The following is a 65,920-nucleotide window of genomic DNA, read 5'->3' on the forward strand; positions in this document are numbered from 1 at the left end:
CCCAGAAGCTCCGCTCGAACATCTGCTGGTGACAGAAGGTTCTCACTAATACCAGCTGAAGGGTAACTTGAACACCAGGGCCAGATCTTCTCAGCAGCATGCTCGTCTCTGGTTTAAAGAACGTTTCACCTCCCCTCCCCCAACACCGAGCTGCTGTCATCGGTGACGGAACAGAAGGTACCACGGCCCTGTTAGCAGGGTGTTGCTTTTTTTGATTGAAACAGTCCTTTAATATTCCCTGCATAATGAAGCAGTGGAGATTGTGAAAGGTGTAAACTTGAGGGCATTCCTGACTAATAGTTGATTATTATTAAGGTTTTAAAGCACTGGTATTGGAATGGTGACACAAAAACCTCATTGATTACTTATTTATTTATTATTTATTATGTATACATATTAGAATTTAATATGCCAAACGATAGGAAAGTTTTAGAAGTCTGAGTATGAAGGTAAGGCCCAGCTGACTTCTGGAGGTTCTGGAGGTTTAACCCGTGAGGTTGCACTTGGTACCCGCACACAGTCCGTGTCTGAGTGCAGCAGCTCAGTAAACTCAGAACCCTGTTCGCCATCGGACCTGAAGTGGGAAGCTTTGCCAGCAGGGAGGCTGAAATTACCAACATGAAATATGCATATGAAACCTCAATATTTCCTTGGCTTGTTTTCAAAGATCTGGGAGAGAAGAAATGGCTGCATGCGTCAGGTGGGAGTTTAATGTTTTATGAGAGTAGCCCTGTGACCCAGAGTCTCGGTTGGCGGTGTACAAGACACCTGGTGGGCTGAATTCAAAAGAATAATGCAAATCTTTGTGCGACACAATATGGTGCTCACACCATGATTTGCCACAGATTTTTTTCTCTTCAACCCTTGGGAAAGGATGTACACAGGAATTTCTACACCTATCTCATAAAATGCATATTGACAAGTTAAAAAGTTCAGTTCGGTATGCCGTTGTAATGCATGGTGCCTAACATTAATGTTCCAGTAATGTATGTCTGAGGGGGCGGGGCCGGGGTAAGGGGAGGAGCTCTGGTTTGAGGCGGGGCTGAGGCGGAGCTGGAGTGGGGTGTGGCGAGTTGCATTCGTAGCTTTTGTTACAACCTCAACCACATGAAAACCAACAAAATCACTTTGCTGCTTTCTGCGGTTGAATTAAAAACCTTTGTGCGTGCGTCTCACGGCTGCCCTTGTGAAAGGGTGTTTTCTAGTGTTTGATGCAGAGGGCATATATAAGCACGTCCTTTAATACAAACAGCTGAGACTGAACCTTACTACATCTGATTAGACGTGCTCCACCTGTGGAATGTTGCCATGTGAACGCTGAGATTCATCAAAGTGACACCTCTTGTCAGATCTATTTGTCATCATGAAGACCACTAACGGCAAAGAATATTACTGAAATAAGGGTCAAGCTTGCAAAGTTTCCTGCAATGAAATAATCTGTAAAACGATAGGCAGGTTCAGTGGGACATCGTGATGGTGGTGTAGGCCATGGCAGAGAGCCTGGTACTGCCCAGTTTGGTATTAGCTCATGACGGGTCCACTGCAGGTTTCGTGTCTGGTAGCAGACACGGCGGTAGACACATGGCACTTGTCCATGTCAGTGTGATTATGGGGTTCATGACAAGCTTTGCACGGATTCTCTGGAGGGAATTGGTTCAGGTCTTGAAACCAAAGGCTTCAGCTAATGACAAGATTGACATTTCATACGGTATGGAACATGAAACGTGGAAGTAGGCAAAGGTTCTGCAGAGTACACACCGTTTCTGGAGGAAACTGGCTTCCTGACAGATGTTTCCGATGATAGTCCTTCATGACCTGTGCGAGTGAACGTGTTTATTACAAACATCTCCCGGGCGTGCAGTTAAATTCTGCATCCATCTTAGCGCTCCGTCCTGTTCGGCTGGGCCGTCCTCCCACTATGATCGCAGGACGTCTGCGGGATATTTTTGGGTGGCAGATTGCTCTTACCCCAGCAGAGACAGTGACACGTGTAAAATATCCGGCAACGCCGCTGTGCCTGATACCCTCACACACCGAGCAACACCCACTAGCATGCCACTACCCTGTCAATGCTACTGCTGTTCTCAGACAGTCCTGGCAGCAGACTAATATCCGATCAGCAGAAGCCCTGTGGTCAGACCGCGCTCAAGGATGAACTGTGCAAAGTGTCTGACTTAGTGAGCACGACAGCTGGCGTATTACCTGTAAGATTTAAAACATTTTACTTTGAAAAGTAGGAGTCAGCTAGCATGAGTACGTCAGCAAGAGTAAGAGTTAGCATGAGCTAAAGAACTGAAGCATGTGAACTCAAATTGGCTTAATTTTAAACTCAAATAATTTCAGTGTGCATGTGTGTGCATGATATATATATATATGTGATGATGCCAGTAGCTCTGGCCCATCACCAAAAGACTCTATAGACATTCAGGTAATGGACAAAATGTTGTACTGACCTCTATGTGCGATTCTCAGGGGGACTGGCGGCCCAGCCAGCTCCTTCTCTTATAGTGGCCGAAGGGCCCTCGGCCTACTAAAGGAGGGGAGGGGGGGTTACAGGTCCTGGGAATACCTGAGGACAGATGTACACAATGGATGGACATATTAATCATCATTGTTGTTATGGTGCACTGAATGTGAAATGTCATGTATATATTGTTACTGCAGTAATGTTATGTAATGTATGTATGGTATGTTTGTGTTTATAGATAACCCCTGCTAGTGGTAATGGTATGCCCCAGCTTAATTAAGGGGAGGGGCCACCAGTATAAGAGGGCTTCCTCTCAGAGGCTAGAGGAGGTAGATGGTGGAGAGGTTGATGTTGGTTGGTGGATATTGTATGTGTTGCGTTAAGCCCAAGGAAGTTAGGGGCTAGACTGGCTGCTGTTGCCAGTGCTTGTTTAAAAGTACTGCTTATAAGCCTTTGCGGGCTTGAGTACATTGTACATATTAGTTTTCCTTTATACAGTTTTCCTTTACGTTTATTCGTCAGTTATTTATTTATTCATCGGATTTCAACATTAAAACACCTGGAACTGGAACTTTTGTGCGTGCATGTTCATCTCACTCTCTGTAGTGGACCCACCTCCATATTCACCCACTCGTACCACGTTCACAAATGGTGGCAGCGAACAAGGACTTGCAAGAGTGACGCCGAAAGAGGTTGGCTTCAGTGAAACGGCCACGGAGGGTCACCTGCGGAAGAGAAACAGGTTGGCAAACTCTTCTAATGCAAGACAAGCTACAAGACTGGGAGAATGCCGCCAAAAAGAGTTCCACCAGCAATGAGTCAACCACAGCAAAGAGAAGATGACCCGCTTCTAAGCTCTAGCACCGAAGCTGCGTCTGGCGACCCACCCGCAGACGTAGAACAGCTGTGTGCAATGCTCCAGAACTTTATGACAGAGCAAAAAGGAAGGGACGACTACTTCCAAAAAGAAGTCGCAAAACAAGAGCAAAGATGGCGCTCAATGCAGCACCAGTTCGGTTTACTGCAGGAAGAAGTCCACAAGGACCGGGCTGCAGGAAGACGCGAACAAGAGCAGAGCGAAGACACAACCGAATTCGCTCATTCTCGGATTATAGGACGCACTCAAACAGAACGTGCAGACCAAGCGTATGAAAGTGAAACTCGGCAAGCTACATCGCAAGTTTCATCACACACAGCGTGGCCGACACCAAGACTGCCAACGTTAAAAGAGTCAGATGATATCGAACACTTCCTCACAATGTTTGAACGCATAGCGCAAACGGCGAACTGGCCAAGTGGAAGTTGGGCGCTACATCTGGCCCCGCTTCTGGAAGGAAAAGCCAGGGCGGCTTACGTAGCTATGGATGGTACGGACATCGGCGACTACCACAAGGTAAAAGACGCTATCCTGAGAAAATACGAAATAAACAAAGACACTTACCGTCAGAGGTTCCGGATGAACAACATACTCGAGGCAGAGACACCACGGGAACTCTACACTAGACTGAAAGGACTCTACGAGAAGTGGATGACACCACAGGAGAAGACCAAGGAAGAGATTGGCGACGCGATCGTGCTGGAACAGTACCTGCGCATGGTCAAGCCAGAGCTCAGGAGGTGGATTATCGAGCGTAGTCCCGGTTCAACTCTCCAAGCGGTAGAGATGTCCGAGGCATTCGTAGCAGCGCGACAGACAGAAGGCAACTTCCGCTTCGACGAAATCAACAAACCGCGTCAGCACGCCGAGTTGGGTAAGTTTGCTGGGGGACGGGGTAGTCCGATGCCACAATATAGCAGACCACCTACACACGGGCGCCCGAGTGCGATTAACGTGAGAGCAGCTAGCGATAGACGCCCCGCAGATAAAACACTACGGTGCTTTAACTGTAACCAAACCGGCCACAAAATCAGTGCTTGTCCTAATTTATCGAGTAGCTCCAGTCGTTTGTCGTACAGCCCAAGGAAAGAGTTTAGCTTTGAAACTGTTGATGACACTAAAAACAGCACAATTACTGTAAAAATAGGCAGTAGAAAATTCAAAGCGCTCATAGATACGGGAGCTAGTCAGACGCTGGTATCTGCTAAATGTTTTCCCAACGATGAAGTCGTACACACCGGGAAATTACGGGTAAAATGCATACACGGGGACGAGCAGGTATATCCCACAGCAGAAGTGAGCATAGAGATCCAGGGACAGGCTTATCTACTAAACGTGGGAATAATTCAGCAATCACCCTACTCCGTGATTTTAGGCAGAGATGTACCCGTTTTAATAGACCTCTTAGCAGATAGGCAGAATACAGCTGATGTAATGGTTGTAACCAGGCTGCAGGCTAAGCAAGAAAGTGTAGCAGGGGAAAATCAAACTCTCTTGAAGGAGCTACCCTATAATGAGACTCCTAAAATTAAAAAGTCTAAAAGTCAGAAAAGACAAGATAAAATCAGAGGCACTGCTATTGAGGAACAAGTAGAATGTCCTGATATAGAGGTAGATGCATTGCCTGGTAACATAGCGCAGTTACAACGTCAGGACAAAACACTTGAGCCATTATTCCTAAAGGCAGAGAACCCGAGCACAGAGAAGGGCGAGATCCGGTTCACAATAATTAGGGACATTCTTTTCAGAGTAAAAGGTGAAATAGAACAACTCGTGGTACCTGTAGGTTTGAGGCAGGAAGTACTTAAATTAGGTCATTCTGACCCATGGGCAGGTCACCTCGGGCACGCTAAAACTCAGAGCAGAGTAGCGAACCGATTCTACTGGCCACGTCAGCAGTTAGATATAATAGAGTTCTGCAAAGCATGCCCAGAGTGCCAGCTAACAGCACCAAAAAGAAAATCAGACAGAGTACCCATGATAAGCTTACCTGTTATTGACGTCCCGTTTTCACGGATCGCCATGGACGTAGTAGGTCCCCTACCCAAGAGTCAGAGTGGCAAACGCTATATTTTAGTAATTGCCGATTATGCAACACGCTATCCAGAAGCATTTGCACTAAGTAAAGTGAAAACACGCCAGCTGGTTAATGCACTCCTACAGTTAATATCTAGAGTAGGCATACCACGTGAAATACTCACAGATCAGGGAACAAACTTTATGTCCAAGCAGCTTAAAGACGTCTTTGCGTTAATGGGTATAAAAGGCATCAGGACGACCCCCTTTCACCCACAAACTGACGGCTTGGTTGAGCGCTTCAATAAGACCCTGAAGTGCATGCTTCGCAAGTTTGTGTCAGAGACTGGCTCTGACTGGGACAAGTGGCTCCCATACGTGTTGTTCGCCTACCGAGAAGTGCCACAGGCGTCAACTGGGTTCTCACCGTTCCAGCTCCTCTATGGAAGAGAAGTGAGAGGCCCATTGGATGTACTCAAGGAGGCATGGGAAGGACCTAATCCAACAAAGAGACTGAACATTCTGTCACACGTCCTGAAAATGAGAGAAAAAATGACAACACTGACTGAGTTGGTCAGAGAGAACATGAGGAAAGCCCAACAACAACAGAAGGAATGGTACGACAAGGCTTCAAGAGACAGAGAGCTGAGGCCAGGGGAGAAAGTACTGGTCTTATTGCCCACCTCAGACACAAGCCTGCTTGCAAAATGGCAGGGGCCGTACGAGGTTGTACGACGAGTGGGGCAAACCTCATATGAACTGTTGCTTCCTGATAGAAAGAAGAAGCACCAGATACTACACATCAACATGCTCAGACCATGGAACGAAGCCAAAGTAAGCAACACGGAACAGCTATGGGTTCGGGCCGTGGATGAAGAAGAGGAGAGTAAAGAACAGTACTTTCCTGGAGGAAACGGACCAGCTGCACCTCTTAGTCTCTCACACCTGGGATTTCAGCAACAGCTACAGCTGAGGAAACACATTCCTACGGACGTCTTCAGTGAGGACCCAGGGAGGACTAATGTCACCGAGCACAAAATACGGCTACTGAAACAAGAGCCCATCAGGCAGACCAATTGCAGAGTTCCTGCACGCCTGATCCCGAACCTCAAGATGGAGGTGGAAAAGATGATGGAGCTAGGGGTGATTGAGCCATCCACAAGTGAATGGTGCAGCCCAGTGGTCCTAGTCCCTAAGAAGGATGGAGAGCTTCGCTTTTGCGTTGACTTCTCAAAATTGAATTCAGTTTCTGCATTTGACCCTTACCCGATGCCGCGAGCAGATGAGCTGATCGAGCGGCTGGGGAAGGCAAGGTACCTGACGACACTGGACCTATGCAAAGGTTACTGGCAAGTGCCATTGTGCCCAGAAGCAAGGGAGCTGACAGCGTTCCGGGTACCGAGCGGACTGTATCATTTCCTGGTCATGCCGTTTGGTCTCCATGGAGCTGCTGCAACGTTCCAGAGACTAATGGATGCTGTACTGAAAGACACAGGGGACTTCGCAGCAGCATACATTGACGATGTCGTAATATTCAGCGCGACGTGGGAGGAGCACGTCCAACACGTGGGCATAGTTCTCCAACGCATCGCAGACGCTGGATTAACGGCGAACCCGGCGAAGTGTAACCTAGCAAGAGACACGGTGTCATACCTGGGCTACGTCCTGGGAGGAGGGCTTATCCGCCCACAAGTTGACAAAGTGGAAGCGGTCAAGGGGTGTCCAGCACCAACGACAAAGAGAAGGGTGAGGTCCTTCTTGGGTCTCGTCGGCTGGTATCGGCGGTTTATCCCCAATTTCTCCAGCAGGGCGGCAGCATTAACGGACTTGATTAAAAAGGACAAACCTCAAAGGGTGAAATGGACTGAAGAGTGTGAGACCGCATTCAAGGATCTCAAGGAGTGCTTGTGCGCAGACCCTGTATTGCGCAGTCCAGACTTCAACAGACCATTCATAGTGCAAACGGACGCTTCAGGCAGCGGCCTAGGGGCAGTTCTGCTGCAGGGTGAGGGCGAGGACCAGAGACCAGTCCTCTACATCAGCAGAAAGATGTTTCCTAGGGAGCTGAACTATTCAACAATTGAAAAGGAGGCACTAGCAGTTAAGTGGGCGCTGGATTCATTGAGGTATTACCTCACCGGTGCTGACTTTGTGCTAGAAACGGACCATAGGGCGTTGCAGTGGATGCATCGCATGCGTGACAGCAATGCCAGGATTACGCGGTGGTACCTGTCACTGCAGTCGTTTAAGTTCCAGGTGCGCTACCGGAAAGGCACCCAGAACGTCACAGCGGACTTCCTCTCTCGTCATTCTAGCGAGTGACTGCGGTAAGGGGGGGGGTGTGTGATGATGCCAGTAGCTCTGGCCCATCACCAAAAGACTCTATAGACATTCAGGTAATGGACAAAATGTTGTACTGACCTCTATGTGCGATTCTCAGGGGGACTGGCGGCCCAGCCAGCTCCTTCTCTTATAGTGGCCGAAGGGCCCTCGGCCTACTAAAGGAGGGGAGGGGGGGTTACAGGTCCTGGGAATACCTGAGGACAGATGTACACAATGGATGGACATATTAATCATCATTGTTGTTATGGTGCACTGAATGTGAAATGTCATGTATATATTGTTACTGCAGTAATGTTATGTAATGTATGTATGGTATGTTTGTGTTTATAGATAACCCCTGCTAGTGGTAATGGTATGCCCCAGCTTAATTAAGGGGAGGGGCCACCAGTATAAGAGGGCTTCCTCTCAGAGGCTAGAGGAGGTAGATGGTGGAGAGGTTGATGTTGGTTGGTGGATATTGTATGTGTTGCGTTAAGCCCAAGGAAGTTAGGGGCTAGACTGGCTGCTGTTGCCAGTGCTTGTTTAAAAGTACTGCTTATAAGCCTTTGCGGGCTTGAGTACATTGTACATATTAGTTTTCCTTTATACAGTTTTCCTTTACGTTTATTCGTCAGTTATTTATTTATTCATCGGATTTCAACATTAAAACACCTGGAACTGGAACTTTTGTGCGTGCATGTTCATCTCACTCTCTGTAGTGGACCCACCTCCATATTCACCCACTCGTACCACGTTCACAATATATATATATATCATATATATAGATATATATGTATACATACATATATGTATATATGGATGTATATATATGTATGTATGTATACACACACACACACACACACATACTGTCCTGTAACATCCTACGTATATGTGTGTATGTTGGAGGTTACAGGACAGTTCCAATGCCACAGCTTGCTGAGACGGGGGGGGGCGTGACTGCTATAATCAGGGCACTTTACTGACACTTGGCTGCTGCCCTGGAGACGGAGCTAAAATATTCCCAGCGTTATTGCACGAGCTGCATGGTAATTGCCACCTATCAGCTGCTGGGCTTCCATGAGAGATGAGAACTGGATTCCGTGGCAACGTGATGCGATGTCACTTTTGACCAGTTATATTTATACCGCGGGTAGCAAGAAAATACTTCGGCACTTAAAATTAGCTGCTTTTCACGATTTTGTACCGTATTTATGCCTCGGCTGCATATCTAATTCAAGACATTTCACCAGGCGTTTTAAGTGGTTGGATGTGGATGTCATGGTCACTCTGGCACAAACTCACCAGGGTTCCCGAGGATAATGGCCTGTTTAAACTTCGCCGGTGCACCTAATCTCAGCCAGCCAGAGCAAAACTGAGGAGGGCAACTTGAAATCTGGAAAGTGGAACTTTTTGCTATTAAATCATGACAGTTTTAGGAACGTCTGGCATGCATGACAGGGACTTCATGTGGGGGTTAAGAGGGGCAGTTTCTTAATCTCTGTTTTGCTCCTTAATCTCTATAATCCCCACATCATATACAGTCTGAGTAAATGTTGGTATATGTAGGTATTAACCTAACAACAGATAGCATGGTATCCATTCATTTTATGTTATAGTAGAGACATTAGTACTAAAAAGGCTTTACAATGTAAAAAAAACCCAAAACAACAACAACATAAACGATTGGACTGTGCTGCTCTCTGAGTGGCTCATTACTTGTTCACTGTTGGCTGTTTGTCACGGGCGTTCACTTTCATTGCTGGCATCTCATTCCTCTTGCTGTGACAGCATTCATAGTTGCTTAATATTTTGTGGAGTGAAGCCGGAGAATCGGATTTTGTACCTCCAAGTCAATATTCCCCTGGAGACATTCCCCGGTCTCAAGCGCTAATTGTAAACGTACGATTGGCTGGTTAAACGGCTGATGAGTGTGGAGTGTGGAACAGTGGTGGGAAGATAAGATAACCAAACGTGTGAAGGGAATGGTGAACTGGAATGGTGAACTGGAATGGTGAACTGGAATGGTGAACTGGAATGGTGAAGTGAATGGTGAACTGAATGGTGAAGGGAATGGTGAAGGGAATGGTGAACTGGAATGGTGAACTGGAATGGTGAACTGGAATGGTGAAGTGAATGGTAAACTGGAATGGTGAAGTGAATGGTGAACTGGAATGGTGAACTGGAATGGTGAAGTGAATGGTGAAGTGAATGGTGAAGTGAATGGTGAAGTGAATGGTGAACGGGAATGGTGAACGGGAATGGTGAACGGGAATGGTGAACTGGAATGGTGAACTGGAATGGTGAAGTGAATGGTGAACTGGAATGGTGAAGTGAATGGTGAACTGGAATGGTGAACTGGAATGGTGAAGTGAATGGTGAACTGGAATGGTAAACTGGAATGGTGAACTGGAATGGTGAACTGGAATGGTGAAGTGAATGGTGAAGTGAATGGTGAAGTGAATGGTGAAGTGAATGGTGAAGTGAATGGTGAAGTGAATGGTGAACGGGAATGGTGAACTGGAATGGTGAACTGGAATGGTGAACTGGAATGGTGAACTGGAATGGTGAAGTGAATGGTGAACTGGAATGGTGAAGTGAATGGTGAAGTGAATGGTGAACTGGAATGGTGAAGTGAATGGTGAACTGGAATGGTGAAGTGAATGGTGAACTGGAATGGTGAACTGGAATGGTGAACTGGAATGGTGAAGTGAATGGTGAACGGGAATGGTGAACTGGAATGGTGAAATGAATGGAGAAGGGAATGGTGGAAATGGCGCAGAGGCGGACGGCTGGAAGGACAGAGGGTTCACAGACCTGCACTTCTCTGTGGTGAAGGTTCACAGACCTGCACTTCTCTGTGGTGAAGGTTCACAGACCTGCAGTTCTCTGTGGTGAAGGTTCACAGACCTGCACTTCTCTGTGGTGAAGGTTCACAGGTTTGTCCTTGACCGAGTTAACAGAACCTGGAGGTGGAGCCACTCCAGTCTCTTGTTGTCACAGCAGGGCCCCAGTTGTTAAGACGCCGTCCCGCCCCACCGCCACCAGCTTACTGCAGCTCTTATATAATATTCATGTCTACTGTGCAATATTCACACTTATAATTCCTGCTTCAAATATTTGGACTGCAAAAAGCAGCTTGGTTTCAAGGTAAAATGATACTATTTCTGCTATGTAGTTATTTATTTCATATTTATTTTAGAGCAATCTCCATGAAGTGTAATCTAAGAGAATGAAAGAGATGTGATAAAATCAGTGTGATGTGGCTCAAAGCGATCTAATTGCGCTATTCAGTCACATTCTTTGCAAATCATACAGTAAACTCCTTCAAAATGACATGGTTTTCCACTGCTTCATCCCAGTGAGTTTGTTGATCACATCTCTGTGTGGTTTGGGTCATTATCATGCATTATCACCACCAAAATGAATCCACTTTGTCCTCCACTGAGGATGGTGACACAACAAGACAAGAACACTAAGCTATTATGATGAGCCTATTAATTACATGAGAATTTGGTGGTGGTATGCGGGGCCCCAAATAAAATTCAGTTTAGGGCCCCATAAAGGGCTTGGGCTGGCACTGACACCAGAAGCCATTCAATTGACACAGTCATTATTCGCATCATCAAGAAAGACGAATGGTCCGGTGCTCGACGCAGTCATACCATTCCAGGCCATGACATCATCTCTGTTGCGCGTCCCGGCTGAAAGGAAACGGTGCTCGTTCTCTCCGTCTTTTTGCGTTGCCGTCACGTTGTGGTCTCATTGGTCCCATTTGCGCTCCTGCCCTTCTCAGTCCTGATCTGGACACTCGGTCCTGGGTCACGCACGCTTGGCGTCTCGTGGCGTGCTCAGAGGCGCACGCTCGTCTTTTGCAAGCAGTGGATGGTGGTGCAGACACCGCTAGCACAAGCTGAAATGTTCCAGTGTAGGACGCTTTAGGAAGCCTGAAATATACATGGTGTGCACAAGGTATATACGCCGAGTGTGCAGCACCTCAGGCTCGAGCTGCTACTGGATGTTAGATCAGTAACGATCACTCGCTGTATTCAGCAGGTGTCAAGCAAATACAGTCGAGAATTCCAGAGCCAGGCAGAAAAATAGCCTACTGCATAAAAAATGGCCACGAGAAAGAAGGAAAAAACACTTGATTTATCTTTTTTTTTTATTTACCAGGTGCAAAATTAAAACACATTTCCACAAGACTAATTGGGATTTTGGGATGCCCCAAGCCTTAATCAGTCTTCTCACTTGAACCTTCCTATGGAATATTGTTAAATATTACGGCCTTAATGCAGAGTAATTGGATTCCGTTTCGTTCCCTATATGCTGACGAGATGCTTTTGGGAGGAATCTACGACCTTGGCACGCTGCGTGTGTCGGTATTCCGTTACGTTGGGCGTTCCGGTATCCACGCTGATGGCGCCGCGTCAACTGAATTTAACATTCCTCCACCCGTACACCGTGGCTGCTGAAATGTTCATGAAATCACTATGATCCTCTTCGGATCACCAAGGCCAGCAGATTGAGGTTAGTGTTGTTTTTTTTCTTTGTATGCGTCTAATCCTGTAATGATAGAGGTTATTCAGCCCGGTGCCTGTAGAATCTAAATGTGGGCAGAGACGAATATCCACATTTACTTTTGTTCTGTTTACGTTATGTACTGCACAATAGATTTTAGAAGATTAAAAAGCAAACCACATTAGACCCTCTGAATAGTCCTCAGTATATGTAGACTATTAATCAAATACAGAAGCACTCGATCAATGAACATGTTTGATGGTCTTTTTAAAATAAGAGGGGGAAAAAAAACATTGATGGATGATTCGACCCCGAAAAGATGGAACATATCACATTCTGTCTGCCAACAGAGATTTGATGGGAGGCCTTGTTTGGGTCTGACCCAGCATGAAGGATTGCTCAGGTCACCTTGCAAGCGCTTGTAGACGCACGCAGCACCCCGAGTCCGGCCACCCCGTCCTCGGGCTCGCACGGGCGGCATCAGCGATCACCTCGCACCCTCGTCTGTGTCGCGATTTCACCTTTTCACCTTTTGTTTAACATGCAAACGTCTGTATCTGTGATATCACGGATATCCACCTCTGGGAGCATTTCATTGCCTCATTATTTCTATCCCTGCAAATATATATTTGTTTTTTTTTCCTTCCCGAGACAGACCAGTGACGGTTGCCTATAGGTAAACCTGCAGTCGTGCCAGATCTCAGGTGACAGGCGAAAGACAACCGGAGGTGACATAAAAGGATGGTCTAAGACTCCTACATGACAGGTGAACTCATGCTTAACAGACAACATCGGCCATGGCTGCACGGCTGAGGGAATCGCTTTAGGCTGCTCAAAATACAAATGATGCTTCCTCCCTCCCTCCTCATCCTCACCCTGCTCCATATCCACCAAGTACGGCGGCTACATTATCTGAATCCGGGAGCAAAACGGTGCATGAAACAAACAGATTTTTTTTAAAAACCCACACAGAAGTGAAGATGAAGGTCATTACATGCATTGTCGGACCTTTGATTTTCCGTGTGTGCGTGTTTGTTTTCTTTGTTTTTAATGATGGAAAAACACCGAAACGTTTCCGAAAAGGAGCGCGTGGACGTGGTTGCGGCGGGGCGGGTCTGTCGTCACTGTCCTCCCCGTGTCCGCTAGAGCCCTCGTGCGGGTCTCGCGACACCGTCCCAGGGGGGCTGCATCATTCATTACTCCACCTGAGCGCGCGGCGGCCTTGAAGTCGCCCCACTCTGCGCCGCCATACTACCACGCTTCAATAAATATTTAATGCACAAATAATAAAAGAAGGAATCGTTACTGTGGGCTTTAACCGCACTTTCCGGCAAAACCATCCCCTCCAACTCTTTAATTTTAACCACACAACGTTTTACGAATGATGAATGACAGTATTTGCACATATTGCCAACCGGTTTTTAAGGGAAAGGGGGGAGCTTGTAAGCTCGTGTTCAGAAAGAGATAGCTAGGACCTCCAAGGATGAGAAAGGCCACAGCAATGGGGTTGTGCTCAAGTGCAGACCAGTTCAGTCTACACCTACACCCAGATGCCCTAAAGAATATGTTGCAATCTTACTAATTTTCCAAATAAGACATTAACATTACTTATGCGGGGCTAATATGCCGACAACGCTAAAGTGATTATTTATATATATCCACAGCAGTGCTTTCGGATGATTAACTGATGTGCCAGTGTCAGATTTATTACTTTTTTTTTTTTTTTTTTTTTACAGATTTTTTAGGACATGCCTCAGTTGTTATCATTTCTCTCCAATTCCCAGGCTGAACATTTTTAATGGTGGGAAGCCGGTTGTCAAAGCTTCTACCGAAAACCACGTTACATCACAGCGCAGTTTATTGTGCCTTAAGCGCTCCTCTATATGCTGAGACACGCGCTTTGATCAGCGTAATCAACAGGCACGGGACACGTGGATTGGGGGGGGGGGGGGGGGGTGTTTCCATGACAATAAGCCCTTGTTCGGAGCAAAATCATCCCCGTCGGATCAAGGATGAGCGGACGGTGGCCTTCACCGTGGTCGTGACTAAACCGCCATTTCTCCGGTTTTTGGACTTTGCCTGACGTGGAAGCTGTCTGTGTCCTTTGCGCCTTTTAGGTAGTTTGTAGCTATCAGGGGGAAAACAAGCCCGAACCCAAACGGTCCAAACCTGAGGGCCAGAACCCAAAAGCTTCCCCGTGACAGCAACGATTCATTCCTACACAAGCCATCTATCTCGGCTGTTAATCCCAGCTACTCCTGATAAAAGAAGCTCGTTTCCAGCAGGAAATGCACTGCAATTGAACGTTTGAGGGACGAGAGTAAATAGAGCTCGGACGCGTAGATGGGTGATTTAATTGCGGAGCCACTGCGATGTTCCCAGCGGTCACTGATGTGCTCTTATTTTGTGACTAGCCAGGGGCAATTAACTCTGCTTAGCCGCTATCCTGTCACGCAAGATCGCCAATTTCCCCTCCGCCGAATCCTGGCTGCTCAAATATGTTTTGTGTGAGCTTCAGAAGCGGTTTTCTCCTGCTCTGTTTGATATATTATCATTCAAGCAGTACGCCATGTTGCAGCACTTTCCGAACATTGCGGTGTTGTATTAATCACGCATTTGGGCAGCGTGTTTTATCGACCCAGTCCAAAGTCAGTCCGCTGATCTTCAGATATGGCTGCTTGCTTTTTTAAGTGGCGGTATTTTACCCTGACTGTACAAATACAACAGCAATATGCAAATAAAACACATTGTCTGCTGATCAAACCTGAATTCATGTCACGGCGTGACTGGTGCTGTTCTGAATCTTAACTGAGCTGATAAAGACGTCTTCAATTACGTCCATCACAGTCTGTTTGCTTCCCAGCATGTACATGTTGGTACATGTGCATGTTAATACACACCAGATGGAAATTACATGTTAAAAGGGTATCATATCTTCCCAGGACAGTGGGTTTTTTTGGCCACAGACACAAGCACATTTCTGCATGTTTAATTAGCGTTCGGCTAAAACAAACACATCTCATCTCAGGTAGGTGTTTGTGCAGACAGCGCTTGAATTGTACCCAGGGACGTTTTCGGCTTTGTCGGACCCAGTAAACCGGGTATTTGAGACGTTCTCTTCCATTTTGGCACTGATAACGTTTGCGAAAAAGGGGGGAAGCCAGCCCTGGTATCAGGCGTGTGCAAAGAGAGCTGTGAGGTTTGGACGCCTCCCGACACCTGTCTCAGAGGGGGTTCGGGACGCTCCTGGATAAATACGACTCGTGCTTAATGAGACAACACAAATACGGATTGAGCATGTGTGTGGGGGGGGGTGGGGGGGTGGAGATGGGGCTAATGAAAGGGCTTTGGATGTGGAGACAGACAGCAGAGGGGGGGGAAAGAGGGAGAGGGAGGAAGAGAGGAGGACAGAGCTGTCCTCTTACACGTCCTGACGTCCATGATGGACACCGTGGCGGAGAGGCGAGACGCACATGCACTGGCAGGATAGAAGGGGCGAGACACGAGGTCCCCTCTCCATCCTGACACGAGGTCCCCTCTCCGTCCTCCGTCTCCTCTAAGTCCCGAGTCCAGTGGAATCCAGAGCCATACGCGGAGTAGAAAAAGCTCCACCATGGCTATCAGTGGTGGACACACTGATGATGAAATATCACCTTCTGCCTGTCTGATCATCGCTATCACGGTACCGGATGTCATTGAAACTTTAGTTAAATGTCCTGCAACGCTGCTGCTCGTGCACGTGCTGTTTGCAGTTTTCAGGCGATGAAACAAACATGCAGCAAATCAGACATCACCCCAACATACGACAATGTGCCTTGAGGTTAAAGTTCATGTCTGATCACGCTTGCATGTGTGCATGCATTGCCTTAGTTGTATATGGTGTGCACCACTCCATCTCCACAGCCAAGCCTGTTTTAGGAGGTATTTTGTGTGGAATTTTGAGTGTGTATGTTTGTGATTGGGTTTGGTGGGGTAGGAAGTTGAAAGGTTGTGAATCGTTTGGTGTGAAATCTGGTGTTGATGCCTCTGAGTTCACTATTCACTATAATGAAGCTCAGTGGACATACACATCCAGCCATAACTTTGACTTCTCCACCCTCATTTAGCCTCAGTGTCCTCCACCCTCATACCCACCCCCCACCCAACCCCAGTGTCCTCCACCCTCATACCCACCCCCACCCAACCCCAGTGTCCTCCACCCTCATCCCCACCCCCACCCAACCCCAGTGTCCTCCACCCTCATCCCCACCCCCACCCAACCCCAATGTCCTCCACCCTCATCCCCACCCCCACCCAACCCCAGTGTCCTCCACCCTCATCCCCACCCAACCCCAGTGTCCTCCACCCTCATCCCCACCCCCACCCAACCCCAATGTCCTCCACCCTCATACCCACCCCCACCCAACCCCAGTGTCCTCCACCCTCATACCCACCCCCACCCAACCCCAGTGTCCTCCACCCTCATACCCACCCCCACCCAACCCCAGTGTCCTCCACCCTCATCCCCACCCCCACCCAACCCCAGTGTCCTCCACTCTCATACCCACCCCCACCCAACCCCAGTGTCCTCCACCCTCATCCCCACCCCCACCCAACCCCAATGTCCTCCACCCTCATACCCACCCCCACCCAACCCCAGTGTCCTCCACCCTCATCCCCACCCCCACCCAACCCCAGTGTCATCCACCCTCATACCCACCCCCACCCAACCCCAGTGTCCTCCACCCTCATACCCACCCCCACCCAACCCCAGTGTCCTCCACCCTCATCCCCACCCCCACCCAACCCCAGTGTCCTCCACCCTCATCCCCACCCCCACCCAACCCCAGTGTCCTCCACCCTCATACCCACCCCCACCCAACCCCAGTGTCCTCCACCCTCATCCCCACCCCCACCCAACCCCAGTGTCCTCCACCCTCATACCCACCCCCACCCAACCCCAGTGTCCATCACCCTCATACCCACCCCCACCCAACCCCAGTGTCCTCCACCCTCATCCCCACCCCCACCCAACCCCAGTGTCCTCCACCCTCATCCCCACCCCCACCCAACCCCAGTGTCCTCCACCCTCATACCCACCCCCACCCAACCCCAGTGTCCTCCACCCTCATACCCACCCCCACCCAACCCCAGTGTCCTCCACCCTCATACCCACCCCCACCCAACCCCAGTGTCCTCCACCCTCATACCCACCCCCACCCAACCCCAGTGTCCTCCACCCTCATACCCACCCCCACCCAACCCCAGTGTCCTCCACCCTCATCCACACCCCCACCCAACCCCAGTGTCCTCCACCCTCATACCCACCCCCACCCAACCCCAATGTCCTCCACCCTCATCCCCACCCCCACCCAACCCCAGTGTCCTCCACCCTCATCCCCACCCCCACCCAACCCCAGTGTCCTCCACCCTCATACCCACCCCCACCCAACCCCAGTGTCCTCCACCCTCATCCCCACCCCCACCCAACCCCAGTGTCCTCCACCCTCATACCCACCCCCACCCAACCCCAGTGTCCTCCACCCTCATACCCACCCCCACCCAACCCCAGTGTCCTCCACCCTCATCCCCACCCCCACCCAACCCCAGTGTCCTCCACCCTCATCCCCACCCCCACCCAACCCCAATGTCCTCCACCCTCATCCCCACCCCCACCCAACCCCAGTGTCCTCCACCCTCATACCCACCCCCACCCAACCCCAATGTCCTCCACCCTCATCCCCACCCCCACCCAACCCCAGTGTCCTCCACCCTCATCCCCACCCCCACCCAACCCCAGTGTCCTCCACCCTCATACCCACCCCCACCCAACCCCAGTGTCCTCCACCCTCATCCCCACCCCCACCCAACCCCAGTGTCCTCCACCCTCATACCCACCCCCACCCAACCCCAATGTCCTCCACCCTCATCCCCACCCCCACCCAACCCCAGTGTCCTCCACCCTCATCCCCACCCAACCCCAGTGTCCTCCACCCTCATCCCCACCCCCACCCAACCCCAATGTCCTCCACCCTCATCCCCACCCCCACCCAACCCCAGTGTCCTCCACCCTCATACCCACCCCCACCCAACCCCAATGTCCTCCACCCTCATCCCCACCCCCACCCAACCCCAGTGTCCTCCACCCTCATACCCACCCCCACCCAACCCCAGTGTCCTCCACCCTCATACCCACCCCCACCCAACCCCAGTGTCCTCCACCCTCATACCCACCCCCACCCAACCCCAGTGTCCTCCACCCTCATACCCACCCCCACCCAACCCCAGTGTCCTCCACCCTCATACCCACCCCCACCCAACCCCAGTGTCCTCCACTTTGACAAAAAGAGAGACTTTGCTTTTTTCTACTCCATCCCACCATGTGCTGAGAGGATTATCTCTCTCACACACGTGTACACACTTGCACATGCACACAGATTCACACACACACACACACCGCAAGTTAGCTGCTCAAAAGTTGATCTCAATCAGGGATTCCCACAGACATGTGGTTGCTGTTGAGTGCAGGTAAGAGTGCACTTTATTTGAGCTGTCAGCCCACACAAACAGTAGCACAACTGCAGGCCTGCCAACCCACTGCCTTAGCATACGATAGCTGCATCATTAGTCAGCCATGTGCCTCTGCTCAACATGGATTAGCTGGTTCCGGTCCAACACAGAAAAATCCATACGCAGGGGTTTATGGACCTGGGCTTGTAAGCCATTCTGGAACATTCCACTTAAAAGAGCCCGAAACAAAATTCTAGGGCTGTTTTTTAAGCTAGCAGGAAAGTCAGTGACAGGTGCAAATTGAAATACTTACGGTGTGTTCAGGTACTGTGCAGTGCAAAACTGGTACCGTGGCCTCATGGCACCTTTCTGTCTCACTGACCTACATGCTCACATCATCCCCTGTCTAAGTCATTTCAGGCCTTTTGCAAATACATAATTTGCTGTTTGTGTTTAGAGCTCAATGCTGTTTTGACTCGATCTAATTTTACCAAAAGTGGTAAGAGTGCTACTTACAGCTGTTTGCTGTCGGCTAATTAAGAAGAGGTAACCTGAAGTGAACCATATGTTTAGAGTAATTTGTCTTATAATAGAAGTACAGCATGATTTCCACTTGTTACATGACACAGTTAGGGTTGCAGCGGTAACCGGTTTCACGGTATACCACGGTATTAAAATGCACGGTTATCATACCGTGTGCGTTTGCTTATTACCGGTAAAAAGCAAGCCAGCGGAGAAACTGACCCGCGCATGCGCAACTCCGCTCCGGTTCAGCTACTCAGCACACAGCAGTGAGAATGGCAGAAAGTGCATCAGACTTAACACATTTTTTAACAAAAAAAAAGCTAAACTAAAATCAGTGGCGAAAATGACGTAATCGCGGTGGCTCCGCCCGTGCGCGAGGGTCTCGCGCGCTGTCGATTCGCGAGGTCGTGCACCTCTCGAATTTTGTAACTAATGAACAAAGTCATGTTTGCAGGATTCATACACGTTTAAAAGGTGGAATTAAAACACTTGTACGTCACGTCACTTTAAAGGTCCGTTTCAATATTTCCCAGCACCTTAAACTTAATTAAGTTAAATATTTATACATATACTCGAAATAATTCGCTTTTTCATCACATTATTTAATGGTTGTTTATTTCCAAAACGCCCAATCTTAACGTCTTCACGTTCTCTCATGTTTCGTCCTGGAATTAAAAGAGGCTCGTATTTGTTAACGTAAGACAAAAGAACTGCGGAGTCGCGTGCTACGGTCACTAGTGAAAGTATAAACCTAGCTTTTTATGGTCCTTGCTTTCACTGGATGTGAAAGACGCTATTAATTTACATGCGTTCAAATTCTAACGTACCTGTTTTTGATATGTTAAAACCAGACTCGGTGTGAAAACCTTAAAATAGACATCTCTATTGTGATGATGTCAGAAATAAATCCTCTCTTCCTGCAGTATCTGGTTATATTCTAACTTGGCAGTACAACGGACGTTTACAACAGTTGTTGATCAGACACTGACCCAGGCTGAGTTTATCAGATATTAAATAATTTAAACTTAAATAATTGTACTGAAATCCATGATTTAGGTTTCTCTAATTTTGCAGTATTTATATAAACATGTGTACAGCTTATTTTTTTAAAGGACACATTTTGTATACAATAGTTCCAGGTTTCTACAATAAATAGTTAATTGAACAAAAATAACTTGTTGTAATTTCTTTAAGGGTCGGTGTATATTTTAATAATATACAAACTAACTGTGATACCGTGATAACCGTGATACCGCGGTATTTTCTGGGACGGTTATCATACCGTGAAAATCTCATACCGTTGCAACCCTAGACACAGTACAGAAGGAGAGCGTGCAAACTCTCTCTCATGTTTGTAAGTGTCACATAATTGAATGTTGGAACATGAGCTTCTACTCACTGGGCTCTCTCTCTCTCTCTCTCTCTCTCTCTCCCTCTCTATCTATCTCTCTCTCTATCTCTCTCTCACACACACAAGTTGTATTTCTAATCCAATCCCATCTTTTTTATTATAATATCCATAGATGGTCACAGTTTATACATTATATTACATTTATATTACTGACAACTTAATTGTATTGAAGTTGCCAGAGAAACAGAACATTTCACACAAATGTCCTTCATTAGATGTGCAACCAAAGTGCAAGAAGGAGTCGTATCTGAAAACGAACATTTTTAAATCACATTTATTCAATGGGGTCTAAAGTTCCTGGGGTCTAAAGTGCTGAATAGTTCTTTTTGTTTCCTAATTTCATTGATGCCATAGCAACAGTTGGAAATTCAAACAGATATGTCATTAATTCAATGTCCACTAGTGTTAAAATGCTTTGCCACTGGAAATCACAAATCATTAATTCTCTTAGTCTGAAGGTATTCAGCAATCTGATCAGCGAGCATTCTCTTCCTTTCTCTAATTTAATGCTAATTATATTTCTTGCAGGTAATAAAGTACAAAACTCCAGCAGTAATACATGAGGAGGACTGAGTGATGACAATTGATCCTTTTTGTGCCAGTGATGTTAGTGTCTGTGTTAATAAATGTACACACAGCGTGTCTAGAGTGGTTGTGCTACAGTACCACAGTTATTAACTGAACGGTCATTTATCTCACTCGAGCAGGTCTTTGATGTTTTTGTCTCCTCCGTAGGAGATTAGTGGAATATGTTTAAATACGGATGTACTGAAGTCTTTGCAGTGCAATACTGGCCAGTTTTATTTGTTGGATGATAAGAAATGCTTGTTGTCTAATGAGTAGGTTGTTTATAGGTCATTGCGTCCACTCTATAAACATAAGACATCTATGATCTCCTTGGGAAAGCTAGTTTTGAAATTATTCTCACATTTCGATACTTTTCTGGAGGAAGTCTTCATTCTCACTGGAAATATGAGAATGCGTGTTAGTATCTGTGGGAGAGGGATGGAGACCTTGGGGTGTGAAGAACCATATTGCAAAAGGAATGAGAGTCTGTGAGCTGATAATAGATGGTGGTATTTAAACAAGAATTTCCAAACTTTACTGAAATACCCAGAAAGGTTATCGTTCTGTGTATGTTCCAGAGATGGGTGGAACTTGGAGAAAGAAGAAATAAACAGTTAGAGCTATTCAAATGTGCACGTAGGTGTACCAAAAATGTCATCAGTGTATTTCAGAAATGCTACAGGAACAGGGCCAGTGTATAATTCAAAAAATATTTCTCATCAAATCAAACATGGCAGCGTAGGACCCATTTTAGCGCCTATGCGACTCCTCTTATTTGTGAGTGGTACTTGGGGTCAAAGGTGAACCCTGTGAACACGGGAATGTGTGTAGGAGGGTTCTTCTCAGGTCTTCCACCAAGAGAATGTTTTAAGTCTCTCAACCATCTTCATTTGGGAGGACCTTTAATGTCCTTTCAAAAACGCAGCGCAGCAGCAGGTGGTGCTCTGTTCTTTCAGGGGTTTGTAGAAAGTGTGAGGAGTCTTTAACATACGTAATAAGGACTGAACAGTCGGTTGAACCACGCCATCCTAAACGTGGGATGCAGTTTCCAATACGAAAGCAGATACAATAGTTTTCCTTATGGATTTTGAGCAGAAGAGAGAAACGGGGCTACAGCGAGGATTATCTGCAGTAAGATTCCATGTGGGATTAAGGAGATGTCCTGCTGAAATGCTGAGATGTCCTGCTGAAATTACTGGACCACTGGAACTGTGGAGTTACGTCTGAGCTGCTCTGGCTATAAAAACTAGCATCTTATAAAGGAGTTTTCTCCAAAAGACCTTATTAGCTGCTCATCCTTATATCAGTCCTGTTGTTTAACCATTTTCCTTCAGTGTTTAAAGAGACTACACTGACCTGTAGTGGTGGCTCTGGGATTAAAGTTGAGTTGGACACCCTTTGGAATGATGAATCTCAAACGTCTTCAAATAAAGCTAAATTCCTCCAAGTACATTTGTATTTGCAACTCAGAGAGCCTTTTATGGAGTATTAGGCTACTAAGGATCAAAGTGTTGTTAAGTCAAAGATCAGAAACTAAATTTAAGATAACTCAGCCTCTACTTGATACTTATTTTCAATCCAACAGGCCCATAATGGAATATGGTACTCATCTGTTCGTGATCGGGTCAACAGCTTCTTGCAAGTAAAATTCCCAACTAGACAGAATGACATCTAATATGCAAATGCACCACTCATCTAAATTCCACTTCCAGCAGGGACTTCACAGTCTTTTTGAATAAAAGAGAAGAGAGAATATTTGGCTCTGAGAATACATTTACTCTCACTGAATGCAGAGTATTTTGACTATTTTTAAAGACAACTTTAATTAGTAAACCGTTAACCAAGTTTGCCACAAGTACTTATATGATATGTATATATGATGAAATGTAGAGGTTTGTGTCATTGAAGTCTCACTTTATTATAATGTGGTATTTCATTCTCAGATCTTTCTGAGTATTGTACCTTTGCCATGATCAACAAGAAACAAACCACAACTCCGATTGAAACTCAGATTAAAACCATGGCAGGTCTTTTTGCTTTAAAATATTTACATGAACAGCTTCCTTTTTTACAGTGATGTTTCCTTCCAAGTAAGGACATTACTCATTACTGGTGCCTGAGCTACTGTACTTTATCCCCTTGTAAAGTCTGTGAGCACATAGGTATGTTTTATGCCAAATGTAGCAAATATGCCCATTTTAAGTAAAAGCTTTGTGTAATCATACATTGTATGTCTCATTCATAATAAACATACAACATATAAAACTTTTTTTTCAACAGATCAATAGTCAGTGGCTTTAAAACATTACATTGCAAGCTATCAGTATCTCTCTGTAAGGAAAACTTCTGGCGTGGCTGATGTGTGGGTGAAACTTAATTGAGATAAAATGTTTGCTATCTAAAAAACAGACAGTAATGCTGAATGTCCTTAACCTCATACAACAACTTCAATTGTACATCCCATAATAATGTCACAGGTAACACAGGGTCACAGCTGGACTTAAATACAAAATGAATGCTTAAAGATCTAATGATGCCAACACATGCTAAATGATTCTCTAAGCTAATAGGTTAGAGCTTAGATAGATAGATAGATAGATAGATAGATAGATAGATAGATAGATAGATAGATAGATAGATAGATAGATAGATAGATAGATATCAGGACCGTATTCATCAGTAGGACAGGATATGAAACCTACTGATAAATGCTGTGAGATATCATAATTGTGAATTCCTGTATAATAAAATATTGGAACAAAATCACAATCAGAAGCTGATCTCTTTAGCTCAAATACACAACCATAATCCCTGTGTTTACGTATGTGTGTGTGTGTGTGTGTGTGTGTGTGTGTGTGTGTGTGCATATGCAACAGTTCATTAGGATAATCCCCTGGACATAAAATGATGGATTCTGCATTTGTATATCAAAACCAGCAAAGAGCTGGGGTTATTCTTATTATCTTGCAACAAACAATGCCACCGTTAATGGGCAAACACTGTAACGTTTCATATGCTGATTAAGTTACCTTTCAAATCAAGCCATGTGATCCCCCCCCCCCCCCCCCCCATGCACATATCCCACATCCCAAGAGTATTTTATTGACACCGTGTCTGTTGTTACACGGGCACAAAATAGTACCACAGTACACTAGACATGAACACTTCAAAAGAGTCTTAAAATAGGTCAGTCGATAATGAGAGATCCATACATCAAAAGCATTTAAATTTTCAAACAGCAAAATGTGCCGGTACTGTTAAATTGAGACTCGTGCGTTTGAAGGGGTCAGTTATTATGACTCTCAGTGGTGTTTCTCACAACAGAACAGTGGTAACTAAATGTTAAAAAGACGGAGAACTCTAAAACACGGCTGCCTTCCGGATATCCACATATACTCTCTCTCTCTCTCTCTCTCTCTCTCTCTCTCGCAGGAACAAACACACATACAAACACACATACTGCTGAGAATCTGGATGTGTATGTGACAAAAATCGTAAGAGTGAGTTTCTTGTGGCAAGGTGCCATCTCTCTTGGGGTTAACACACACGCGCACATCAACACTCGCAACACACACTCGCACTTTAAACACACGGCTGTGTGTGAGGCTGCAGGCTCCGTGGATCCGTGCATGGTGGGGTGGAGAGTGGCTCCCCCGCGGGGACGTGACAGCAGGCTCCCCACCTCTCAACTTCACGCGGCTGGCAACGTTGGACCTGCGCGCCACGTCCTCTCCGGAGCCTCGTGCTCTCACTCTCTCCCTCTCTCACTCTCTCTGCTCCCTCGCTCTCAGCTCGCGCCCCCGTCTCCCCCCGCCCGATACTGCAGCGCGCGGTACTGGATTCAGCGCACGCTCTCTCTCTTTGCCTGCACAAAGCAGCGCACACTTCCCAGATGAGAGAGAGAGAGAGTGAGAGAGAGAGAGAAAGAGAGAGAGAGGGAGAGAGAGAGAGAGAGCGATAAAGAGCACGTTAGAACGGGGGGATTTGTTATGTGCGTGAGACTCTCGCCGCGCGTTCTTGGCGCACGTTGAGTTTATTTGCTGTATCTATTCTATACATCTATACATTCGGACTCCTGTGATTTTAATCTGATGAGACTTTCAACGGTAGACGAAAGGTATGTGAATCTAAGCTTTTTTGCTGCAGTTTTACGAGCTTTTCTCTTTCGTCCCCACAGTAATGATGCAAAAAAGAATATTTTACTGATATAATGATAAACGCCATAAGTCAAATCAAATTTGTTTGTCTTTTTTATTGCAACAAATAAATGGTTTAAAGTCATTTGGCAGTGCTAACATCGTGCTGCTGATGGTCTGCTGCACTTAACGAGACTCTTCTCGTGTAACGTTTCCTGTGACGTGCTGGAGAAATGACAGGTACATGTAGATATGTGCTCACGCAGAGCCGCACGTCCTTCAGATCATCTACGGACGCTGAGGGTCAGGCTTCCACTGCGCTGAAGATGCCTGCTCAAATATTTATCCTGTAAATCCAGCGAGGAATAAGTCATTTAGGACGACTGGGGCGGTTTGAATAAGCTCATATTTCACTTTGCGCAAAGTTAAGTTTCAGGAAGTTATGTCCGTTGCAGGTGTATCGTTTTAAAATATCGTATTCCGTTTTTAAAAATAGCACCGTGTTCACAGCAAACCGGTAGTGACTTGGTGTGACATTGGAGAAGGGTAATCGCACTCAAATGTAAAGCTTTGCTAAGCGGTTTTTTTTTTCCACCTTTAAACCCCGGCAGGGTGTCGAAGTGTTTGTGGCGAGGAGATGAAGACTCTTGGCATTACTTGAGCAGGATAGATGACAGGGGCAGGGGCCCGGAGCTAACATGCAGGGGTCTTCTGGGGCCAAGTCATTTGGCAAGCTATGTTATCAGCACAGGAACAATCACCACCTGGAAAAAAGAGTAACTTGAAGCGCTCCTGTAGTAGGGATGAAATTAAAACACTTCATCAGACTATAAAATTGTGCTGGTGAATTTTTTCTAACAGGGATCTTCTGTAGTTCCTAATTGGAAGCTGTAATCAGCTTTGACATGGTCACTGTGCTCGTGTGCGTGTGTGTATGGTGATCAGGCTATTGTGTTGTTTGTTTGTTTTCTATCGCACACCAAGCCCACATCTGCATGTGTGTTTACAAAGGAATTAATTCCCTTGTTCTGCGCTTCTCTGTATTACCACACAAAAAGCTTTGTTAGCGGTGGTCTCAGCTTTGTCAGCGGTGGTCTGCGGTGCTGATGACAGCCCCAGCGGAGAGTCTCTGTGAACAGGCTCAGCAGTGGCCCCAACTGCACCTGGGAACTGTGGCTTTTTGCTACATCAATACCTGGGCTGCTCCTTTGAGCGCTATCGAGAAGGTCCACAAATCCTGTGAATGTGAGATTAGACGTGGCATTCCGTCTGCACACGGGCTCAGGGTTTTGGGAGGTAGAAGGAGTGGTGGGGGGGGGGGGGGGGGGGTGGGGGGGGGGGGTGTTGGGGGGGGTGGGGGAGGGCAGCTCACACACAATGGGATATTCCATCACTTCATTTGCACAGCCCTTTGTGGAGGTTTAAATACTGAAAAGATCAGAGGGGAAAATGAGAAAGTGTGAAAACATTAAAAAAAAGTGGAATAGAGAAAAACGGAGATAGAGAGAGAGAGAACAGAGAACACTTTAGTATGAAGTGATATTATACTTTTCCATTAAAATCTCACCAACATTAGGTTTCATTGCTGAAGAGTCCCTAATGTCAGTTCTTCATAGCAGTGGATTATTAGATAAGAAAGAAGTGGTGTAATCCCAGTTCACATACACTACTACTCACTTTATCAGAGACAACTTGTACTTATACTCACATATACTTATACTTATTCCACACATAGTGCAGACAACTGTAGTTACAGACTGTAGCTGGGAATGTTAATCTTTGTACATACAGACTGAATGTCTATTTCTCATGACAACGTCACTGGTATTCGAATCATTTTGGGGTCCCCACCCGCCAAGTTCTCAACACATCGTTGGATGTTGTAATGGACGTTAGAGAGGCATGGCTATGGATATTCAGCTGCTATATGAGATTGCTCCACCAGCACATCACACCTACTCAGGACTTCTCCCATCGTCAGAAACTATGGGATGTCCAACACTAAGTGTGCGTAGAGAGCAGATGGAAACGACACACTAGATGTTCACCCACAAGGTGGCTGCTTCCCATTAAGGGGCTTGTGAATGCACATGTGATTTCAGTATGTTTTTTACACATAAAAATACTGAGAATCGAATCTTAACCACAGAAAAGTGTGTGTTTCATATACGTACATTCAAACATCTTCACTCCTTTCATCATGTACTAACATGCTGAGTCACAAGTCAGAGTTTGTTTAGCAGAATCATCTCCCACCAGGTTGGAAGCTTCTCTGGGGTGGGGGTATTTAATTCTGGTGCAGGGGCAGATCTTCCCCTTGCTGTTTGCATCTGGATTCTGATATCGTGCATTAAAAGTTTCTCAGCTCATCTAATGGTGAAAGTCCTGCTGGGGTCTCTACTGGATTTCACTTTGTAGTTATGGTGGGCTTGGGCCGCCTTGCTAGTTGCACAGTGACTCAGAGCCCCTCACTTTGATTCTATTTGGACCTCCTGGTTCTTTTTAGCCAAGGTGATAGTTCTTTAAATGTCATACCAGGATTTCAGGCTGGCTGCTTGTCACCTGAGTTGATAGCAGTACTAGAACTGGCCGTGTTGTGGTTAAGGACGTAACGTCCACTCCCAGAACCACCCGGGCCTGTTGCTCACAGCACTCCACACATGACAAATTCAGCTTTTAATGTTTCGTTCTGATTTTAGAAGCTCACAGAGAAACTTGCTGACTGTGTGAATTTTAACACTCTATCAGTTTTTTACATATGCACACACACACGCACACACACGCACGCACACACACCCAAGAAGGGTTCTCAGGAGACCTTGTATGTATTTCACACTACAATGCTGAATATCTTTATATCTCCTACTACAGTACACTATATCTCATATATACAGTATGTATTTACCACATAAGCAAATCACTGCAAATATGAGGGGTTTTACAAGCTGTATAATTAATAATTATAACCGTGTAGCGAGCTTGTAAAATCCCACATAAACTAATATGACAATGATTCAAGTAGTATGACATCAAGGGATTAAAATTCATGCAGCAATTTCAGCTGTTTGCAGAACCAGGGAGCATAACTGTAGATGCCACAGAGGGTTTAAAGCACATGGCATTCTCAGCCTGCCACGTCTCCACCCAACAACGATAAGGGAAGAAACACAAGGATCACAGAGATTCAGCCTTTATTCGATCATGTAGTTCTATCTCATTCCGCGTGTTATTGCAGTACAGCCTTGAATTTGTCAAAATGACACAAAGATTAGAGGTACAATGGTATTAGCTCTGGTGGAGTTTAGGCATCGTGCTGTTATTAACCTTGACGAGGGTACAAGGAACAGATGTTTGAGCAAAGCTGAGCTTCCATAAAAGTTTTAAGTAGAACTTTTATTTTGAATGGTGATTGTGTTGAAGTTGAAAGAAAGGTCAGGCGAAGAAATTGCGTAATTGTTAAAAACAGCACAAACAACCGCCTGTTTTTCCCCCGTTTCTGAGTCAGGCACCAGCACAAATAAATGATATTTTAGAACGTTGGTCATTTAGTGCTCATAGATGAATCTTTGACAATGGTAGTGCAGAGCCTATACAACTCTACCCTTCCACACATAAAGATGTTATTGGAACTATAAGTTTCTTTATAGAAAACTTCAAGTTTATCATACCCTATATGAGACAGATAATGAACACACCTGGATATTCACAATAACCCATGTGATGGCCTTCGAGAGGTCCAGGAGATGAGATAATCTCAGATTGTTAATAAAAAAGAAAAAATACTGAATGCATTTTCAGAACTGTGGTTTTCCTGAGGATATCATAGATTAGCTTGTGTTTAACCTGTTCAGAGAGTATTCACACTGACCTATAAACAACCTGCTCTTAAGACAACAAGATTTCTTTGGGGCTGACTTATTATCCTGCAAATTAAACAGTGGCTAATACTATATGTAAACACTTCAGGAGCGTCCAGCATGATGGACAGACTGCGTCTCCTAGTGGATCCTCCACTAATCTCCTACAGACAACACAAAAACATTAGACCTGCTCGTCAAGAGCGACATAGTTGACCTTTCAGTTTTCAACTGTGGTACTGTAGCCTGCAACCAATCTAGATGTGATACATTTATTAACACATCCACTAACATCACTGGCACAAAAAGGATAAATTGTCATCATTCAGTCCTCCTCATGCATTACTGCTGGAGTTTTGTACTGTATTACCTGCAAGAAATATAATTAGCATTAAATTGGAGAAAGGAAGAGAATGCTCGCTGATCAGATTGCTGAACACCTTCAGACTAAGAGAATCAATGATTTGTGATTTCCAGTGGCAAAGCATTTTAACACTAGTGGACATTGTATTAATGACATATCTGCAGTGTTGGGAACGTTACTTTAAAAAGTAATTAGTTATAGTTACTCACTACTTGTTCAAAAAAGTAACTGAGTTAGTAACTGAATTACTCTATAATAAAAGTAACTCGTTACCAGGGAAAGTAACTATTTGCATTACAGTAAAAAAAAGTTATATGCCAATGAATAAGGATATTTTGAAAAAGCTGTTTTCACAGTCGAAGTTGAAATGAGTAGATCAGAAAGGTGTTTACCTTTTGATATTTATTGCACATCCACAGACCAGTGCAGTATAAAATACTGCATAAATAAATATATATATATTTTAGTGCTGTCAATTCCAGGTGTCGCGATTAAAAGTCCTCACCAGGATTTTGCTCAAGCTTGCTAGATTTTCTAATTAGCAATCTAGTGGAATCAACACAATCCAGGAAGCCTGAGCAAAATCCTGGTGAGGACTTTTAATCGCGTCACCTGGAATTGACAGCACTAATATATATATATATATATATATATATATATATATATATATATATATATATATATATATATATATATATATTGTGTGTGTGTGTGTGTGTGTGTGTGTGTGTGTGTGTGTGTGTGTGTGTGTGTGTGTGTGTGTGTGTGTGAAATTGGTCTGATTACAATACATTTTTGCTGTTTTATGGATTTTTTCATTAGTGTCTGTGCATGTATGTGTGTGTGTGTGGGTGTGTGTATAGGTGGGTGCCCTCCTTTTGAGATTCCTTTTGCTTACCACTCAGGTTTTTGCCTAGCCGCTGGCTTGCGCGTGCTCGTAGCGGTCTCAAACTGAACATGACAGTGCTGGTTCAGTGATTCTTCTGGCTACAGGCTTACTGAAGACTCTAATGTTTATTCAGCAATATACATGTTCATCCTGTAACTGGGGCAGACTGTAAATTCATGAAACCCCAAAGCATTTTGCATGGCAGACATTGTATACCTACAAATCAGCCATGGGAACTCTGAAAAGTTATCACATAATCAGACATTTTAAATACAGAGAAATATTTTGCCCTTTTGTGTATTTTCTATGTCTACATGAGCCTAATATCTTGTTTACTTGAGAGAAATATTGAGCTTGTAATGAAGGCAGTGTAGTTTATGCCATGCAAGTGTCTTTATGCAGTCATCTGTCAAGATGTGAGAGTGCTCTACTGGGATATCTTGAAAGTGTTTGAGTGCATTACCACATCCAGAGAAAAGCCGGGGTGTTCCTGTGGAGAATACAGCTGTAGTCGCTCAACGTCCTGCCAAGATGAGTCCTGTCACTGCCACCGCCTGCCTCACGTTAACTCCCTCAGGACACTGTCATCACTCAGGCTGTTTGGCGATTAGCATAACACTTTTCCTGAGAGCCAAGAGCTTCCCACTTTTCCCGGGTTGATTTTTTTCACAGAGGACAGGAGATTGCTTACAGACTTAGCTCACTCTTAAAGGACCACTTCACCTAAAATGCCAAGACTGGTAAATTCCAACAGGTGCCCGTCACCTTTCAGCTGGTGCTATGGTATTAGTGAGCAGAATATTCCTAGTCAGTTCTACTACAGCAGATCCCTTCAAGTGGAGATATGAGTTTGAATGGCCGTGTCGAGGGGTTGTGCTCTACAGTATATGAGGAATGCTTCAACAGGAATCTATTAATTATCATAAGTCTTCTCCATCAACAGCAGGGCCCTGTTTTGTTTTGTTTTTTGTAATTTTGACATTTTGCAATGCATTTCCCCAAACACGAGTCCGTTGACTGGCCCAAACGTTCCTTCAATCAGCGTTTTTAGATGTCCATTCTCAAACCCTCCCAATGCTAAAATATGTAAAATAGCACTCAGGGGGCCCAATTTGGTCGGCTTCGTTTGTCTGTGCACCACGAACCATGAAATCCTTCAAGTAAGATTACATCATGGCAGAAATGACAAAGGCTTCACATTACTGTTTCAAAGACAAAAGGTATATAGGACGTTACAGACAGACCGGCTCGCTGGTTTTGTCTTTTTCTGCGCATACAAAACACAGGTGGAAAATCAATTAGATCATCTGTGACACGCCATGAATTTTCTTTCCTCTCTCCTCTCCAGGCGGAGCGCTGGAAATTCAAGCCACCCTGGATGTTAGTTTATCAATGTCATCGAGAAGTCGTGGGCCACTTCGTCTTGGTTCTGGTCTTTGCCCACCGCCGGCACTCCTGGTCACTTAGTATTCCGAGACGGGTTCTCCAGTCGAGGTCCTGCGCCTAAGATTTTCCAATGCTGATGGGGAACTGCCAGTTGCTCCTTCTCTGGTGCCTTCTGGACAAAAGCTTTGTTTCACCCACACACTCCTCTTCATCACAAAGCAGGCTGGGAAAAGATCACCACCGGGGATTGTGGGACCACAGGAGACATGGTGCAGCAGGGCTTCACAGGGTCAAGCGAGGCTGGGTGTGGAACCAGTTCTTTGTGCTGGAAGAATATATGGGATCTGAGCCACAGTATGTTGGAAAGGTAAACCTCTTAACGTTTATTCTGGTATACAGTTTGCTCCAGTGTTTTCTAACCCCATTTTGTTTACCGTTTGAACTAAGTTACAGTTTTCTAAAGGGATCAACCGAGCAGCTTATTTAGCTGTGATGAAAGTGTCACAGAAGTCTAAATCCTTCAAGCAGCTCAAAAGCACTGCAGGAATGCAGCGATGATGTCGGCTCTGAGAGGTCGGGCTTTGGTTTTATTCCCTTTAATTTTTTAAATGATTAAATTTTCTGGTTACTCTAAATGATACCTTTTGATTAGGTGATTTGAGTATTTATGAGTCTCACTCAGGTGCCGTGTATACCTGTAAATGTTATGAAGTACAAATATCTTTACATCCTTATTCATAGGGGCATACTTTTACCAGTTTTACAGATTTTGTCAGATTTATATTTTTTCTATATTAAAATACTCAGCAGAACATTTTTTTATAATCCTAACAGATTGATGTTGGCTAGGTCATTGCGAGATTGGCTGTGACATGTCATGGGAACTACTGTGTAACGTCTCCACCACTAAACACAGATTCTGGATGCAGAGTGCAGACTCAGGGTTAAGGGGATTTTACACACCCTTATTTTTCCTAAATTAAATGTCAAGGCATCCTGCAAAATCGGCTTGATCTTAGCACCTTTAGTTTAAATGGGATCATGGCTAAATTGAATCGTCTTCAGGCAACATGACCGTAATGGCGTCCAGCCTGCCAGGGGGCCGAGTGGGAGCGAGAAGGGGGGGGGGGGGGGGTGGTCCGAGCCCTCCGTCACACACACGTGTTCCTCCAGCATGGCCGGCGGTTTACACCTCCATCCAGATGACACAGTGGCTGGTTAACCCAGGAGGAGCTAGCCGAAAGAGGGGACGAAGCTCTAATTTAAGAGGTTCTGCCTTGATGGACAAAGCTTTCGATTTTTTTTAAGCCCTTTTAGGTGTGACGTGGCCGCGCCATTCAGAGATGCAAAGTGGGCTCTCGTGGCTTCGTTTCATGAGCTGCATCGCTGAGCAGAAAGTCAAACGACGCGTCGTGTGCAGTTAGAGCCTCCCTGTGCTTTAGCGTGAAGTGCACCTGGGAGAGCTGAAGCAACGTCTTCGCCCTGTAATAGTTAAGATGAAGATGCTCCTCAAACCGCAAAGCTTTTGCAAGCAGGACCCAGAGTTCATGGTTTAACAAAAGTGAAGAAGACAACGTTTGGCGTGGAAATGTTTAGTTGATTTGGAGGTACAACGAACATTGAGCAGCTTCAGGAGAACAACTTTACTCAACATCTGCACTGGGTTTTATGTGAAAACCCCATAAGCTTATGCATAAGGTCTGTAGGAAGTCCAGATAAAAATGACACACACACACAAGCACACACACACACACACACACACACACACACACACATTATATATATATATATATATATATATATATATATATATATATATATATATATATATATATATATATATATATATATATATCTATATCCAGAGGTGGGCAGTAACGAAGTACATTTACTTAAGTACTGTACTTAAGTACAGTTCTTGAGTATTTGTACTTTACTTAAGTTGATTTTTTTTAAATACTTATGACTTTCACTTCACTACAGTTGAATAACAAATACAGTACTTATCACTCCACTACATTTCTGTCCAGCTCTCGTTACTCGTTACTTCCACACACAACTCTCCTCCCCTCCCCCGATAGTATTTTCACAGGTGACAGCCTATCAGCAATCAAGGATGTGTCTGTGAGGTGTAAAATCAAGTTCGGTGTCGCTAGTCGTTCTTTTCCTAAATAACAGCAACATGAGCGGAGACGGCGGTGATGGAGCATGCCAGGGTTGCCAACTTTTCAAGATCGCTTGGAGGGAGATTTGAACCTGGACTTGGTGGCGAGTGTAAATTGTTGATCGGGGGGTGGCGAACGTTACCGGGGCGGTGAAAATGGACACAAATTAAGTATTATATCGCGATCGCCGGTGGTTGATAGATATAGATCAGAGGTAAATAAACTAGATTTTTTATCGGCGTGAGATATCGGAAGTGTGGCGTGAGAGCGTGTGAAAACGGTCAAATGCGTGTGTCTCACGCTCAATGCGTGAGAGCTGGCAACCCTGGCATGCTCTTTTGCACCCATGGCTGTATCTCGACAAAATGTTCCAGTTTTCTGAACGGATGAATCATTCCTATCGTTTTAAATGCATGCTTTGTTTGCCAAAAACAAACTATATCACTGCATACCAAAATTCACCGTCCCACCTGAGGAAGTATATTACGGTATGCAGCCTAAATGTTTTGTTAAGTGACTATGTAGTCAGAGGAGCTTTGCAGTAAGGCTAGTGAAATGACTTTGCCAGCTCACTCCACTGCTAGGTCTGCTAGGATCACTATAAATAATGTTAACATTATATTGGCAAGTAATTCAAACTACGGAAACATCAATAAGGGAAACCGTGTGGGTTAATCGAATCTTGTCAAATAATGTTTCCATTCTAATGTCAGTGTAGAATTAATGTCAATAATTCTAATGTGGCTGTGATTTCTAGTTTGAAAAGAGTTTGTTAGCATGTTGGGTGGCATGGAGTTGGTGGGCTTTAGCCATACTGCAAAAGGTTGTAGCAAGGTTAGACTACCAAGATGCCACACTGCTAATTTTACTTTGTCTTTGTTTATATTGACTGTAGCATAATGTTGTATTGGATGACTGAATACCTAACTAACAAAGAGAGAAAACCGTCATTTTATTATTGACTTTTAATATGGTAACATAATTTGCTTAAACAGGTTAGGCTAGGCTAATCAGTGAATTGTGGTTTTAGAAAATGTTTTTGTTCCATAAACTAAAGTGTAGGTTAAACTTTTCTGCTACCACTACCTGAATGATGTACATCATTGGAATATGCCTTATGGATTATTATCAAAGACTGTATGAATATTATGCCCAAAGAGGATTTGTAGGATGTATAATACCTTTAAACTAACTTTTTTACAAATGTGACGGAAGGTGTACTTTAATACTTAAGTATTTTTAAAAGCAAGTACTTCAGTACTTTCACTTAAGTAAGATTTTGAACATGCAACTTTCACTTGTATCTGAGTAGCATTTGACCAGTGGTATCTGTACTTTGACTCAAGTAATGAAATTGAGTACTTCGTCCGCCTCTGTATAAATCACACAATGGTTGCATATCAATACCCATTACACAATGGTTCCATATCTGTCCTAGCATGAAGACCACCTCAGTTCTTCATGCGATTTCTACTAGACGCATATAATCATTCTTTACCGTGTAACACAATCATGAACTGTGGTCAAAGGAGGCATCTCGCGATGCATCCCAGCCAGTGCTTCTGATGCTAGTGTAGTGGTGGTGCAGTTTAACTGAATGAGAGAAGTAGAATGAGGAACACCTCACACACTTTGAGCCTGTTCTGATATTGTATGATGTTTTGTTCAACTTCTTATTCTTGTTCACAACTTGTCCTATGTTGAAACCTGGCCAGTAAACGCTGGCGTCAGTAATATACACAGCAAATGTGTATTAAGTCTTATTTCAGAACTGTCTAGGGCTAATTAACAAAGACCACAACACATGATAACAGAAAGAAAACATGTCCAGATAACCATCATCATGTGAAAATACTGTATTGTCTTCAATAACTGATGCACATAAACATGTCAATTCCATAACAAATATAACATATAAAGAATTCACGTGTGAGTTAATGCAAAAATAACAAGTAGATGACAAATAACTAGAAAAAAATCTCCAAACAATTATCCTGACACTTCTTGGCCTTCTCCTGACCTTTAACATTTTATGTTGTCCACACTCAGGCCTTAACACTTTGATCTACACTGTATGGTGTCATGTATAGCTCCGCCTTCCACCACCAGTCGTGTGGTTTGGTCCCGCCTCCTTCCTGTCAGTCATGTCTTTGTTTTCGTTTCCTGTGTGTTCCCCTGTCACTCCCCTGTCATTTGTAACTCCGCCCCCTCGTCATTGAGTCCAGCGGTGTCTTATTTAGTTTCTCGTTATCTCCTGTGTATTTTATCCCTGTGTTTTGTCAAAACCCTAGTTGGTTGTTGCATGTATGTAAGTCTGTGAACTCATGTGTTTATATCTTGGTAACGCTCTGTGTTTGTAAGTACGGTAAGGAAGTAAGGAATTTTCTTTGGTAATATTGGCCAGTGGCCACTTTGGTGATGAGTTTCTAACTCTTTGGGAAATGGTAAAACCACAAAACTGAAAAATGTATCGCTGGGAGCTTCTCAGACGAATATAATTTTTGATCACCTTCCATTTCAAATGTATTCAGCCTATTTGGGTGAATGGAGAATGTTGGAGAAGGAGAAGGTTGCAGAACGCTGCACTTATGGCACAGGATCACCCAGATCTGCATAACCATCTCCCTGATGCCTGCTTTACATCTGCCAAGTGCAGAGCCTGCTCCCATGACTGCTCCACAAACCCTGATGATCTTGAACGTTACCTTGACCATTCCAATTCAAATGTTCTTGGCACATGTGTGCAAAACTGCAGAAGGCCAACCTCCACCCTGCGGAATCCGCACCCTGTGTCTTGATTAGCCCTAATTAATGTTTGCCCAGTTCTTAGGGGCCCTAGGTCAAATGGCCAGCGTTCAGGGATGGGCAGTGTTTCTTTGATGGGCTAATTAAACTGAGTGTTACCTATACAGGCAAATATAATGATTTACTGGGCACTGTCCTTTTAACCTAGTGCCTTCAGACTTGGCAGAGGCAGTTTGTCTGAGGCCAAATTTGGTGCCCCTAAGTCACTGCTGGATCTGCAGGCTTCTGCAATATTCATTTCGCTTTCCATTAAAATGCACTTGGCCTGTTTGGGCAAAGGCTAAAGGTCGCAGAAGGCTGAGCATGTGCCCTAGAGCCTCTGGGTTGACTGGTTTGTGTGCCTTGTTTGAGGTTCCTTGGTTGTATGACTGCTCTCCGTGTTCCCTGGAGTGTTTACTTTGACCTTTCAGTTCAAAAGCACCATTATGGCCAGTGGAAACCATTGCAGAAGGCTGACCATGCAACCTAGGGTCTTCAAACTCTACCAGGCAAAGTTATATTGAGGGTATTCACTCCATAGCAGAATGCCAAGATGGTACACATTTTGAGACTGCACCATGAGAATTGTGCAGCATTATTGTTTATTTTTATTATATTGTCATGAATTGTCATCAATATATATTTTCCTCAAAGGGGAAGATATGATTTGCTAATAATTAAATTTCCAAATGTTCCTGTATACATAATCTTTATGCAAGGCTAAAAGGTAGAAGAATCTGAATACATTCATGTAAACATTGATTTTTGATTTTTTTTCCTGCAATTGTTCCACAAAATCACTAAGTAGCATATTATATTGCTTAACTGCCATTGTTAAAGAGCAGATTGTGCAGAAGTGGTAACTTCTGTAAATACCACACTGCCCCTTACAGTGGTAACTCGTGCAGAAATACCACACTGCCCCTTACAGTGGTAACTCATGTAAGAATACCACACTGCCCCTTACAGTGGTAACTCATGTAAGAATACCACACTGCCCCTTACAGTGGTAACTCATGCAGGAATACCACACTGCCCCTTACAGTGGTAGCTCACGTAAGAATACCACACTGCCCCTTACAGTGGTAACTCACGTAAGAATATCACACTGCCCCTTACAGTGGTAACTCATGCAGGAATACCACACTGCCCCTTACAGTGGTAACTCATGTAAGAATACCACACTGCCCCTTACAGTGGTAACTCATGTAAGAATACCACACTGCCCCTTACAGTGGTAACTCATGTAGGAATACCACACTGTCCCTTACAGTGGTAACTCATGTAAGAATACCACACTGCCCTTTACAGTGGTAACTCATGCAGAAATACCACACTGCCCCTTACAGTGGTAACTCATGTAGGAATTCCACACTGCCCCTTACAGTGGTAGCTCATGTAAGAATACCACACTGCCCCTTACAGTGGTAACTCATGTAAGAATACCACACTGCCCCTTACAGTGGTAACTCATGTAAGAATACCATACTGCCCCTTACAGTGGTAACTCATGTAGGAATACCACACTGCCCCTTACAGTGGTAACTCATGCAGAAATACCACACTGCCCCTTACAGTGGTAACTCATGCAGAAATACCACACTGCCCCTTACAGTGGTAACTCATGCAGGAATACCACACGGCCCCTTACAGTGGTAGCTCATGTAAGAATACCACACTGCCCTTTACAGTGGTAACTCATGTAAGAATACCACACTGCCCCTTACAGTGGTAGCTCATGCAGAAATACAGAGAGCCCCTTAAAGGATTTGGAGCCTTACTATGATTTAACAAATCCCTTCAAACATGGTGGTGTAGTATTATGGATAATCTTAATCGACAAACATTTGAATACATAATTAGGTGATCAAATCAAAATTAACACTTCATTTAGAAAGTATTTGACAGTGGTAATCTTGTGATTTAAAATATTTTAATGTAGGTTCTACAACCAGAAAACCTAGATATTTAAATTGCTCCACATTTTTAAAATCTTTAGATCATTCGTAAAAATGTCAGGATGAGTCCTGTGCTTTTGTTTATTAATGAAATACATGGAAACCATTTTCTCAATATTCAGAGTTCAACTGGAATAAGTCTTTGCCACTTTGCAACTTTATGTATAGCTTGTGATAATTTGATAATTACTGCATTGTTGCCATGGAGCGGGCTGTGTTTACAGAAAACCTTTGCGTCTCCACACCAGTGCATACTGACGGCTGGTCATTAATATAATGAATAGGTCCTAATAGAGAGCCCTGCAAAACTGACGTCGCAAACTTTGGATAAAAAGGAATCTCACACACACTGAGACCAACCAGATAAATAGTGCATTCTCCACTATTGCTTTTCCATGTATCATTTAACAAAATGAATTTAATGTATAATGAAAAAAGTATTTGATGATTTAGTGTCAAAGGTCTAATGCAGATGATTAAGTCCAACCACCCCTCATATCCAGTTGAGCCTTGATCATTTCAATGAAAACACAACATGCTGCTCCAATCTAATTATTTTTTTCAAAATCCATAGTGAGATGTAATCATTCAGAATCAAGATGTACTGCTCAGCAACTGAAGCCTTTGAAACAGCAGGGAGAAAATTAATTGGTCTGTAATTACTTACTTCCTGTCTATCAAGTGATTTCTAATGTGGTAGATAATTCGCTCTCCTGAATGGACACATTTATAATGTACGTTACTGGAGATAGTGAATTACTTCTGTTTTTTGAGAAACAGCAAGTCAATTCAAAAGATTATTTAAAAAATTGATTCAATAATTTTAATTATTCAATCAAATGGGACTGAACAAAGAAAAGACACAAACACGTCCAAATGAGGCTACAAACAAGGAACAGGTGATGTACTGTAACTCCAGCCAAAACCAAAACAGGAACATGAATAAATCAGGACCAACCTATGAGCGCGTGTTCAGGATGCCAAGGCCATCAGGACACGGGGGGGGGGGGGTCCAAATGTGACAATATAATTTCATTAGGTTTGTCTTATTTAATTCATCTTGGGGATACACAAAATTTGTCCCTTCCAATTTGTTCTTTCTAACTTGTCTTTACTTTTTTATCATGTCTTTGTCAGCTTTCTAGCCACATAAATTAGATTTTTTTTTACATACCTGTGACAAAATTATTATTAACGTTTATATTATATTGTCCAATTTGTTCGTAAAGACCAAGTCCAACAAGGTGTGACAATCATTTGAGTCAACAGGAAGCTTTATGTAGTAGCCAATAAGCCTTTCCTTCATGATTTATATTACGGTATATTTATTTGTTCAAGTTAAAATCTCCCACAATGAACACTCCGTGGCCTCATACTGTTTAAAACATTTAGTTATAAAAAAAACGTAGCTTTCGCAGGACAATGTAATACTACTTCCAACAAACTCCAAAAGGACAAATGGTAATATTCCTATGAACGCCTTCCATCACATTAAACAATACCCAATTCCCCATTACTGTATCTCTGTCTGCATTATAAACATCCACATGGAGTTTTGGGGGTTAACAAAATTCTCCCAAGCTGGAGTTTCTTAGTAAAGATGTTCAGTCTTTATCACAGTGCTCTTTACACTTACAGGGCATTATCTTGAGGTCTGTAACACGAGTTCACTAGGGCATTCACTAGGGCATTATCTTTAATTTGTGACAGCTTCGGTTTGTCATCCTGCAGCAGAAAGACAATCAAGACAGAATTCAGATACTGTCATTGATCTGTGAGCAGTAAATGCAAAATGAGAATAATCACATGGCCCTTTTTCTAAATCTTCACACCCGGGACTTGGACATCAGCACTGAACAATTCACTGGGGCAGAGAAACATCCAATACCTCAGTGTTTTAAGTAATCATTTGTCTCCTGTTTTGATGTTCAGGCTGCCAGCAGCATGCATATACTCAACCATCACACAAGCGGAGCAGATTGCATATCGAAGTACACTTTTCAAATCGATAGTGATGCATCTGAGTGGAAGAATGGTCACGAGCCACAAGTGCGGTCAAAATCCCCAAACGCAACAGCCATGTTCCTTCCATTATTCTGAAAGGCTGTGGCATAAATTTAGGAAATATTTTTGCATCACTGAAATAACCTAGAGAAAGGCATGATACAAAAATGTTGGTTGTCAGTCCAATGCAAAAGAGATATTTTATTATATCCACTAAGCAATTCCCATTATAGGTGTCCTACTTTAGCTAACGCTAACACAAGAGAAATTGTTTATCTGACAGCAGCATTCTGCTTGTTGGAGGTTCAAAAATAGCATTACACAGTAAAGATATTACACTGGCCTTTATACATGTTAGCTTTATTTAGTTTAATGAATGAACAATAACAGTAACATTGTCTTTATTTACCAGACAACATATACAATAATTAGACATAAAATGAGGAAATGTTTTCATGTCTCTGTTGCATAAGCACATGAAAGTGCTGATACAGGAATTTGTATATTAATTTCCCAGTGAAAAAATCACAATATTAATATAACATAACATAAAAAGAACATACTGTACTGTATCTCTGTCACAAAATATTTTCATGACTACATCGCAGATTGGATTGAGTCTGGGGTTGATAACAAATATCTCTGTGAAATACCTAAAACTATGTATTTCTAATTTGCAATGGGAACAGACTGATATTTCTTGCTTTGCGTATAAAAAAAGGCCTGGGTTTTATTTTGAAAATGTGCAGTGTTTTTGGGCAATTATTTTGAAAGCCTGCTGAAAAAAAAACTATTATTCAAAGAGTAGATTGCAAACACTCAATGTTCAACAAATAGGTTCCCAGATGTATAAATGTATCTCATGCTGAGATGGTCAAATGAATGGTGTTCTTTTTCAACTCAAATGTCAAAGCAATGCACATGAATTCATTATTAATTATTATTAATAATTTATTGCCATATGCAAATAAAACTACTGGATGGAAGATATTGCAGATGTGGAGATATTACTTATGTCTATATCTTTATTTCTGTAATAACAGAGTATTCAAAATTAATAACTTCCGAGACCACACCACACCCCCATCCATCGTTACCAGTTTTCCGACACCCTTGAGCCTTTCACACCTGTTTTGACTGTATGCACTCCTAAAATATGCACTTTCATAGCAGTTTGATTGCACTTTTTTAAAAACACAGTTCACCAGTAAGTCCTCTCATGTGAACAACACACTCCCTGCCCTTTACAATAGGGATAAATTATCTCACTGTCACAATTTGCTGTGCATTTGTGACCTTTAAAATGACATTTCATATCCAGAGTGAATTTTTCTTGTTCCTACTATTGTAAGAGGTTTCACCTCTGCAGTCCATGTGAGGCCTTGTCTGGCTTTATTGGCAGTTAACATCCATAACAGTGTGCCTGCTGATTGAAAGGCATCCACTCTTAATTTATAACCCCCACTGACATTCTCCATAAAAGATTAACCATATGAATCAAGCTGGTTGCAAAACCTCCTTTGATACCTTTATTATCATGGATTATCTGTTACATTATTACCCGTTCCAGGACCTGGACTATGTAATGAATTCCTTCATTCGATGGCTCGTTGTACCTCATCTAATGGGATTTTTTAATTAGCTTGACATGGCTTATATGCTGAGAGAGAGAACGCCGTTTCTCAGGATGGCCTTAGTCAGCCACACCGTTACAAAGACGAGAGTCGACACGGGAGGTCGAGTCTACGCTGCTGGGGTCAAGCCCCTGTACGAGGCGACTGCGTCTCCGTCTGGATCCATTTGACAAACTGTAGAAGCAGTATCTCCTTTGCTTTCTTAAAGGTTTTGAAACTCATGGACTGAATACTAGTCGCCCATTCATTCAGGGGTGAGGATTACATTTAGTTGAGACTATGTTTAGCTCGTATGGTGTCACGTGATTTAATGAGTGACTCTGAATTAGATTTTCAGCTGATTGAAAATAAAATAACTCTGTGGGAGTCATGCTTGGACATGCTTGTGATAAACCTCTCACAAGATTTTTTAAAATTATTATTATGAATGGATAACGAAAGAGAATCCAAAAGTTTAATTTATATAGCCCAAGGGCACAAGCACAAGACATGAGCTAACAAGACTCAAAATAAAGAGACGTTATGATGACAGGGCAGAAAGCTAACGGTCCCGACAAAAAAACACATTAACAATACAAGTCATAACATTGTCAAATGCAAATGCTGAAACCAGAGAGAGGCTTTGAGTTCCGATCTGAAAGAAGAGAGAGAACAAGAGAAGTAAGTGAGAAAATTGCAGAAGGGTTTTCCAAAGTTTTAGTGGCAGGACGCTAATGGTTCTACACCCAGCACAGGGCATTTTAACCTATGGAGCTGAGAGAAGGTCTGGTTGAAGATCTAAGCAAGTGAGTAGGAGACTATTGGTGAAGGAGGTCAGTGGAATGAGACGGTGCAAGACCATTCAAGGATTTGTGGGTAAGCAGAAGAAATGTGAAATTTGTACGGCAGGTAGGGAAAGTGGATAGAACAGTAACGGAGTGATAGGAACAGAAAAAGAAACCTGGTAACAGAGTTTTGAACACACTGCAGTAGCAAAAGAGTTTTATTAGGAATGAGAAGAGAGAGAGAATAATTATGCTTGGATGAGATGAGTCTGCAGTAAAGTTACTGGTTGATAAGCATGGGACATATTCATGCAATATTACTGACATGAAAGAAAGACTTTTTAATGTGAGGCTCTAACAGTTGAACGTTCAAAGTGGGACGGACAGACACACCATCATTACTAAACATAAAGTCAGTCCACTCTGAAACTATACGTTTGGGGTCGGACAATTTGAAGAAGTTCGCGCTCAACAGCCTTTATGTATATATCGGCCTAGTATTGATGGAGAAACCGCCAGTTCAACACGTAGAATGCTAACCGTTCTTTTACTAACGTCTTTTTTATATCTCTCCTTGCCTTGCTGTGGTGAACATTGCAGCTACACAGCGACCTGGACAAAGGGGTCAACTTGGTAAAGTACACACTGTCTGGAGAGGGAGTCGGCTCCATCTTCACCGTCGAGCCGACCACGGGGGACATTCACGCTGTCCAGAGTCTCGACCGCGAGGTGAAGCCATATTACATGCTCCGGGCCCAGGCTGTGGACGTGCTGACCGGGAAACCCCTAGAGCCGGAGTCTCAGTTTATTATCAAAGTCCAAGACATCAACGACAATGAGCCCAGGTTTCTGGAGGGTCCTTACTCCGCCAGTGTTCCAGAGATGTCACCTATAGGTAAGCATGTCACCTATAGGTAAGCATGTCACCTATAGGTAAGCCAGGGTGTCGTCACGGCCCCGTGTGTCTGCGCAGGTGATAAAGTGGAAGCCGTCACCCTTAAGCACATCTCATGAATGTGAGACGAGGACTTAACCTTGCCTTTGGGCTGCGTGGCGAAATTCATCCCTTAAATGACTCGTCTTGGTTACTTCGAATACGGCACCATTTTTTATCCGACAGAAAATAGATGAACGTGATTACACGTGATGTATCAGGGGGATTGCTTTTCAGCAAAGGAAATAACATATGGTTGCTATGGTATTCCAGTTTGGGTCGTGAATACCTCCTTTGTAATTCTAGAGAGCAATGCAATATGTAAATTTGGTTTTATTTATTTATTTCTATTTCATCTTTTTTCTGCAGTTCCAGTTGTGATTACACATAGCCTACATATATAATCCCGAGACTTCTTGTATTATAATAAAAGAAAGCATTGTTTATTGCCAGTGTTAGTCCTCCTACACACATTTGTAGGTTTCTAATTGTAAGCCTCAATAAGCTTACAATACAGCGATATTAACAGAGTTATTCTGTAGTTGTTCTATTACTACAGTAACTATGTTTCATTAGAATATAGTTAGATAAGCTCCAACATATCAGAATTGACTCTGTTCTAGCTAATTAGAATTTGTTCTAGTCTAGACTTTAATTGTTCTAGAAAGGGGGGGAAATGTTATTCTGATTTACTAAAGCATGTCAGGCTACTTCTGTGTTAATTGGAAAACATAATTAGAAATGTTTACTGTTTATTTAAGCTTTGTCAGTATATTACTTCACACATCCACTACTTGTGTTTGCAAGGAAGCGTACTTCAAGGGACAGGTCCCATGTCCAATCTTTTACGTTTGTAAAGCAGATAATGCCCGCTAGCAGATTCGTTTAATTGCCTTTCTTGCATGTTCAGTAACCAACTCACAACGAAACAGAATTGCTCTAGTGTGACATTCTGCCCTTTAACAAGCCTGCACACTTTTTTTCTTAACAATGACAAATGGACAGTCGAAATGGCCGATGCGTTTCCAGACAATCCCATTGACCAGTCTGCGGTGTTCGCTTCTGCGCTTTGGCTCTTGTGAGGGTGGGGTCAGAGCACCGTGGTCGCCGAGCACCGTGGTCGCAGAGCAGCGGGGGTCGCCGAGCAGCGGGGGTCGCCAAGCCGTATGGTGTGCGGGCAGAAAGCACCCCTGTAGATTAGTGCCCTTGTCTCCACGGTGACAAAGGCTCCCAGGACCAAATCGAATTGATCACATGCAAAATCCTTTTTGATTAGCTTTAAGAAGTTTTGTTTTGCATACTGTACTGCTTTCTGTTTTTCTCTTTTGTTTCACCATATTATAAGTCGTTTTTCTTGAATTGTTATAACACATCTGGACGGATTTCACATTCTTTCCAGCATGTCTATTTCAAAACATTGCCAGTTATTTGCTTTGAAATGGCCTAGCTGTGATGATTCCACAGATGAGTCCCAGTTAGCTGTTGTGTGTGGCTGTGTGTCTTCACTGTAGCCAGCAGAGCTGTGGCTGCTGTAGTCAACAGTCCAACACACTCTCACGTGTCTGTTCCAACAGGCACGTATGTGATGCAGGTCACAGCCACGGACGCTGACGACCCCACTTACGGCAACAGCGCGCGGATTGTGTACAGTATCCTCCACGGCCAGCCGTACTTCTCGGTGGACCCCAAGACTGGTAGGAGACTCTGGTAGTACTTGGTGGCACTGCAGAGCTGACTTCCTGAGCCCAGATGGTCTCTGGCTTTCTAATTATGAAACCAGGGTAATTATAATGTTTGGCTACGCACTCAGCATATTAATCAGAGACGGAGGGTTTACACAAGGGCGGCGCTGTTCTGATAAGCAGCCAAGTTCGAAGTGTGTGTGTGTGTGTGTGTGTGTGTGTGTGTGTGTGTGTGTTCGTACAAAAGCCTGTCATTTTGTTGTGCGTTGGCCTGGCATTTCCATGACCTAGTGTCATGCCAACGCCGCCTGATCAAAAGGTATTCCCTCTGAGAGGGAAGCTATTAAGGCTGATTAGCCTTTAGTGGAATGTCAGAGACTCACCCTTTATGTTGGCGTTCTGAGGAATGTGGATTAATGAAGCACTATTAGAAGCCACATCTTTCTTTCTCTGCTGCAACCATCAAAAGAGCATTGAATTCTCTGGAAACTGTAGCTTCACCACCTACTGTAAGTGGTTTCTATTAACTCTCTGTTTGCTACTGTCCATACTCTGGCCCTGTTGAAGGGGTGATCAGGATTGCACTGCCCAACATGGACCGGGAAGTCAAGGAGTCGTACCAGGTCTTGATTCAGGCCAAGGACATGGGGGGTCAGCTCGGGGGCTTGGCCGGGACCACCACCGTCAACATCACCCTGACTGACATCAATGACAACCCGCCCAGATTTGCCAAAAGTAGGATTTCAGAGATGACTTTCTCTAAAAGCGGCTTTCACGAGTCACTGGCCACTGTTTGCTATTGCAATTTTCTAAACTAGTTTGTGAAATTAAATATCCTCGTGCCACAAAAGAAAATGACGCATATTGCGTCTGTAAATATCCTCCTGTCCAAAGCTCTACTTCAGGCCTTTGTTTTCCAGTTTTGGGGACAAAATCTCTTATCCACTTGTACCCTGTTTAACCATAAATTGGAGTAAACCTTTCAACAATTGTACACTTACCATTTGTTTAGCAAAAGGAGTGGGAAATGAATCTGAAAAGGAGTTTGTGCATGGATGGTTTCACAGTAGTATTAAAAGTCGACTGAACACACGTGGTTGCCGAGGGTCAATATTTGGATTGTTAAATGCTGCAATTTGGAGTTCGCTGGTGGCGGACGCGCTGAGCATGAGTTCTACACGCTGACCCGCCGCTTCTCGGAGCCGTATATCTACAGCGGTGTGTTATTCCGACAGCCGGCACGCTCGCTGTTGCGCAAACACAAACAGCTTTCGCCGGATTTGCAAACGCGATTGCTGTGCTCTCACGCCGGTGCCGGAGCTGTTAAAGTGATTAGTGCATAATTAGCCATAACCACCTCTACAAGCAGATGCTCATTTTCTAGGGTCTTTAGGTCCTTGGTTGAAGATCGGTTTGTTTCGCTGAAGCAGGCTCTGCTGTGCGTCCCGTTCTCAGGTATCCTTCACCTGCACGTTCCCGAGTCGGCGGCCGTCATGTCCTCGGTTGGAAGGGTTAAAGCTCACGATCTGGACTTGGGGAAGAATGCTCAGGTGGATTACGCCATCGTCCCGGGCGACGGCAGCTCCACTTTCGACATCTACACCGACGAGCACACGCAGGAGGGCGTGGTGGTCCTGAAGAAGGTAAAAAATGACATCATCCCCAATTTGCAACTGCAACACGAACTGGTTGTTATTATTGTACAATTTGAGTTTATATGTCCAGTGTTTTGATCTCGAATTCCTTCCTTTAGAGAAAGTTCATTTGTGATGGTTGACCTTAAACACAAGTGCAGATCTCTTTACTACAATGCAGATCTCAGAACAGCGCTCCCGTCCATGTATGACTGTCTCCGTTAAAATGAGAATGGCAAGAACTGATCCCAGGTGAAGACTAATACTTTGACAATAAACATATGATCAGGCCATAGGCAGGTTTAGATTTCCAAAACAAGAACCCAACTCATAAGTGTTGTCCTTCCTCGTATGTGTGAACGTAGGAGTGATGACATCAGGTCACCGTGCTCCGACGCTCACGTGATCTTCATATACGCGAGTGTGCGTGTGCCCTCGAGGGGCACGTCTCTTATTACAACACACCAGCCTCAGCGTTCTCTGTGAATAATGCATTACCCTCCATAAAACTGATAATGCGCGACCTGCTCAGTGCCTCTGCTCCCTCCAATCAAAAGCCGGATCCATCACCTCGTTTACGTGGGCCGCGCTATCCCCAGGACATCCCGGCCCCTGCTTCGCCAGCGCGGGCCGAGCCGCAGTCTGTGCGTGGAAGAAATCCGTTATTCGAGGTCTGGCAACGGCACGACTGAACGATCGATCCGAGAATGGATCAGCCTGTGTCTGCCTCTCCTGCCCCTCCGCGAGATGTGACAAGCGGAGGGAGAGGAATGCCAGCTCATGACCACGGCCACGCACACCTTGGTGCGTTGGGGGGGGGGGGGTGTTGAGCAGGGAGCAGAAGTGTCGTTGTTTTATTGCCAGGAAACGCAGCAGTCCCTCTCAGCACGAGCCTGCGGAATGACAGTCGTCCGTTCTCTGATGCACCAGCTCTTCTTGCGTCAAGGTTTTGCCCCTTCTCCTTTGTATCGAGGACCGTCGCGTAGCGCTTAAATCCTTGAGCATGAACTGGGTTGCGTGTATTGGCGTAGCAGTGCTCGACGGTAACATTTAGGGAAGGCGGACGCGATCAACAAATGGTGGTGAAAGCGCTTTTGTCTTACCTCGTCACAAAAGGGCTGCGTCCCACATTCAGCTCAGTCTCCACTACTGTCCTGAGTTTTTCGTTCCCGCGAGCTGCACTGAAACCCGGGAGCAGCTGCGGTGCAGGACAAAGTCACAGAGTCCTTACGCTGCAGAACGGCTGTGCCATATCCGCTGACCCAAAAAGTGCCGGCAAATGGACATGCGGGATTCTCAGCGTGGCGCTGGGAAAGGGGTCAATGACGACGCCCCTGTCCCGCCTCTATCCTGCAGGCCTGGCCACGTTCCTCCCTCCTGTTTGGTTATCATTCCAACCACCTGACCTCCCCCCCCCCCCACTCCCCTGAGCCCCTCCTCCGGCTCCTCCCCCCACCCACCGGTACACGGGGACCTCTGTGAAATGTTGCAGAGGTGCATTCTGGGAACCCTCCTGGCTTTCGGGTCTCGGAGCGGGACCAAGCCGTAAGAGGATGGTGCAGAGCAAACGGGATCAGAGGGATAATGGGCTGTTGGAGGCCGGGCGTGTGTCTCCGACCCGCCTCGCTGAGTGATTGTGTGAAATGAAATGAGAGCTCTAAGAGGCTCTCTTGGGCTGATCTAGTGAATAACATGTTATTGTAATGCCTCGGCGTGAGGGCCGTCCACCGTGGGGAGCAGTCGCTGTCGAGATGATGAGGAAATGGGAGACAGAGAGGCGTATGAGTGTGCCAGGCCCACGTGCCCTCGTCTACCTGCCTTTATTAGTTTGATTTACACGTTTCTGTTGCCTTCATTAGGGTTGCTTTGTTTGCAGCCAAAGCACTCAAGTTTGTGTCAGGAAACACGAGCCCCGGAAATCTCCCAAGCAAAATGAGCTTTTTCACGTGGCGTCGCAGAAGTAGGAATTCATTAATAATTGGCAATTAGTGGTGGAATTAAGGGTTTTGTGAAGGTGCTGTAAAGAATAACAAATCAATGACTTCCTTGACATTCACCTGATTATGGATCTTCTAACATGTGGTGTGGAGTGAAAACAGAAACATGAACTTTTGCGCTCTGCGGAAATTAGCAGCAGAGTAGAAGGAAATAGCGCCACCTAAAGACGTAAGTTCCGCGTTCAGAAATCTTTATTTTGTGGCTTATATCAGAATCTTTCCCGGGACAGCTGGAGTGAGAATATTAGGTCTGGAATGTCACATGCAGTTCAAAGTGCTACATTTATGTGCATTTTGATCATACTTCTTTGGTAGGAAATTTGATCCGACTCAGAGGGCAAGCATAATGCTTTAACTCTGTGTGTGTGTGTATGTGTGTGTGTGTGTGTTTATGATGTCACGGTACACACTAATCCCCTGTCCTCATCCCTGGTACTCTGCTGGCTGATTATAATAATCTGTGAGGATTTATTTACATGCTTTCACATGGGTGATTCTTAGATATGCACATACATATTTTCAGCCTCAAATTTTAAACAAATACCGAATACAAGGGTGTTCTTTTTCTGAATTTTGATCTGAAGATCATATTGAATTTTATTCCACACACAAATACAAATACAGATACAAAAACAAATTTGAAATTCAACTGTTCTGTCCTTTGTGCAGTCAGGCTTTTTTTAAGCTAGTGATTCACATCAGTATTTTTGGCACTAATCAGATCCGTGGCGTCTGCCGTGTGTGTGCCGTGTGTGTGCCGTGCTCCCTGGCAGGGATTCGGAGGCTGCGTCTGTGTGAATCAGTGAGATGACCTGGTCCGCAAGTGTGACTCACGTCTGCGCCGAGCCGGGAGCCGTACTGCCAGACGGCCGTCTGGGTCCGGGCGCTGGCGAGACGTGGGCGGGCCTGCAGCTCAGTTGAGAAGACGGTGGGGGGGATTACTGCATACGCTGCCCCGATGGTCGCTCTGATGGTCTCACTGATGGTCTCTCTGATGGTCGCTCTGCAGACCAGAACACCTTTGGCTAGCTGTTAAGAAAAACAGCATGAGCACCAATCAACACCCCCCACAAATTACAGTCGATAGGGTTACTGCAATCGCACCATGTTTACTCTAAAGAAAACATTAGCAGACAGGTTCCCTAGTAATCTCCCACCTCTCAATCCCAACAAGAATTCTTCGTTTCCACAGCAGATGGAACCACTGGATTTTAGTGATTAATGTCCACAGTGCTACATTCATTTTGGTGCCCCCTCTTGTTGTTCTGACATTCCTTATGCTAACTGGCTAACCACGCGGTGCCCACATGGAGTAATGGGTGATGGAGATCGAGTGAAACGGTGACGCGGCTCCACCGACCGACGAGTGGACAGAATTGCGGGCCTTCTGTGTAACGTATTTTTCCCACCGATTATGCGGCTTAAGCAGATGGCGTTAGTGGTGTTACATTTGTGGTTTAACTGACAATGCCTGCAAAAACGTTTATTAGGATGACGTACCCACTGCATATTCTGTCTAGTCTTTTATTGCAAAAAACAGGTAAACGTTTGTACAGTATTTGTATATCTGCTCATAGATGCTCATGCTGAGGTGTTTGGGGCTCCCCCTGCTGGGCTTGGGCTGCCATCACAGGGGCATTATTGTGCATCAGGCATCACCTGAAGCTGGTAAAACAAGCCAGGTTTGTAAGCTCACCCTGGTGCACGTTGGCGGCCTCTCTGACTCTCCGGTCTTCTGACGTTCACACCTTCACTGACTCAGCTTCCCGCCAGCGACCCCTGGGTCGATGTGATGGGGACAACTCAATATGATTTTCTCTTTATGATTTGTTGAGTGTTTTACTCTCCTGTCGGCCCATTTCTTCATTGCACTTCAATTATGTAGCACTCTTGAATCGTCTTTCCTGTCCATGGTCGTTGTCAATAATCCGTAGTGTACTTTCCTATTTATTTGGTAATGGTGCATGAGACAGTAAATTCTTTATTGTTCAGATCTTCATCTGAGGGCCAGATAGAGCCTTCTCATCACAAACTGTTCCATACAAGCCCTAAACAGATACCCTGGGACTCTGCTAGAGACCACCACAAACTCAGTACGCCACGCCCAGCAAGTCTTTTACCTTTCTCTTTCTCACACTCTCCCTCCCTCTATCCCTCCTTTGCTCTGTCTCTTTCTCTCTCTCTTCCATTTTGTAAGTGTGACTGTGCCAGATCGTGCCTTTTTGCACGCGTGAAGAAAGCTCACATTTTTTTTCTTTCTTCCCCTCACTTTTCCCGCCATGTGGCGTTAGCCCCTCCCCCCCCGCCCCTCCCCCGCCCCTCCGCTTCCCTCTCATCTCAGTGGGAGGCCTCTGTTACCGAAAGCATTCGCCGTTGCATCATGGCTGAAATGAGGCGTGATAGATTTCAAATTGCGGGAAGGTCAGTCAAATAAGGCCATCTGAACTGGAGCGTTCATGGGCGAGATTCGCTCACTTCAGTTATGAGTTGCTTTTCGGTCACACGCGGACCCCTCAGAAACGCTCGTCTTATTTCACACTTGCGGAGTCACAGCTGTAAAACTTGCAATTCCTGTTATGTTCCAAACCTTCTGTCTTTTTATCTATTACCCATTTTCTTCTTGTAGTCCGTCAGCAAAAATGGATAATTTATATTTTAAAAACGCTACAAAGAAACAAAGAAGAATAACGGTAATTGTGTGGTCCCTGTAGCATAAATGCTGGTCCATGTCCTCTGTTTCCAGCCTCTTGACTACGAGAGCAGGAAGGTGTACAGCTTCAGGGTGGAGGCGTCCAACGCCGAGCCCGACGCGCCCTTCCTAACGCCGGGCACCTTCAAGGACTCGGCCACGGTGAGGGTCAGCGTGCTGGACGTGGAGGAACCCCCGGTCTTCGGCCAGGGTTCCTACGGCATGGAGGTGTACGAGGACTCGCCCGTGGGCATCGTCATCGGGGCGGTCACTGCGGAGGACCTGGACACTGGAGACAGTCCCATCAGGTAGACACACACACACACACACACACACACACACACACACACACACACACACACACACACACACACACACCATATTTAAACACTTATATTCAACATTAATGTTTTAGGTGATCTTTTCATCATTTCCTCCAACCTCTACACAATTTATGAGGTAGAGAACGAGCCCACATGCCTGTAGTCCAGCATTTGAAAATTTTAACCTCTCTTGGCATCTGAGACCCACCACGGTGTTCGATTTGAACCACCTGTTCTGACTGAATCTGTTCAGACAAACAGTTTGGGCCTTTAGGTTGGATGTAATGGGACATGAAGGCATTGCTCCTTTTCTCCTTCAGGTGAGCGACCGCGGGGGAAGTGTGGTGATGATGTTAAGAGCCTGTGATGTGGTTCAGAACAAAAACATGACGTACACAGACATGTTTCCTTAAGATTAATATTTCATAACAGGGCACCAATGGAGTTGGGAGGTATTGATTGAGAGTTATTGATGATGACTTGGTAGATCGCGGTCCATGTTTAATATTTCACTATGGCACAGTAGCCCTGATAGAAGAAGTCTGGATTACAATAAAACACCAACTGTCAGTGTGTGTCACGCGGCCCTAATAGGATTCCATGAATAGAGAATGACGCTTTACTTATATGGAAGCTTATCCACTGTGGATCCGCTGTGATTTGGATTCAGTTCCCCCATCGGATCTCTTGTGGAAAGATTAATCTGTTGCATTAAGACGTTGAGCCAGAACGGTTTCGTAATGTGGGCAGACTGCAGCGTGGCGAGGTCAGGGTGGTTTGTGATGGACACAGTAACGTTCTTGTGCCCGTTTCCCTGTGTCTGCTATGAAGGTATTCCATTGAGTGGAGGAACGACTCCGAAAATTATTTTGACATTGACCCCACGGAGGGCACGATCTCCACCCGTGAAGCCCTGGACAGAGAAAGGACAGCAAGTCATAACGTTACTGTTGTCGCTACTAAAGTTAGTAAGTATGAGAGTTACTCTGAGACAAAATAATGGCAAAGGATGTGTAATATAACGTGAGATCCATTAAGCAATACATTTGGCAGCTGGATTATATTGCTTTATTTCACATTCATTGCAGTTCATTTAAGCAAATTGTGATATTGCCACCTTGTGGATGTTAGTGGGAAATGCAGCAACAAGCTCTCACTGCCACCACATACTTGATTAGATTTAAGGTATAAGGTTGAAGGTTTATTGCGCAAAACTAATTTATCTCACTCCACAGTTTGACAATAGAAGAGATAGTTCAGTGTAGGTCATAAAAATATATGTAATATATGTAAATATAAAGTATAGTATAGCCTGTATTGTCAAAGGTTTACTGCTAGGCTTACTTGGGGTTTAGCCTGATAAATGTACACAGCAGAAGTGAGATACATTATTGGGAATTGGTATTAGCATACATGATATTAATGTTAGTTTATTCTGGCCAACTTTATATGTTTTCAAGAGAAAATGTAACAGACATACGGTACATTCCATCTCTGATAATACTACATACACTTTCTAGAGTTATATGTAATGCTACGAACCTGTATGAATTCAGCATCTTTTCCACAAACTAACATGCTGTGAATAGAAATCAAACACATCAGGAAAAAAACTGATGTAACTGATATAATGGAAATAAAAAAACCCTTTCCCAGCTGTTTCTTCAAGACCCCAAAGGTTCATCTGTTACGTCTTCAGTAATAGTCAGTAAAAAACAGCACATAATTCCTCTCATACATAACGGGGTAAACCTCACGTCTCACGGGGGCAAACCTCACGTCTCATGGGGGTAAACCTCACATCTCACGGGGGTAAACCTCACGTCTCACGGGGTAAACCCCACATCTCATGGGGGTAAACCCCACATCTCATGGCGGTAAACCTCACATCTCATGGGGGTAAACCCCACGTCTCACGGGGTAAACCCCACATCTCATGGGGGTAAACCCCACATCTCAGGGGGTAAACCCCACGTCTCAGGGGGGTAAACCCCACGTCTCAGGGGGGTAAACCCCACGTCTCATGGGGGTAAACCACACGTCTCAGGAGGGTAAACCCCACATCTCATGGGGGTAAACCCCACGTCTCAGGAGGGTAAACCCCACGTCTCAGGAGGTAAACCCAACGTCTCAGGAGGGTAAGCCCCACGTCTCATGGGGGTAAACCCCACATCTCACGGGGGTAAACCCCACGTCTCAGTAGGGTAAACCCCACGTCTTATGGGGGTAAACCCAACGTTTCAGGAGGGTAAACCCCACGTCTCATGGGGGTAAACCCCACGTCTCAGGAGGGTAAACCCCACATCTCATGGGGGTAAACCCCACGTCTCACGGGGTAAACCCCACGTCTCATGGGGGTAAACCCCACGTCTCACGGGGGTAAACCTCACATCTCACGGGGTAAACCTCACGTCTCGCGAGGTAAACCTCACGTCTCGCGGGGTAAACCTCACGTCTCAGGAGGGTAAACCCCACATCTCATGGGGGTAAACCCCACGTCTCACGGGGGTAAACCTCACATCTCACGGGGTAAACCTCACGTCTCGCGGGGTAAACCCCACGTCTCACGGGGGTAAACCCCACGTCTCACGGGGGTAAACCTCACATCTCACGGGGTAAACCCCATGTCTCGCGGGGTAAACCTCACGTCTCGCGGGGTAAACCTCACGTCTCACGGGGTAAACCCCACATCTCTAAACCCCAGTCTATTGCCTTTTTCATCCCCATTCTACACTGTACTGGGTGCTAATTTCAGTTAGGCCAGGCTGTACTGTTGCCATGGCTACACTAATCATGGGTCTTATCATGAGTCCAGCTGGACTAAAAGATGAATCATGTGTAAAGGTGAGTGGTTTGATAGGTGTGTGAAGTCTTACCTTGTAATACCAAAATGAATCAGGTGGTGTCAGTGTTTCCTGCTTTGGCATGAATAGTGTGTCTTCCTTTTTCTAAGTATGAATTCCATCTGCCATTTTGTGTAATTCTCGGTACACCTCAGACTTTGGCACATGGACACTGTCTGCTTTGATCTTTCAGACAACCCTCTCCTGTTCAGTCGTGTTAGCATCGCTGTCGACGTCCTGGATGTCAACGAGTTCCCTCCGGAACTTTCCTTTCCATATGAGATGTTTGTTTGTGAAGATGCAAAAGTAGGCCAGGTAAGTGTGTGTGTGTGTGTGTGTGTGTGTGTGTGTGTGTTTGTGAGGGTAAAACTATGTGTACGTGTGTGTTATGAAAGTAGCAATGTCAGGGAGAACAGCGTGTGTGTGTGTGTGTGTGTGTGTGTGTGTGTGTGTGGGTGTGTGTGTGTGTGTGTGTGTGTGTGTGTGTGTGTGTGTGTGTGTGTGTGTGTGTGTGTGTGTGTGTGTGTGTGTGCCTGCGCTCCCCTTTGAAGCTGTTCTGCTCTTCTTCAGGGCTGTTTGGGTAAACGTGCGGGAAATGCACCTTGATCTTCTCGTTTCTTCCTGAACGAGTGCCACTCTCCCCGAACTCTTGGCGCCGAGCCTCTGGAGTGAGCTTCAGAGAGCCGCGGGACGCACGCTTTTAAGGAGCTGTTAGAAACGAATCATTCTGACAGATAGAGAAGAAAAAAATGCTTTTCCTCAAGAATTGGATATAGAAAACGCTGTCACCCACCCATCCGAATTCCTGACTGTTTCCCAAACTGAACCAAATTACTGTCATTCAATTACTTTGCCGTACACCCTCCGTAAGCACAAATTTACACCTGCTCCACTCCAACGTTCTTTCTGGCACATAACACCACGAATAGCAGCAGACTCAAGCGTCCTACAGACACTACATCTGATGGAGCTGACATGGAGGCACCTTTACTGGGAAAATCACCACAGTGCTTGAGAAAATCATATCAGGTCAAGACCTACGACCATCCCCTTACCTCAGTGTCAAGAAGGGTCCATCATTCAAAGAATACGTCCAGACATCGTTGGTCCCATGGTAAGAACCTGAGGACAGATGTCTGTGGATCTTCTGAGCCGCCCACTTTTACGACGTCTGGACAGGAAGTCTTTGTTGGTTCTCACGACGAACGATTTTGTTATCAGTACAGGAAGTTGTCCTGACTCTGTGAAATCGCTTTTCCTCGAGAACTCGTTATACCAACACACATACTGATGCAAAGATAAGGATTTGTTTACCTGGAGTTAAAAGTTTCAAATAACATTTTGTAGAGGTTTGCAAGTCAAATTCATAAATAAGGCTCTAGACTCAGGGTGAAGAAATATGGTTTCAAGCTCAAATTTCTTGGCCTATACTGATATTGACGCGTCAAATGGGAAATATACCTCATACCATTGATTTGGCAAGACAGTTACTTTAAATAGCAATAAAACTACCTTCAAGCCCAAATCTATCCGGATAAGACCAGTATAATTCCAATGCATTCAGAATAAACGTGCGCTGGTCTAATGCACCTGGAATAAATTCATATTAATGAGATGACTGAGCAGGCTGGCTGTGCTCATGTGCAGGTGATCCAGGTGCTGAGGGCTACAGACCGAGACCTGCCTCACACCGGACATCGCTTCTTCTTTAAATCACCCAAAGACATCAGGAACCGGAACTTCACCATCAGAGACTACGGAAGTAAGGACTACCCGTATGAGTAAACCCTGGTCATTCTCATCATCTTCATCCTCATTAGCATCATCATCAGCTTGTTTGTTTGTTCATTTGTTTTATGTAGAGCTTTGAGGACACACTAAGTCACATAAAAGGTTAATCAATAAATCTGTAAATCATTCAGTTAAAATAAAAACATTATTCATACAACTAATCATACAACTAATTACCCCCAACTGTATTTAGCCTATGTGTGTGTGTGTGTGTGTGTGTGTGTGTGTGTGTGTGTGTGTGTGTGTGTGTGTGTGTGTGTGTGTGTGTGTGTGAGTGTGAGCTGGCGCCACAGATGCTCGTGGCGTGTCGGACGGGTCACGAGCTGCATCCTGCAGTCTCTCACACGTCTGTACACACACAGTCTAGTTTGCTGTCTGGCCCCCGTCAAGAATCAGACTGCATGTCTGCCCAGTGGGGGTGACCTCCAACGTCAGTGTGGTCACCTCTCTAAATGTTAAGCTTGGTAGCGTCGAACAAACCAACCCCCTCCACCCATAGCCCTCCACCCGTTCCCCTCCACCCCGCCGCTGTCATACAGGGCCTCCCAACCAAGCACTGCACAGTTATGCAACACATTCGGTCTGTTCTGGTCGGAAGGCTCTCTGGGCGAGGATTGTGTTGTAATGGGATCTGAGCCAGGCTGGTCCATTTGCTTAAAACCGGAGAAACAACGCTTTCTCCAGCTATTGACATCCGCGTATATCAGGAGGCGTCCTAAAAAAAGAGGAACTCCTGCCATAACTGGCAACTCCGGACTGCAGACGCGGGTCTGACTCACGGAGGTGTAGCTCACAGAAGCAGTCACTCGAGCAAATTCCTCCACACGGAGCACGCAGGAATGGAAACTGGGTCTTTATTTAGAACTTCCCCTCCTCGCACACCAAAACAAGTTCTTCTCTGTACTGTGGTCCTCCCAGCACATCCAGATGGGAAACTTCACCCTAGAACCGCGTTTAACAGATATAGCTTTCTGCCACATTTAGAACTTCTGCCCCTGTCTGAGTCACATAAAAAGCCCATATAACTTCAATTCTGAGTTATTTTTTAATGCTAATCCTGTTAGCTGCACTGTGACCCTCACACAGGTTTGTGTTTGTACGTGTGTGTGCGTGCAGACAACACGGCAGGGGTCGTGACCCGGAGGGCGGGGCTCCGGCAGACCGAGGCGGGCCCACACCTGGTCCCCGTGGTGGTGGAGGACAGCGGCTACCCGGTCCTGAGCAGCACGGCGACCCTGAGTGTGCGCGTGTGCGCGTGCACGCGTGACGATAGCGGAGCGGCCACGTGCGGGGCCAGGCCCGCCTCCCTGCCGGCCGGGCTCAGCACCGGAGCGCTGGTGGCGGTTCCGCTCTGTCTGCTCGTGCTGCTAGGTACGTGCAGGACGGCGTGAGAGCGACTGCGTGCTGTCAGCTGTCAGACACAGAGGGAGAGAGAGAGAAGATTCCATTATTTCTTTCTCAATTGCCAGAGAGCGTTTATGTGCTGTTATTGTTAGTGGTAATTTCAAGTCAAGCTCCACACAATATAGTAGTGAAATTCTGGTTTTGTCACTAGGGGGCACTGCAGTAAAGATAATAGCTGTAAGTGACAATGATCCTACAACTGCAACAGTACTTTCTTTTACTTAAAATAAATACAATTACAGTTCTTTTTCTGGGCTAGTTATATACATATATTACCTCAGACAGAGGGAATGAGAGATAGAGAGAAACAGACAGATATATAAATAGAAATATAGATATTATATTATTATATTTTATATATATAGAACATATATCTGTCTGTTTCTCTCTCTCATTCTGTCGCTCTGAAGTGTCTCTAAGGAGGTCGACTGTCTCAAACCGCCATAGCTGCCACCTGTGGGCTGTCATGGCGGTCAGGATGCCATGGTGATTTGGAGGGAAAACGGCTATCGGCCTCTCTCCACGTGACCTCCAGGGTCTCTCGCAGCCTGGTGTAGTTAGGTCTGGGGGGGGCCTCTGAGTGTGCATCGCAGTCTGTTTCAGCAGTAACGTGAGAGACCGTACGCCAGCTCAGCTCACGTGTGCCGCCTGCTCTGTTGCAGGAACCGCCGCGCTTCACGTGGCCCTGAAGCGGCACAAGAAAACGGGAACACTGATGTCGTCAGAGGAAGACGTGCGGGACAACGTGATCCACTACGACGACGAGGGCGGCGGCGAGGAGGACACGCGAGCCTTCGACATCGGCACGCTTCGCCACTCCAAGGCCGCCACGGACACGCCCCCCCGGGGAGAGGCGGGGCCCAAACCCAAGCCCCGCCCCCCAGCCATGGCCGGCCCGCCCCCCGCCGACGGCACGGACCTGCAGGCGTACATTCAGCGGCGGCTACAGGAGAACCACAGCGGTGCCGGCGGGCCGCCGTACGACTCGCTGGCCACGTACGCGTACGAAGGCGAGGGCTCCGTAGCCGGATCCCTGAGCTCCATCGAGTCCCGCACGCAGGAACCGGAGCAGGACTACAGCCACATCACAGACTGGGGGCCACACTTTAAGACCCTGGCCAGGATCTTCAGCGGGCCCGAGACTCAGACCACAGATCCACACACAGGAAATAAACCCGTTCGCCCACAGACCGAGGGATCAGAGGAAGGACACGCCTGATGTGATTTTATTTTTCGCTGAAGCTCTGTGAAATGCCAGGACGTTATAGATTTCAAGCGTAACACTCAAACTGAGATTTTTAAGGCCGAGAAAAGGCGTGTTTTTTTCACATGCCAGTATTTGCTCATTTTCTGTTTTGAGCACATTCCATTTTTTTTTTATGACAGAAAAATGCAATTGCATCTAAAGTTCAGCTTTATGTCTGTACAAAATCTGAGTATTGATAAATCCCTTTTTGGGAGGGGGGGGGTTCTAAGATGCCCCTTTGATATTAAAAAGTGCCTCAAGAACTTGTTCTTGTTTCTTTTCTCTTATTTAGACGCGTATTCCCAGAAGATGGGGTTGAAAGGCTACATTATAGCTCGGCTCAAATTTCAGACATTACTGAAAAACACCTGACCAGTTGGACCAGTAAGCAATGACAAGTTCAAGCTCTCTACGCATCTCTGGGCAGGACGTCTTGTTATGAAGTTGACCAAAGGGAACGTGTGACTCTAGTCTGATGTTCTACCACAGTTTCTACAAAATTGTGTCTGTAATGAACCGAAGCTGAGCATTTTGGGTAATAAAGTTGACATAAAATCTGCTTGCATGTGCAGTTTGTGTCAGGCTGAACAGCACACTTAAACACGTCATTTCCTTTCCTTCTTCCAATACTTATATCCTAATACCAGGATAGTACTCCATACTACGGGATCGGGCCCTGAACCTAGAAACCAACAGACCAAATATCTCACTGGCTTCATTTAGTGGTACACATAGGGTCCCCTCTTTCCTCCGGCAGGGCAGATGAAGGCCGGGCCGGTCCTGCAGGTGGGCAGGGCGTGTCCTAGCAGTGTCCAGAGCTGTGTGGATGGTAGCTTGATAAACCAGAGCGGGAAGGTAATTCCCCAGAGCAATGCCCCGTCTCAGACTGGCGATGCTACGCTAAATTTGCTCTCCGAAAACATGACTTGGACATGAATGTTTAGATTTGTCAGGACAAACGTAAATGTCTAGGCAGAGAAATCAATCATCTGCTGTCCTCTACCCCAAACCACCTTCAGGCTTTTCAATATTATATTTGCAAACGTGTTTCAGGTAGACCAGTGGGCCATGGCTTGTAAACAGAAGTGTGTATAGCCCAGGAAACAGTGTGATATGTTCCATTCTGCTTGGGCTCTTCATCTCCTGGTGAAGTACTTCTCCGAGCACGTGTTCAAAAGGTCGTTCTGTACACACACGCCATTGGCCTCTTCTCATTTCCAGGTAAAGATACGGCTTCTCCAATTCCAGGAGGGATCCTCTTATTCCAGTTTTATTTTAAGGACGGTGTCATGTCTCTCGTTTTGTAACCCCACCACCACCACCACCTCCACCTCCACCCCACCCCCCTTTAATGCACTACCTCCAAATTTAAACTGAAATGTCAAGTGGATTCCAAATGTCAGATGGTACATCAAGTTCTGTTGCGGTGAGCCAGGAAGCGCTCTCATTTCAGTCCAACTTGGATAATTATGAGCTTTTGAAAGATTCCACCTCAAGATAAAGGATAATAATGGATGATATTCGTATCTTTTCGAATCTGATTTGCCCCTATAGGAGAAACATTCATCCTCGCTGAACTCGGGGGTTGTATGTGAGAGGAACAATGGCGGCTCGATCATAAGCCACCTGTGAACACACATTGTATTTGCATTCACGGAGTTCATTTGCACTCACGGAGACACGAGGCATTTGTGTCTCATTTGTGTACCACGCAACTCTGCGTGTCTTCCGTTACACTTCATTTGTACAGGCGGTGACCTTGGTGCAGGCTGGCACGGCCGTGCGTGTGAATGGAGTACTTAGTGTGGATCAGTCGGCGTGAATATAACAGCAGGAGAGGCAGATGCTCTGGGTGAACAGCCTGACACCTGACACGGGGTGACATCCTCCATACAAACCAGCCCTGTGAGATCCCAGGGCCCAGCACAGTCCAGCCCACCCCAGCCCAGTCCGGCTCAACCCAGTGCAGTCCGACCCAGTCCGGTCCAGTCCAGCACAATCCAGTCCAGTCCGGCCAAGTCCGGCCCGGTCCAGCCCGGTTCATAGGCTTTCCGCCCTCATTCCATGAAGTGTGTCGTGCGTATTGGAGTGGTCAGTTGTGCCTGAAGCTGTGAGTGCAAAACATCGTCCCACTGGTCTGACTCAACACCCAGTTTAAATCATCCCACTGGTCTGACTCAACACCCAGTTTAAATCATCCCACTGGTCTGACTCAACACCCAGTTTAAATCATCCCACTTGTCTGACTCAACACCCAGTTTAAATCATCCCACTGGTCTGACTCAACACCCAGTTTAAATCATCCCACTGGTCTGACTCAACACCCAGTTTAAATCATCCCACTGGTCTGACTCAACACCCAGTTTAAATCATCCCACTGGTCTGACTCAACACCCAGTTTCAATCATCCCACTGGTCTGACTCAACACACAGTTTCAATCATACCACTGGTCTGACTCAACACCCAGTTTAAATCATCCCACTGGTCTGACTCAACACCCAGTTTAAATCATCCCACTGGTCTGACTCAACACCCAGTTTAAATCATCCCACTGGTCTGACTCAACACCCAGTTTAAATCATCCCACTGGTCTGACTCAACACCCAGTTTAAATCATCCCACTGCTCTGACTCAACACCCAGTTTAAATCATCCCACTGCTCTGACTCAACACCCAGTTTAAATCATCCCACTGCTCTGACTCAACACCCAGTTTAAATCATCCCACTGGTCTGACTCAACACCCAGTTTAAATCAACCTACTGGTCTGACTCAACACCCAGTTTAAATCATCCCACTGGTCTGACTCAACACCCAGTTTAAATCAACCTACTGGTCTGACTCAACACCCAGTTTAAATCATCCCACTGGTCTGACTCAACACCCAGCTCACATCTGTTATTCACACGTCAGCTAAGTTACACATGGCATCACCAAGGGGAATCAGGAGTGACTCTGGTGTGGTGATGGACGTCCACCCTGGATGAGCCAAAGGACGATTGGTGCAGGATGGATCCAGGAACAGTTTGCCGTTCGGGTCACACCACAGGACAGTCACGTGCTTGTTTTTGTTGTTGGTTATTATTGACTTTCCCTCTGTCTTGAAAATGAGATCACCGTGTAAATGAAGACATTAAATGATTTTCAAATGATGAAATAATATGAAAAGGTTTAAATCTGTTTGTAGTCTATGATGTAACCGACTCTGCTGCAAAAATCTCATTCAGGAAGATGAAAGACTTCAGAGCCATTATGTCATGGCAGGAGTGTTTTACCAGCGTTAACCCAGTGCCTCCATAAACACGAGAGCTATGCAGTTCAATAGTAATATGTGGCATTAATGCAAAAATACTGAGTGTGTGCCACAGTGGTGTTTCTAAAGCAATCACACCCCCTCATTCAACAGAAGCCCAGTTCCCAGCTCAACACTACAAATGTGAGTGTGGCGAACTCGTGAGTTCCACTGCAACGACGTTCTCTGCTGAAGTCCCTTCACTTTCACTGCTCCAGATATGTCACCGCAAAAGTTCTCTTGTGAATCACTGGAGATTCAGATGTGTGCGTTACGCTCCATCTCTCTCTTTGTCTATATCTCTCTCTCTCAAACACGCTCTCTTTTTTCTTACACACACACACACACACACACACACACACACACACACACACACACACACATACAAAGACAAAAACAAAAGCAGGTGCAACAGTGTTAATATAGCCCAGAAACAACTTTAGACTTTAGACTTCCACTGCAGCTTTCAGGCTATAATATATAGCGCACCTCTCTAAGTCATGATTCTCACCTGATAACTCCTCCCCTTCATTCTTCCACTTCCGTTAATTGGCCATTTGTTGTGCGACTTCTTTCAAGAGAAAGTGCATAACACTGAAACGCACCGCTTCGTACTTTGTAGCAGAACACTGTCCTTTCATCACTTCCCATTAGTCTGTAGCAGTTACCAGGGAACGGCGCTGAAAGGCACTCAGAGGTGCCCTTCTGCCTGGGTTAAAACGCTGGAACACGCAGAAGCTGCACTCTAACAACCGTGGAGAGGCAGCTCTGTAGTTTCCCCCTCGCTAGAGGTGAATGCTTCATCAGACAGTGCTCTGGTAGCTAAGATGCTGATTCATGTACGCTCGCTGACCCTGGGTTCACCCCCATCTCTGCCCCTACCTAAATCACTGCAAACTTTCACTCTAACACTTCATCCAGGGGTATTTATTACCCATTTACTGGACTTATCTCTCCTCCAGGCACCGGCTGGGGTAGAACAGTGAAAAGCCATAAGCTACAACGGCAAGGCGGCTAAACGGACGTCGCTACGTTCCTGCAAACATCACGGCGCGCGGTCCTCTGGCCGAGATGACGCCTGGCACCGTAAAGGTGAAACATGTGCACGAGGAATGTCGATGCAGGGACGGATGTGGAGTTCATCACTGAAACAACTAAAGAAAAAAAAGGTTAAAACTATGTTCGGAATGGTAAATTACAGAACAGCATAAATCTGCTAGTAACCTACGTCCTCATTTACCGGATCACGGGCCTTCAGTCTCATCCTCTCCCGTCTCCAGATAATCTACCACCAGTCAATAATCGCTTCTAATATACCGTCTATTTCTAACATTTGCCAATACTCTGAATTATATAGGAAATTAAATATAGCCGTGATCATACAGTGGCGATAACTGTAATCTTAACATCTGTTTCCTTTTGGAATGGATTCCCTTTCTGTCTTGTTTCCAGTTACCAGTAAGCATCGTTTCACCAGTCAGCCAGAACCGCCAGCTTTATTTCGAAGGCTCTGCTGGGTTTTACTGAAATTAATATTGATTCTTGTATCATACTGCAGGGTTCTGTCTGGGTCAGTTCTCTATTTCCAGGTAACTGCTGTAAAGCTACGCAGCCCATGATCCGTGATTTAGTACCAGGACAGTGGTAATTCCTTCAGGTCTTCACAGAATAGAACCTTATAGAAGAGCAGGAATTATTTTTAGAATACCAGAAATCCGAGGTTGTACTTTAAATGTGAAGGGACTTCAACGCGACTGTATGTCACTATTACAGAAAATGTTTAAAGAAATGTAAGTGTGGCTTTATATGCCCCCTACCCCCATCTCTCTCTCTCTCTCTCTCTCTCACACACACTCACTTTCCCCATCCTTCCCTCTCCCTCTCTCTCTCTCTCTCTCTCTCTCTCTCTCTCTCACTTTTGATTGCTTCAGCTCCAAAGCATATTAGTTTTCCACACAGCTGCTGACCATATTCCAGCCATTACAAAATATGGGCTCGTGCCAAGCCAGACAACTAGTATTCTCGAAAACATGTTTTGTGTGCGAATTCTCCTAAAGGCGCCAACCCATCCAGCAACAGTACGATCATGCAGTTGACACGCGTCTATGAGCCGTGTGTGCCAGCTTCTTTTCATGTTTCATTTATTTAGAGTTGGTAGAATAAAGTAGCCCACTAGAGCCACTGTCTCATCAGAATGAGGCTGTTCCATTTTAATGAGGTAAACGTGATTTCACAGAACTGGCGATATCAGAAACGTGGCGCGTGCACCTTGCACTTCCTGCACAGAGGAGTCTGTCTGGAGGAACGCCAGATCGCCCTTCCGCAACACATTGTGAAAAAGCGAAACGCAGACAGAAAGAAAATCTCAGGTCATAAACATAAATAGCGCCTCAACACACACACACAAAAAAACGCTCCCGTTTAACCTGTCGGCTAGTCAGGTTAGCGGGATCCACGGCTCGATGCGTCACGTGGCTTCAAAGCGTCTGAACGTTTAACACAATCTTCACACAGCATATGGCCTACTGCCAGAGCGAAAGGGAGCCTTCATCTGGCGACCGGCTCCCGCGAGCGCGGGCGGGAGCGGCCGCCCTGATTAGGCGGGGTCGCGTGTAAGCGCAACTCTCGAAGGCCCAGCTCCTCCCCGCTACTCACGCGCTCCGGTTTTTAACATGCGCAACGTGTTCGACGCATCCAACTGCTGTGTTTGAGAACTCGGAGGAACGAACACCTCGATGTTTGCCCACGTAGCACGGGCGCTGTGCTTTTCTGTGTTGTTATAGGTTCGCATTAGCATATTTTGGATGCTAGCAGTAGAAAGCGAACATGCTAATGAGTCACTGCCCGCAATGGTCATCCCATCGCCTTTAATACCCTCTTTAAAGTGTGTTAATCATTTCCTGTTTCTTTATTAGCATCTGTTCCCTCAGCCCGGAAGGTGCTATCCCAGTC

The 65,920-nt window shown here is 45.4% G+C and overlaps 1 protein-coding gene and 1 long non-coding RNA gene across 3 annotated transcripts; one reads left to right on the forward strand and one right to left on the reverse strand.

The window, feature by feature from the left end:
• Positions 1-2,453: 2,453 nt before the first annotated feature.
• On the reverse strand, positions 2,454-4,139 carry LOC143483048 (uncharacterized). Its single transcript, XR_013122374.1, has 3 exons — positions 4,056-4,139; positions 3,083-3,192; positions 2,454-2,569 (listed from the first exon to the last, which is right to left on the reverse strand). It is a non-coding gene; the product is annotated as an uncharacterized LOC143483048 (long non-coding RNA).
• Positions 4,140-25,072: 20,933 nt separating this feature from the next.
• Positions 25,073-60,193, forward strand: cdh12a (cadherin 12a). Of its 2 annotated transcripts, XM_076981799.1 has the most exons (12): positions 25,073-25,309; positions 31,787-32,191; positions 43,734-44,028; positions 45,642-45,761; positions 46,317-46,484; positions 47,205-47,392; positions 52,124-52,377; positions 53,224-53,360; positions 55,429-55,550; positions 56,883-56,997; positions 58,143-58,397; positions 59,093-60,193. In XM_076981799.1, the coding sequence occupies exons 2-12, from the start codon at positions 31,955-31,957 to the stop codon at positions 59,647-59,649; spliced, it is 2,448 nt and encodes an 815-aa protein (XP_076837914.1). In that variant the 5' UTR covers positions 25,073-25,309; positions 31,787-31,954; the 3' UTR covers positions 59,650-60,193. The 2 variants fall into 2 exon arrangements, with proteins under 2 accessions (XP_076837914.1, XP_076837915.1); XM_076981800.1 differs by lacking the exons at positions 25,073-25,309; positions 31,787-32,191 and adding an exon at positions 42,854-43,224.
• The last annotated feature ends 5,727 nt before the right edge of the window (positions 60,194-65,920 follow it).

The sequence above is a fragment of the Brachyhypopomus gauderio genome, chromosome 19, assembly GCF_052324685.1.
Source record: "Brachyhypopomus gauderio isolate BG-103 chromosome 19, BGAUD_0.2, whole genome shotgun sequence".
In the NCBI taxonomy this organism is placed as follows: domain Eukaryota; kingdom Metazoa; phylum Chordata; class Actinopteri; order Gymnotiformes; family Hypopomidae; genus Brachyhypopomus; species Brachyhypopomus gauderio.

What these genes read in the sequence shown, in the direction of transcription:
- cdh12a (XM_076981799.1), top strand. Translation starts at nt 31,955, where the DNA reads ATGCTGATGGGGAACTGCCAGTTGCTCCTTCTCTGGTGCCTTCTGGAC. An exon ending in AGCCACAGTATGTTGGAAAG is followed by an intron (nt 32,192 to 43,733) that starts GTAAACCTCTTA and finishes TGAACATTGCAG; the next exon opens with CTACACAGCGACCTGGACAA. An exon ending in TGTTGTCGCTACTAAAGTTA is followed by an intron (nt 53,361 to 55,428) that starts GTAAGTATGAGA and finishes TTGATCTTTCAG; the next exon opens with ACAACCCTCTCCTGTTCAGT.